At 42.7% G+C, this 71,812-nt stretch overlaps 1 protein-coding gene, 2 long non-coding RNA genes and 1 pseudogene across 11 annotated transcripts; 2 read left to right on the top strand and 2 right to left on the bottom strand.

Annotated features, from left to right (window-relative positions):
• The first annotated feature begins 14,926 nt into the window (after positions 1–14,926).
• Positions 14,927–38,986, top strand: PANX2 (pannexin 2). Of its 9 annotated transcripts, none has more exons than XM_068669659.1 (5): positions 14,927–15,388; positions 15,693–15,990; positions 33,804–35,255; positions 36,220–36,292; positions 37,118–37,255. In XM_068669659.1, exons 2-4 carry the CDS (start codon positions 15,765–15,767, stop codon positions 36,249–36,251), a joined length of 1,710 nt encoding a protein of 569 aa, XP_068525760.1. In that variant the 5' UTR covers positions 14,927–15,388; positions 15,693–15,764; the 3' UTR covers positions 36,252–36,292; positions 37,118–37,255. The 9 variants fall into 9 exon arrangements, with proteins under 9 accessions (XP_068525760.1, XP_068525755.1, XP_068525761.1 ...); XM_068669657.1 differs by lacking the exons at positions 14,927–15,388; positions 36,220–36,292 and adding exons at positions 26,914–27,045; positions 32,499–32,651 and having other exon boundaries at positions 15,854–15,990; positions 33,751–35,255; positions 37,118–38,986; XM_068669654.1 differs by lacking the exon at positions 36,220–36,292 and having other exon boundaries at positions 14,928–15,388; positions 37,118–38,986.
• An 8,498-nt stretch (positions 38,987–47,484) lies between these two features.
• On the top strand, positions 47,485–53,020 carry LOC137849736 (uncharacterized). Its single transcript, XR_011092042.1, has 4 exons — positions 47,485–47,710; positions 48,171–48,339; positions 50,009–50,110; positions 50,681–53,020. It is a non-coding gene; the product is annotated as an uncharacterized lncRNA (long non-coding RNA).
• Positions 53,021–55,779: 2,759 nt separating this feature from the next.
• On the bottom strand, positions 55,780–61,659 carry LOC137849737 (uncharacterized). The gene is made up of 3 exons (XR_011092043.1): positions 59,350–61,659; positions 58,993–59,173; positions 55,780–57,209 (listed from the first exon to the last, which is right to left on the bottom strand). It is a non-coding gene; the product is annotated as an uncharacterized lncRNA (long non-coding RNA).
• A 154-nt stretch (positions 61,660–61,813) lies between these two features.
• Positions 61,814–65,426, bottom strand: LOC137849735 (tetraspanin-7 pseudogene; annotated as a pseudogene).
• Positions 65,427–71,812: the final 6,386 nt, after the last annotated feature.

Genomic DNA, 71,812 nt, shown 5'->3' with positions numbered 1-71,812 from the left:
AAACCTGACTCAGGTGCCCATCTCCTTTCCCTAGGAGCACAGGAGGCAGTTCTTTTCCTAGAAGTTGATGAAAAGAATCACAGAATGGTTTGGGTTGGGGGACCTTAAAAATCATCCAGTTCCAACCCCCTGCCATAGACAGGGATGCCACGTGGTAGATCAGCTTGCCCAGGGCCCCATCCAACCTGGCCTTGAACATCTCCAGGGATGGAGCATCCACAGCTTCTTTGGGCAGCCTGTGCCAGTGCCTCACCAGAGTGAAGAATTTAACATCTAATCTAAATCTCCCTTCAGTTTAAAATCATTCTCCCCCACTATCTGCCTATGTAAAAAGTATAAAGAGATAAAAGTGTTACTAAAACCTCGGCATTTTATGGTTTTTGTTCATGCTGAAGAAGCAAAGCTTGCAGATGTAGAGGTGGACCTGTTTACCTCTCCATGGAGCACGGCAGCACAAAATTAAACGCCTCAGTGCACTTTTTAGTACGGTGACGCTTAGCAGAAGCATGTATTTTTGTAAGAGATCAGAGCGTTCCCAACAGCACACCAGAGGAGAAACAAAACAGTACCAGTGTGTGGCCGCTGCTGCGGTGGGGCTGGGGCAGAGCAGCCCCTTCACAAATCCCTGCAGCGAGGTTGGGGGGAACATGTAAAGTACGCACGTGGGCTGGAAATGCTGTGGGAAGTCTTGTGGTGGTTTCTGTTCCACTGCTAGCAGGCGTACCCTGGGGTAACAGGGAGAACGGGATAGCAGGAACAGAAGGGTAGTGACAATTTCCCTTTTGGCTTCCCTCAAATTAATGTGCAAACAGCACAGATGGGATAAATGAGGCAGAAGAAGAAATACAGCGTACATTTCCTGTAGAGCTACTAAAACAAAAGCAGTCTTTATGGAATAGGACAGTGACCAAAAGGCATTTTAACCTCTATCATAATTTCTATTTGGGGCAGAATTCGAGGTTATGCTGGAGCTCCCTGGTTTAATGCTTGGTGTTTGTCAGATGTGGTGATTTATAACTGAAGACCCAAGGAGAAAGTATGACTGAATTGCTGAGAGGTTGGCAAACAAGAGGCCAAAAAACTTCCTTAAACGTGTTCATTCTGTGTGGAGTCACTGCTGCCACCACTGAAAAATCTAGCAAGAGAAAACCTAAAGAAGTGATTTATTTTTTTTTAATGGCATTGTAGAAATATACGTGGGAAGACACATTACAGATGAGCAGAATTAACTTTTATAGGATTTATTAATAGTAGAAATAAAAATGAATTTGTTACAGATAATTGCTGTGTAATCTTTATCCAGACTATCTGCAGATCTGCCTGGGATCAAAGCCAATAAGATTTGGTCTGGAATCAGAAGTCAATCTCTGTTGTCCTGCTTGTAGAGATACCCTGAAATAAAATGCCTTAATGTTTCTTCACCAAGAAAAGAGTTTTTACCAGTTCAAGATACTTTTCCCTTCTGTTTTTCACTTTCACTCCGTAGTGTTCGTATCACTGTGTATAGTGCAGCTTCACCTTTAGTCATAACGTGCCGAGGAGGAGCTAAGACATAGCGAACAAGCATTGGCCCTGCTTATGCTGTCGCTGAAGACGTGGTGGTAAGCAGGCCAGCTTCAGTGGTCTGAACTGCACGTTAAGGAGGTTTCAAACACATCCTTGTTCCCTGTATAAATGATTCCTCGGGCGTTTTAAGAATAAATTATTCAAAGAACCAGCTGAAGTTCAACTTACTTCGCATGGTAGGTACATTTTAAAATCTCATGAAGATGATGAAGTGCTTTAAAAGTACGTTCTCCTTTCTTCTGTTAGTCCCCAATGCATCAAGCTCATCGCCGTTTCCTACCGAGTAAAGCTGTGCCTGTGATCACGGAGTAGCTCTGTTCCAAAATGCCTATTTCAGGAATTCTTTGGATTCCTACTGCAAAAGGTATTTGTCATTTCCACATTTTCAGAATGTGAGTTTTCACATTGGACTTGGTGCTGGAAAGCCTAGCAAACCGTGCCTTCTTGTAGCTCCTAGGCCTAAAGAAGCAGCTATCGGTACTTGGAAAAAAAAAAAAAAAAAAAAGCCCAAATAAAAATCATCAACAAGGCTTTGGCTGAAGGACAGAAGGCCTCCGCAAAGGATCATCCCATGTAGTCTGAGGATAGGGCCCAGGAACAAAGAAGTAAATTCACTCACGTGAGCAATGCCGTCGAAGTTCAGGCATTTGCCTACACGGGGCTGAGCACTTCATGCCCAGAATCAACATCATTTAATCCTGTGAGTAACCTCACTGACTTGAAGGACTTTATGAAAATGCTTTTGGAAAGCAAAGGGCGATGGTAGAACTTCCTTATTTCAGAAGTTTCAATTTCTCATCTCCTTTTTGTGCCATATGCTAGGGATGTATGTAGAAAGCTTGACAGTGCTTGAGGAAGATGTTGACTTGTTGATCTTGTGTCTGAATGTAAAGGTAGATAACTAATGGTGTATTAAAAGTATGAGCAAGCCCTCAACTTCCATGCAGTCAGTCCTGTGGGTTATTGCTCTCTGTAATTTATTTTAAAGATTGGGAGCTGCAGAACTGGTTAAGGACATGAGAAATAAAACAATCCCAGTTTCCAGTTAGAGTTTATCCCAGACAAACTTTTAAAGAGTTAGAAATCTTGGGATTTCAGGATCTGTGCGCTGCTTGCATCTGTTATTGCTAAGCATTTTTGATGTTCTGAAAAACATGTTTTGAAAATCTGCTTCATGTGGTGCAGATTCAGGCTTGTATAAGGACATCACCCACTCTCTATGGACAGCAGGAGTCCTGCTATAGGTTTTGGCTGGGGAAATATAATTTAAAACCGCAATTAAAGTTTTTGGAACTGGATTGCCTTTACATCAGCATAAATTTTCAGGCATTGAGGCCAAAAACCTTTAAATGATGACGTTTTGTCAGGTACTCATGTAACCTCTCCCTTTCTCTTGATTAGAAGATCACAGATCAAATGTGAGATCTGTGACAGCTGCCTGCATGCCCTGCGGTAGCCGTGTACAGCTGAACGATCCGGTAGGGCCTGAGCAGTCGGGTGCCCCAGACGAAGGAGGCAGGTACCTCAGCAGTTCTTCCACCTCACCGACAACATCTGCTCCAGCACAGCCTCTGCAGTGCATCAGGCTGAGCACATCCATCGTGATCACAGAAACCGCACGGCTGTATTTAACTCCCCCTGCCACCGGTTCCTGCCATGTGTATCAGACTTGGGTAGAGCAAGGTTAGGGGAGGCAGACGGAGGTTTCCACAGGCATCTTGTTCCTTTCTTCAGGTAACATGTCCATTTTATGCAGGTTTAACCAGGATGGCTGGTGGAGACTTTTACTACTATGACGTTCCTTTAATATTTTTTTCCAGTTTCATTTATTTTGCTAAATAAAACTGTGCATTTCTCATACATTTAGATAAGATGTTACGATCTAACATTGCAAGGACTAATTTCCCTTTCATGGCTTCGGGATCATGATGAACAATTGCAGTCTGCAGACACTAGGCTGAATGCCCTGAGGACAGCACCACACTTTCTGCAGACATTACCTGTCTCGCTTGACTTGACTTTTTTCTCACTCGATTTTTGCTTACTTGACATTTTTCTTCTAATGCGAAAATGTCATTATATACTAATTTAATTCTGCTGCAGCAAAAGCTTTATTGAATACCCTAAACCTTTAAGCCTTTGCCATCAAATATCTGTGCTGTTTGTATTACCTAGCAGCTTGTGAATCAGCATGAAAAGTTATTCATATGCTTTAATTTTCTGTATTGAAGTCCCCTAAGTACATACTCAGTATCTTAAAAATGCCTCTAAAAAGGCTATTACATCAAGTAATTTTTCCAGAGTTTATCAACCAAGTTTCTAATTTTGGCCCAATATATTTGGTAGAACTTGCTTCAGATTTCTGGATTCCTGGGGTAACATCTGGATTTCTCTTTAGCTTCTCAGCCAAATCCATCAGTTATAAAAAGCTATAGGGCAGTTAGGTCTCTGCGCAGAGCTGGGCAGCCTCTGGCCCCTACCAGCAGAAAATGCTGCGTGATCAGATCTTAGGAGGGTTGGGAAGAAGCCACATCCCAGGGCAGCACTTACCTTCTTGACTGATACTAGTTACGATACCATAGGCAGCATATTCTCTACAACTTCTCCTCAGGGAAGACTGCCTGGCCTGTAGTTCCCTGTGTCGGGGCACTCACCCATTTTAGTTACAGGTGAAATGATGGGGGGGTTTCCAGACTTAACAGAATTTCAGGGTTCAAGCAGTTTTTTAATTCAAGCCAATTCAGATTATTTTTAGTTCACTCCTTAATAATATGTCTGCAAATTGACTGGTTCCCTTAATTTGCCCTTTTTTTTTTTTTTTTCCACGTGACTAGTTATTTTTAACAAGCTCTATCGGATAACGATCGAATACAAATTATCTCCCCACTGCAGCCATATACAAATCGTATCTTCCTGCTACTTGCTAAAGAATATGCTGATTTAGTGCCGCCCCACTTTCTGCACTGTGACTGGCAGCTTTGCCCTCCTTGCCCACTATCGGAGCTGTTTGGCCACTGGGGTTTCATTTGTTCCAAGTCCACACAAGGAATTGTGCCCGTTGTCTTTATCCCCACAGACAGAAGGATTTTGGTCAGTAACTAACTTACAGCTTTAGGCATACTGTTTAACTTCAGCAGCAGGGGCTTATGCCAAAGTGAGTATTTTCTAATACAAATGCAGCAAAATCAGAAACTATTCAGTCACTGATATCCTCTACTCAGAGGTAAGTAGCTCGGTGCAATCAACCTAATATTGCAGAGCACCACATTATTGCACCCAGGGTACAGCAAAATATACAGCTGCACCTACAGAGAGCTCAGCCACAGTGTTGATGACATATAAACACAGACTATTTACAAACACATGCAGTGGTTTAGCCTTACTGATATTTCCACTTCTTTTTTTAGTATTTCCACTGTTCAAACTTGTGTCCTTTGCCTCTCGTGTTGCCACTTCTCTGTACCCTCATTAGGAAAGTGAAGAGAAGAATGTTTCTTCATAATGTTCTCACATAAGAAAAAGTCAATTACAAATACAAAAGCTCTCTAAACTATCTGAAGTAAATAGAAATCCATTATAATGCATCTGGAAGGATTTGTTTGCAACTTTATCCTTTACTGTAGTACTTCTAATTACTAACTTTCTCTGGAACAAGACAAAATGAGTATTACTTCAAACCTTTATCAGCTTAAGTTGTTTGTGATAATGTCTTTTTAACACTAAGTCAGTTGAAGTACTCAGAGAATGTAAAATCAAGAAATTATATTTATTATTCAGGTTTGGAGTTGTAGTTTCACTGTGACACAAGAGGCTAGGATACTCCAGGTAGCAGTAAAATCTAGGTGATGCACATGCAGGTAGCAAAACCCAGAGTCACACCAACAGCCCCAGCACTCCAGATTCCCAGGCAACTGGTTTCTGCCCTCCCCAGCCCTTGCCTTTGTCCTGCACTGCCCTTGAGCCAGAAAACCCCATGCAGAACTGGGACAGAGCTGCTGGATGGACTGGAAGGACTTCACTGTTTGCTCATGACTTCTAAGATCTGGGCAGTTCAATCGTAGCAAGGTTTCCTGAAGAAACCTTGTTGCTATATTGCTATTAAAAATGGCTTTATAACTAGCTAAGCAAAGCACTGGTTTTATTAGTTCTCTTCCAATCTTGTTGTTCCAGAAACATATGTTTTGGCATCTGTGAGAAAATGTGCCCGTGTCTGGAAATAAAAGCCAGAAAATCTCCACTTGTACTTGCCCATTTGCAAACACCAGACAGCAAAAGCCCCTGAAGATTATACTCTGGTTCTGCAACATCTTTTCTGTGATGTTTTCTTCTAACAATGAAGAATGTCATCAGCTGAAGTCCTCTGGATGCCGAGTCCTTCCAGTATCTGGTTCAGTTTACGCTGAAGTTAGCCTGGTGCCCAAAGCAATTCACGCCCAGCAGCATCTGCCCGAAGGTGTGACGAAGGCTGCCTGACCCCATGAGCACACAAGAAGTCACTGATCGTACAAGGCAAGCACTTGTGAGGAAATATCCACGCATTTGCACGTGTGGATGCCAAGCTTGAGGCAGGGAAGCTCCTTTTGCTCCCACACTTGCTGTCTTGCCTGGCAGGCACCTACCAATGGTTATTTGTGCCCACGCGGTGACTGCCGGTCCGTGTGATGGTTGGGAGGCACAAGTCCATCCTCTCCATGAGAATGCAGAGCTGTTCCCAGGAGGACACTCCCCTGTGGTGCATTGTGAGGCTGGCTTTTTTCTTAGCTGCCCCAAGGGCAGCCGGCTGCCAAGGCATATGGCTTTGCTGGGCCTGCATACTGTTTGGTTCTGTGCTCGCTGGCAGTTGTGGTTTGGGACACCGGATCAGAGAGACAGTTCATAACTCTGTGAAGGCATTGAGTATGGAGGCTGAACACAGAGCGGGTGATAAATCTGGCAAAGGAGATGAATGCTGCGGCTGCTTTCTCATCCATCAACACTTCAGGAGCAGCAGCAGAAGGCGCAGCATGGTAGGTGGGATTATACAGCCTTGCTGACATGGGACGGCCATCAGTGGCTCCACGGTGTCTGAAGGATGTCATGGCTGTAAGGGGAGAACTCCAGTCTTCCAGGGCCATGGTACATGACTGAAGAAATCCATGCCAGTACTGAAACAGGCTTTCGGCAATTTCCCTTTGCAGTTCCAGTTCATTTAGAAGATTTGGGAGGGGTTGGCCAGCGCATGTGGAACACAAAAGCAAAATGGTACCAGCCTGGAAAGCACCTGGATGTTAAGATGGCAAAGGCATGGAGGTATAGCCATGGCTTGCTGGGTCATGGTCCACAGCTGGAAAACCAGAGGCGAGTATTTTTGCATGGGGCAGAGCCCACATACCGATGGATCCCTTCAGCACATGATGCTCCCTCAAAAGTACTGTAGAATTAAGGTTGAAACAGGCAAGGGGAATTGGGGATACCATATGTGCTCAAATCCACGCCACGCCTAGCAACTGAGTTGTTGCTCACTGCAGGCACATGCGCTGCTTTGTGGGCTGTGAACTGTCGTTAGGCATTTTACATTGACAGGTTACAGGTCTGAAGTGCCTCTTTTGCCTTCTGGGGTTGTGTGGGTTGGTTGTGGGTTTGGGTTTTTTGTTTGTTTATTTTTTTTGAACGCTCCTGGGATGTTAATCTTCGTAGACTATTTTGTGCCTAATTAATTGTAAGGACTTAGGTAGCTGAGGGCTTTTATTTTCCTTCACAGAATAAAGTATCAATTAAAATGTAAATTTCTCCAATTGCTGGCTTGGGGACATGGGGAGCTGTATCACTGAACTGTGTAGATTACTCACTGTTTTCAACTGCATCAATAATAACATGCCAGCACAGCTGCTCCTTCTCATTTCCGTACAATTAAATGGACAATATCAAGTGTTAAAGACCTGTATGAATTTTACTAATGTATCCAAGAAGGTTAAAATAGCCACAGTAGTTAGAGCAGCTGATTGATATAGTATGTTAACAGTCCCTATCAAAAAGACTGCAACCTGCATGAAAAAAAAAAAAAAATGCAGGAATTTCATTTACCTCCTTGCCTCTCCTCATTTCCCCTCTTTCACATCTTTACTTGCGCATGTGATGCAGGACTGGCTGGAGAATACCTGGAGAATAAATATTTCTGCCTTCACTACCTTGAGCCATCCACCTCCCTGGAATTATCTTCACTTTGTGGTACAAAGTAAGGAAGGCTGGATTAACTCCCTTCTAGGCATTTGCAAAGGAATTTTACAGCGAAGGACGTGTATCTCTCCAGCACAACACACCGAGGTCTGACCCACGGTGGGGGGAGAGGGGAGCTGTATACTCATAACCCATCACAGATCACAGACCCACCAGAGAACATGCTGGAAGTAGTTTAGGCTGGCTATGAACCAGCATTGCAGTTCCTCACAGACTCTCTCCTTTTCTTATGCTGTGTGAAATTCTCTGCTGTGTTCCTCCTGCATTTCCCCACCTTGAAATGCCCTCTGTCTTTTGCCTCTGTGGCGGTATCTTCCACAGCCATCTCTGTCCTTTCCCAGCATTACGTTTGGGTTCCTGCAGCACAGCTTATCCTGCAGATCTCAGAGCTCCTTGTAAAGCCCATCCAAGTAGAACTCCTTAATAAGCAGGCAAGAAATGGAGTCCCTCCCATATTGCTGTATGCCAAGATGCAGGGTTAAAACTTTTCTTGTTCTTAATATACCAATTGTTTGAAGGCTGATGCACAGAAACAGCAACACAATTGATCATAATTGAATGCTTTAAGCATCTATAAGATCACATTAGCATTTTCCTTTGTTTTTCCTTAATGCCATTCCAATATTCCCTGCCAGAGGACATAACGTGATATTGGAGGGGTTGGAATGCCTCCCTGGGAAGTGGGAAATGTGAGCTTTAGGTCCTCTTCAGCTTGAAGAATTTGAAGCTGTATTTCTCAGTAAAATGCCTAATCATGCTACAAAATGGGCTACAACAGTGCTGTTCTCCATCTGTCCTGCTGAAGCGGAGCCAATGTGCAGCAAAGAGTGCAAGATTAATGGGACCAGGGAGAGGGGATAAGCAACAGAGATACCGCATGTAGCACAGTGAGATGGGGACAACCAGCGTTTATGAGTCCTGGAGATTTTTGCTCCTTGCTCTGAACAGTATTTGTGTATTTTAGCTTGTGAACAAGCAGGACTAGCAGCAGGAATCATGTCTCGTACACCTTCACTCAAGTTTAATCAGGAAAAAATAAATAAAAAGCCATCATCACCTCATCTGCACTTCCTTGTTCATTTGCATTATGAGTCTACTTCAACTTTAAATGCTCCTTGCTACACTGAGCAGGAATTATGACAGCCTTCCATGTGATGGCTAATACCACTGCCTGGCAGGATGAAGCCTTTTCCTTGCAAGCTTCAGAATGGAGTTTGGAAAAGTGTTGCTGATTGCAGTCTGTGTTGAGCAAAGCAGGTAAGTGAGGGCTTGGCTTTCTTATGTCAGATTTTGAAACTTTGAAGTAGAATAAAACAAGAAACAAGTGATCTTCTGGTAACAGAAAAAAAAATAAAAATAAAAAGACACCACCAACTAAATACCCAATACATTTTTGTCTCTAGCCTCCTCTGAAGTAATATGAATTACTAGAATTAAATTCAAATGGATTTTTAAGATGCTTTTTTTTTTCTTCGTGTTAGTTTCTCTACTTCACTGGGCTCTGTCTAAATGTATCATCAATCTCACATTGGTAATTTCATTTCCAGGTCCCACTCACCAACTTTCCTAATATTTATGGATTTCCTGCAACAAGCAACCTGTACATAGCTGTGGTCTCTGCTACAGAAATATTTTATCACCTTGAAAAAGGAAAAAAAAACTCTGGGTTTTTCCAATGTATTCAGCTGCAGTATTAACTACCAGAAAACATCTGCATTTGGACACTGGGCAGGCCTTTGGATTGCACCACCGTAAGCCCCCTTGACTCCACAATGATCAACATCATAATGATATTACAGTAGAAATATGGGGTCAATGCTGCATAAAGTCCAATGTCACAGGACACAGAAGTATTCCTTTGTCACATATTCTTGGTTGTTTTGGATAATTAGTTGGGAAGTCTTTGGGAAATGAAATGTTCTTAGCTTTGTGCATGTAAAATAGCTTTTAAGATAGTGACCAAAGTATATTACATGACTGGCTCTTCTCCTTTAGACTGGAGAATTGTGATGTAATTGGTTGACAGTTATGATGCTTATTGATTAAGAAACATACCAGTAAGTGGCTGATAACACCTTAATTGGCTAATGAAAAATAAATAAATAAAAAACAACTAATATTAGTGGTATTCATTCCCAACTGTACCACTACAAACACTGCAATACTAAGTTACAATTCTATCTCCTATTAGTACTAGCAATAGTAATCCACAATTATGTTACTATAAAGAAATCTTGTAAGTTGTATGAAAACTATTACATTACTGTTCTGCTGTCTTTCCTCCTCCACTCAGCACTAGAACACAAACCCATCCCACAAGGATCATGGTGTCCCAACTCCTGGCTCCACACAGGACCACCCAAAAATCAGACCATGTCCAAATGTTCCTTGAACTCCAGCAGCTCAGTGCTGTGCCCACTGCCCTGGGGAGCCTGTCCCAGTGCCTGACCACCCTCTGGGTGCAGAACCTTTCCCTAACCCCCAGCCTGACCCTCCCCTGTCCCAGCTCCATGCCATTCCCTCGGGTCCTGTCGCTGTCCCCAGAGAACAGAGCTCAGCGCCTGCCCCTCCGCTCCCCTCGTGAGGGAGCTGCAGGCCGCCATGAGGCCTCCCCTCAGCCTGCTCTGCTCTGGGCTGAGCAAAACCCAGGGACCTCAGCTGCTCCTCATACATCTTGCCCTCTAGGCCCCTCACTATCTTCATAGCCCTCCTTTAGACACTCTCTGATAGTTTTATGTCCTTCATACACTGTGGTGCCCAGAACTGCACACAGTACTCAAGGTGAGGCCTCCCAGCACAGAGCAGAGCAGGACAATCCCTTGGATCCTATGGATCCTATGGATCCAATAACTCATACTGTTACCTAGAGAGTTCCAAAACCCCCTTCAGACCCTTTGATTCATGCTGGTTACATTTCACTCCAGTTACATTTCCTCTATACCATACACTTTCTGGACAGAACTACCTTATTTTATCCTTGACTTCTCTGCCTACCTCGTATTAATCCAAGTAGTTTCTCTTTTCACGCAGAGCCAGCTCGCACGCCCAAGCAGCAGAGTAACCCATTTCGTGCTCACATGGTGTCTTCGCCCTTGAATAGTTGCAGTCTCCACCCTAGCTCCCAGGAAAGGCTTTAGATGGTGTTGAATCCCAGGGTTTGAGCAGGGCATCTTGCCCACAGCACACTCCTACACGTGCCACTGCTTCCACCCAAGCAGACCCCTGTGCATGACAAGCAGACAGTGCAGCCGTAGCTAAGAGGATGCCTTTCTACTTCAAAGCCTCACCACAGGCCTTTGTGTTAAAAAAAAAGAGGACGCAGGAAAGGACGGACATAAAGAAGGCAGAAATTGGTCTCTGCTGGTGGGCCGGCAGGCAGAACGAGGCAGATGACAGGCGGAAAGAGCCCAGGCCACATAATGTCCTCCTGCAGAGATCTCTTCCTTCCTCTGCGCAGAAGAGAGAAGCTGAAGTAGCAGCAGCAGGAAGGAGGGCGAGCAGCCAGCCAGCCTAGCACTCTGCTGTCACCCGCCAAGCCTGCAGCGTCAGCACGATCTCCTGTCACCTGCACCATCCTCTTTCGCTGGAATGTGTTACCCATGCTCAACAGAAAGGAAAGGGAAAGGGGCCTGGATTCAGTACGGCTTCTCCAGGCATTTTAATGGGGCTGGTTGGAAGGTCTTCAGACCTGAATGGAAGGGAGCAAAATAGGATTTTGATCACTCACTTCTGCTTGAGAAGCACTATACAGAAAAGTGAGCAGAAACTTTTGAGGTCCAGCTGAGCAGGATTCCCCCCAGGGACCTGAGGGATTGAGAGGATGAGACACAAATGAGCCCAGAAGTTGAGATCCATTAGCAAGGAGATGTGTTAAAAAAAAAAAAAAAAAGCTTCGCCAACGTCAGCAACAGCATTACATCTTACTGCTAAGAGTGAGTTTTTCTTGACAGGAGAACACAGCCTCCTCATACTGCCAAAGCCTCAATTCAGTGCCAGCAGCCACATCCAGGCAGCACCTCCAGTTGCCACTTTTTGCTATCATCTGGCCCCTTGCTTCATTTTACTGCCAGAACTCTCACCTCCGTGCTCAGCCCCACTGTCACAACCCCCTGCCAACTGCCGGTCCCCACTGCCAGCTCTAGGCAGCCTTGTCTCACTGGGTGCATCTGCACAGCATCCAAAGGCGTGCCTGCGGCCCACGTAGGCAGGCGGCAGCACCGACAGAGCCGCGGTAACGCTGGCTGCAAACCCAGCCCAGCGAGAGCATCTCTGCTCCTTTCCTGTGTCATCGGGGAAGCCTTATCCTTTCCATAAAGATACCCTGGGGGACCGCATGAAGGAGTTGTGGTAGCATGACTGATGTTAAAACAGCCAGCTAAAAAGGCAGCGATTCCTGAGTGAGTAGGAACTGACAAGGAGAGCACACAGTCGCCCTTGAGGAAATGGCTGAGCTGGGCCAAGATGTAATGTAAGAGACAATGAGTGGGATTTATATGTAAACTCTGGACACCTACAATGTGGAAGTGATTCATCTCGTTTTGAAGAGGACATCTGCATTTGGTCACATGAACTTCGCTGCTATGTTACTTCTCCTCCTACGTGACTCAGAATGGTGCTCTGCAATACCTAGCTCAGATGCCTTCAAGTTTGAATAGATAAATCTCGCCCTGCACCTAGAGGTGGTGTAGCCTCTTCTTATAGGGCAAATCATTCTGGAGGCCACAGGTTCCCCTGTCAGAATTTGCCATCTATCTTTCACCACTGTTCATTTTCTTTTAAACTTCTGAACTTTCAGAACTTCAGAAATCGAGGCTTTAAAAGGTCACACATTTTACCTTCAAGAAGCAATGTATTCTAAATGATAAAACCCAGTGGTTTATTCAAACTGTGACTGTAAAATAATACTCCTTTTTTTGATCTTTTGTTAGAATTAATTAGAATTCATTCACAAGCCTTTCCACTTTGATCTGTAAATCAAATTCCGACCCTACCAGCAGCTTGTGAAATATTTATTAGCATAGGATTATTATCACAGCCTGATTATTGTCTAGATTATCCAGCAGCATACATACCAGCGTGATATTGCTGAGAAACTTGGCCATGGTGTTTGTCTATAAATTATGACAGTAATTTTTCTGTGTCCCCATCCCTGCCCTACTACAGGTCTTTGTTTACCCACATGTTTTGGTTTGACAGTACCGTTCCATCTTGACTGTCTCTTTGGCTTGCTACAGAGACATAATGTTGCCAAGCAAGATTACAAAATCGATATGATTAAATCAAATAATGGTATTACAATGAATAAAGCTTTGGAAGAGAAATTTAAATTACTCATGGAGGCCATTTATTTTAAAAACCAAGTGACTGATTTATGGTAATTTTCCTATGTGAGTAGGACTCCTAACCTTGCTTATTAAATGTAGAACTAGATATAATTTAGGGGAAAGATATAACAGATGCCTACAAAAGCATATGTGTCATAAAAAAGATGGATGGGGATTGATCCAAATACTTTCCCATAACCAGGGCCCATTGAATTAAAATACTCTCAAACAAACAAAAGAAGTTGTTTGTCACGTAACAGGTTGTAAGCCTGTAGAAGTCCTTAATAGGGGATGTTGTGGACAAGAGACCCAAGGGAATACAAGCAAAAATACTCTGAGAAGGGGCTCTTTGGGTGTTATTACACCACCACGAGTTCAAGGAATTCCTTGGACACTGTTGGAAGATGGACCAGTACTATGGAAAAAGCATCAATACAAGTTGCCTCATGTCCCGTTACAGCCACTCTTGGAGATGAATACAGGACTAGATGGCCCCTAGATGCTTCCACTGAGCTCTTCAGAGGTGGTTACTGCAGGCTGGAACTCTTTCCTCATGTGAAAACATGAGGAAGCACCTAAAGTCAACATCTTGACAGAAAGTAAATGGCAAGGTCTTAGGCTAGGGAAGATATGAGGAGAAACACCACAGAGGCCTCAGAAAACAAAAAGGAAGCAGCTTGTTTTGAATTAAGTAACTGGATGGGCAATAGAGGATTTGAAAAGGAGATGACAAAGTGAGGATTAGGAAAATGGCCTTTCAGCAACACTCTCAACAAGCAGGATGAGACTGTCAGCAGCACGGAAGAGCATGATGAAATGATTGCAATTTTGAAAGCCTGAGCAGAAGTTTTGCAAATCAGCCGTACTGGTCGGGGCTGTCAGCCCACCTCGCTCCGTGTGGTCCCTCTGGCTGCAGCAGCAACAAGTGCTTAAGGAGTTTGAGTTCTTTGTTGCTAGTTCGGAAAGCCTGTATTTTAGAGGCTGACAAAATGCATGTGTAGCCCAAACATGGTGAGAGAATCTGGCACATCCACCCCACATCCCGGGTAGGACGCTCGCTTCCAGAGCTCCCCACTTCATGTCGGCCCTCGGAGCCTCTGCTGCCACGGAGCCTACGGAGGGTGAGGAGCTGGGAAAATGAAGCAAGTGATGGTGACAGCTCTGGGCCCTTCTCATCCCCAGTGCCCTTCAGGAGCGTGCGGCAGTGACAGCTTTGTCTCTGCTGCCTGGGCTCCTTCACCAGGGCTGTCGCCATCAGGACATCCCTCTCGCCTGGCTCAGCACATCCCTGCCCGCATGGAAGGACCCCTGCAAAGCAGCATAAATTTAAGTTTGCATCCCATATTTAAACTTGAGTAATTGAACTTGAATAGCAAGCAGTGATCGTCGTATTGTTGGCAGCGAGTGGGGAAAGGGAAATTTCAAGGCAAAGACAAAAATCTCTGCCTTACTCCTGCTGTGTTGCAGATGACAACTGCAAATCTTTGGGAGAAAATAATAATAATAATAAAATAGTGTCAGCGATATTTGTTTAAGGGTATCTCTGGTTTTCATCCCAGCACTGCTAAATATAAACTCCCCGCATAACTTGGGGGCTGCGACCTGGCGCTTTTGTCTGGGTGCCGCGATGCAGCACAAACGTCCCTTGGTGCAGCGTGCCCCCCGCGGGGCTTTAAAACCCTTCCAGCGGGGACACCTCGCCCTGGGGACACCTCGCCCTGAGGTGCCCCGGGGGCTGCGGCTGCTCCCCCACCGCCACCTCAGGAGGCGGCGGAGCCCCGGCCCCGGCCCCCGCCCGCCGCCGACCTCCGCGGGCCCCCGGCGCATGCGCGCTGCCGCCAGCGGTGCCTCCCGCGGGGCCGGGGCCGCAACGTGTTGCGCGCTGCAGCCCCCGGGGCTGTGCCTGCTGTGGCTGCTGCCCCCCCCCCCCCCCTTCCTCCTCCTCCTCCTCCTCCTCCTCCTCCTGCTGCTGCTGCTCCCAGCCTGGCAGGCTCCAGCTGCTCGCATCAGATCCTTAAAGGACCCCTGCGCTCCCGCAATTCATTCCGGTGCTGCTCTCTCCTCCTCCTGCTGCTGCTGCCAGCCCCCGCGGAGCCGCCCGGCGCGCTGCAGCCCGGCGTTTCCATGCATTGCCAGCCAGCCGCGGCCAGAGCCGGCACCGTCCCCGAAGCGGCGGCGCGGGGACCTCTCCGCCGGCAGGAAGGGCCGGTGTAAGTTTATTTGCGCCTTCCGCTGCTGCTGGCGAGGCAGCGCCTGCGAACCCAGGGAGCCGCAGCTGCCAGGTAAATGCCCGCTCCCTCGGCGCGGGGGCAGCCCCAGCCCCAGCCCCAGCCCCAGCCCCAGCCCGTGCTGTCGCATGGCCGGGCACGGCGGGGACACGGCTGCTGGGCTCCCCCCCGCTTCCCGCTGCGGAGCTGCGGGGGGAGGCAGCCCTCCTGCAGCACCCTGGGGTGCTGCTGCTGCTCCCCGGGGCTGCGGGGACACGGGGAGGTCGGGCTGGGGCGGGCAGCGCTGGACCCCCACAGCACCCCACAGCACCCCAAGGCAGCCGGCCCCGCCGCCACCCTGTCGGTGTTGTCCCCGCAGGCCACCGCCCGTCCCCGTGTCCCCGTCCCCGGGGGAGGCCCGTCGGCGTGAGGCCGCCCGCAGCCACCGCTTATGCAACACATCATCGATAACCACCCCGACATGGCCACCGCGCTGCTGGCGGGCGAGAAGCTGAAGGAGCTGATCCTGCCCGGGCAGCAGGATGACAAGGCGGGCGCGCTGGCGGCTCTGCTGCTGCAGCTGAAGCTGGAGCTGCCCTTCGACCGCGTGGTCACCATCGGCACCGTCCTCATCCCCATCCTCCTCGTCACGCTCGTCTTCACCAAGAACTTTGCTGGTAAGGGCTGCGGGCTCCAACAGCGGCCCCAAAAATGGCCCCGGTGGCTCCCCGCTTTGTGGCCAGCTCCTGGAGGCAGGGGCAGCGGGAGCAGAGGGGCCGCGGGGTGCCCCAAGGACAGCGGTGCTGAGGGAGGGGAGCGGGTGGCTCCGTGTCGGTGGCCCATGTACCGGAGCGCCTCTTTCTGCTTCGTTATGAGGAGCCAGAGAGGTGTAAAGATGAGGCATGGCCCGAGCGTTGGTCCTGATGTTGAGTCAGGTGTGTGCAGCACGGGTGTTTGACTGGCCCGCGAGGTAGAGGGGTGCCTCGTTATACTGGCTGCTGGTAATTACATACAGGTACATGCCTCTTGGGCTTTCCCATGTCATGATATCTCTGGTATTTAAGGGCTTGCATAAAATTTTTCACAGGTTCAAAAGCCCGGTTTGTTCGCCCATCACAGCCAACACATCGTCCTGCCTGTCAGGGAGGTTAGTCCAGGTTTGTCTGGAAGGACAGCTCAAGTCTTGGTGAGCCTCAAAAATCATTCACCCAGTAAATTGCTGTGACATCGTTTGGGCCATTAGCAGGCAGGTAACCACTGCTTTACTTTCTGAAGTGTCGCCTTCAGGAGTGGAGCTGACAGCATGGGACCTCTTTCGGGTCCCCCGAGGCTCCATCCTGAAGATCCCTTTGGAATTATTAGCGCCTTCGTGTACAGACTGGAAGCCTGTAGCTTGTATGGTCAGTGGGAATTAGCTGTGTTTGATCCGTAAACGTATCCAAAGCAGGCTCTTACTTCGCATGTGGCTTTGGGGTTGACTTCCAACACTGACAGTGAAAGCAAGCATAAAGCATGCATAAGATTAAATTACCTAGAAGAGTAACTGCTTGTGAAGAGCATCTTGATTGAAGATTTTTCTAAATCATAGTTAAAACATTTTGAATTTGCCTTTTTTTTTTATGACTTATATATATATCTTTTATATAGTTCTTCAGCCACAGTTGATGATAGCATCATTTTTTTGCATGGTCATCTAGAGGTATCTTAAAGAGACCATATTTTCAGGGCACACTGAGCTTGGTGAACATCTGAGAACTGTCTCCTCATGGTGACCTAAAGGCAGGATACAGTCACTTTTGTGGGTCGTACTGTAGAATGCAAAAGTGTTGGGGCCCTTCCTCTACTTGGTTTGTAGAGAAGTAAACATCGATGAAAAGGCAAGCCTACAGAAGGCAACGAGTGTGCTTATTTCACACTGTTTGAGATTTACAAATGTGAATATTAGTAGGCCTAAAGATAACCTTGGGTGCCAGAAAGGTCATGCTCTTCCACTTATGTTTCTTTATTGTAGTGTGAGTTTTCTACCAGAGATCTGTGATGAATCACTGCTTGCGCAGACAGCAGGAACTTACTCTGTATGAGCAAGTCCTGTGAGGCTGCAGATTGCGGAGGAAGACCCAAGTCTAGGAGACTCAGAGATTTATACAGGGGATGTTACTCTGAGAGACTACACAGTGGTCCATGGAAGTTTATGGAAGAGAAGGAGTTTAGCAATTTTACTCACTACTCACATCTGACCCTATTTCTGCAATTGGGTTTGTTTTATGCCATGAAAGACTACTCTCTAGGACAACAGTTGTGGTCTTAAATGTTGCAGTTGTTTTGTTTTGTTTTTTAGAAGTACCAAAAACAATGTCATTTGTGTCTAGTCACAGACCTTGTGTACTCATTTGACCCTATAAGAGCATATGCAATGCTACAGGCTTGTGGTGGAGTGGCTGGAAAGCTGTGCAGAGGAAAAGGATCTGGGTGTGTTGGTTGATGCTCGCCTGAACATGAGCCAGCAGTGTGCCTAGGTGACCAAGAAGGCCGATGGCATCCTGGCTTGTGTCAGGAGTAGTGCAGCCAGCAGGAGCAGGGAGGTGATCGCCCCCCTGTACTCTGCTCTGGTGAGGCCGCACCTCGAGTGCTGTGTTCAGCTTTGGGCCTCTCACTTCAAGAAGGACATTGAGGCCCTGGAGTGTGTCCAGAGAAGGGCTACGGAGCTGGTGCAGGGCCTGGAGCACAAGTCCTGTGAGGAGTGGCTGAAGGAACAGGGGGTGTTTAGTTTGGGGAAGAGGAGGCTCAGGGGAGACCTTAGTGTTCTCTACAGCTACCTGAAAGGAAGGTGTGGGGAGCTGGGGGTTGGCCTCTTCTTGCAGGTGATGAGATGAGGGAATGGCCTCAAGTTGTGCCAGAGAAGGGTCAGGTTGGAAATTAAGAGAAATTTCTTCTCAGAAAGAGCAGTCAAGCATTGGAATGGGTTGCCCAGGGAGGTGGTGGCATCATCGTCCCTGGGGATATTTAAGGAAAGCTTGGACATGGCATTTAGAGACATGGTTTAGTGGGTGATATTGGTGATAGGGGAACAGTTGGACTAAATAATCTTGGAGGTCTTTTCCAACCTTGATGATTTTCTGATTCTATATGCACTATAAGAGCAGTAACCTGTTACGTCCTACCCGGACAAAGTTTACAAGGCAATACAGAAAGCATCTTTATGGCACTGAAAAAACATGGGACAGCACTCTTCTCACATACAATATACATACTATGAGAGAAAGGGGAAAAAAATAAAGATACAAGAAAATGTCATACAAACTGTAAAGGGCTGATGAGATTAGACTTCTTTTTCAGGTGCGGTAAAAGAGCGCAAGATTGGTAGATTCAATTCTGCTTCCAGTGATCTCAAGAGCAAAACTCCTCCTAATTTTAAATGTGACCTGATTTAGATGTTTACAGCCCTGTTACCAAAACAACATTTGCTCAAACTTCTTTACTAAGAAGGTTGTCCAGAGACACAGACCATGGTAACAGCAATAGTCCTGCTGAGTATGTGCTTATTACTGGCTCTGCTGTTTGTGTTAGGTTTCACCCGTGCGCTGCCACTGATCTTTTAAAAAAAAGTATATTTTTCTTGCTTTGGATATTGCTTCCTGTATGCAATTTAAATAATACTTATGAAAAGTGCAACCTTTGCTGACAAAAGTGCTGGCAAGAGGTTCCTGCTGCCGCTTTGGGTGTTAGTACCATAGTAGCTTCCCAGCCTTTTCCTTGTCCCCTTCTGTGCGTTGGTTACAGCCTCGGAGTAGGAAATAAAAGCTGATGCTTATAATTACTCCTAATGCTGTTAATGATATCCAGTGCAAGCTGTTTAAAGCTACCATCATGCTGCTAAGCCAAGAACAAGCCCCCCTTCTGGTTTCTGTCCCCTCTTGAAGAGTCTTGTAAAGGCTCTCGGAAGAGAGGTGTGCATGCTCAGGGCGTACATAGATGTGCAGTGAACGTGGTTTCTCACAAACCCTTGAGTGCCAAGAGGAGATAAAACCCTACACACTGCTGATCTGCCTGTGAGTTTGTGGAGGATCCAGCTTACCTTAAAGCCTGGTCAGGAGTGACACAGTGTGATGCCGGGCTCCTGGGCCCAGCAACAGCACGCCGTGTGAAAGTTGAGCCCAGCCTCAGCATGTGAAGCAAGGAGGGCGCGCGTTATGCCAGATGGATTTAAAAGTCAATCATTTATTTGTAATTTTAGAAATTGTTATGTCCATGGGATAATACATTGCATAGTGTAGTTTTCCTGTGGGTGAAAATAAAGTTAGTTAATGAATTGTGTTGGTTTAATGGCAGGGGCAAAGTGGTTGCTTAGGTTAATGTATTTGCTGTTCATGTACGTGATTTGTTCATCCTCGTGTTTGAGTGCTCTGATCTTCACATTGCTTTTGAGAAATTAAATCACAGACGCTTGCACTGGCACCTCTGCAAAGAAATGACTACAGCCTTTCTTTGCACTTCCCTGACTTTCATAAGAGAAAAGAAAGTCCCTCAACTAACACCTTCTGTTATCGTTTCTGAGTCTCCCAATTCTCCTTTGATGTTTTTCCAACAAACTAGTGTGATTCCAGGAAGGATGCACCTAGAAAAGTAATTAAAGTAAATCTGTGTGCAGTATTAATACTGGGCAAAATAATTGGCTCGATGGCTGTACCCAGAGAGGCCAGTGGCAAGCGGTACCTCAGGGGGTCTCTCTTGGGACTGGTGCTTTTCAGTGTCTTCATCAATGACGTAGATGATGGGGTTGAGTGCACCCTGAGCAAGTTTGTAGATGCCACCAAGCTGAGTGGTGTGGTTGATACACCAGAAGGAAGGGGTGTCATCCAGAGGGACCTGGACAGGCTGGAGAACTGGGCCCACGTGAACCATATGAGGTTCAGCAAGGCCAAGTGCAAGGTGCTGCACCTGGGTTGGGGCAATCCCACACATGAGCACAGACTGGGAGGAGAACTCATTGAGAGCAGCCCTGAGGAGAGAAACTTGGGGGTTCTGGTGGACAAAAAGCTCAACATGAGCCAGCAGCGTGTGCGTGCAGCCCAGAAGGCCAACTGTGTCCTGGGCTGCATCGACAGAGGAGTGGCCAGCAGGGGAGGGAGGGGATTGTCCCCCCTCTGCTCTGCCCTTGGGAGGTCCCACTTGGAGTGCTGCATCCAGGTCTGGGGCCCCCAGCACAAGAAGGATGTGGGGCTGTTAGAGCAGATCGGAGGAGGACTACAAGGATGATCAGAGGGCTGGGGCAGCTGTCCTGTGAAGGAAGTCCGAGAGAGCTGGAGATGTTCGGCCTGGAGAAGAGAAGGCTATGGGGAGACCTCATTGCAGCCTTTCAGCGCTTAAAAGGGTCTTATAAAAAGGACAGAGAAGGACTCTTTACGCGGGTAGATAATGATAGGACAAGGGGGAACGATCTTAAACTAAGGGAGGATAGATTTAGACTAGACATTAGGAGGGAGGGTAGTGAGGCGCTGGACCTGGTTGCCCAGAGAGGCTGTGGATGCCCCAACCCTGGAGGTGTTCAAGGCCAAGTTGGATGAGGCCTTAGGTTGGAACTGGATGATCTTTAAGGTGCCCTCCAACCCAAGCCATTCTATGATTCTGCGATAAAGTCATCCAGGAACAGTGGTCAGCAGCCTCACACAAAGACAGACAGACAAGCACCCACAAGAGACAAACGAATAGTCTGCCTTTCTAAAACTCACCCATGCACGGACTTTATATACCATCAGGATGTCTTGTATTTATGGGCCAGTGTGCACTGAACCTTGAGGATCTCAGGGAAAGTTTTGGAGGCATTTGCCCTCTGTGTGCAAAGGAAACCTCCCTGCTAGCGATGCTCTTGTTGAGAGCTACAGTGCATACAGGTGGTAGTCCCAGGGGAATTTATTTGGTTTCATTCTGTTTTCTTTCACAAATTACTGCCTTAAAGATCACGATTTATTATTTTATTTAAATCCAAATACTGTTTGAATTTCTTTCAGAACAGTGGCATGCCCCCATTACACCCTGTGTGATTTTCAGTATCCGTTGTAGTGCTCCTGCATTGTATGCAAAGGTCCATATTTTTTTTTCCTTAGGGGTTTTATTTCTCATATCTGAAGATCCAGAAGCCTGATTTTTCATTCTGTAGCACCTTGAAGAATTAGTTACTCCCGTGCAAACTAGAAGTAAAATACAATCTCTGAGTGGACAGCTCTACTTTAGTTAGTACTGCAGTGTCCCAGTGCAGGGATAGATAACCACACCGGGTGCCAGCTAGCAGAGGAGCAGACTGTAAGCCTGTAAGTAGAGGTTGTCACTTCTGTTCTTCCCGTTTAGCTGCCTTGGAGCCTGCAGGGTTGTTCCCTTCCACATGATAAAGGGTTTGGGGTTCTTTATTTAGTTACCTGCCTACCTTCTTTGAAATAAATCATTAAAAGTGTTTTCTTGCTGAAGCAGACTAGCCTTAGGCTAATACTTAGTGGAAAAAAATGATAAAAGCCCAAACTTTAATTAAAGATTAGTAGGTAAGACTCTAAGATACGTAGTTCTAGTCCAGCTGTAGTCTGCCTCAATGTTCAGCAGCTTTTTTTAGTTACGATGTTTCAGTATCTCCTATCAAGGCCCGGTGAGTCTGGGGACGCACAGATCTAAATACAAGGGACTGGTCCTTTAATATACTGCATTTCCATTTTTACTTCCTTGTCAAAATGCAGAAAATGCGTGGTATTAGACTGCAACATTCATTATCTGTTTGATGGGCATCTGTTTGGTGTTCTGTGGATTTTTCATCCTGCTCGCTTTGCTATTCTCCCTGGTTTTACCATGGAGCTAGGTACTTGCAAACCACATGGAACTACTATTCACAACCCACAGCCACAGATAGGGCTCTGATGGGTATTAAACACCTCTCCATCAGCAAGTGTAGTGTCTGTCCTCTGACACTGGCAGTGAACGGCAGCCTTCTGTAGTGAAACATCTCACGGCCTTTGCTTAGATTCCAAGACACCATGGACAAGGATCTTCACAATATTAACATATCTTCACAATATTGAAATATTTTGGTTTCCAAACTTTCAAAAGCTTTAGGATTCATGTTGTCAGCCACAGCAATTGCTAAGTCATATCCCTTGTGTACACTGCCTTGTGCTTTCTATTCACAGTGAATCATTCTGTATTGCAGTCATGTCTGCTTTTCCTTCAGAAGTTGTTTAATGCCAATACTTTATTAAAATAAAGCAAAACAGTCATCCAGTTGATTTTTATACTCTCATCAAAAGCCAAGCTTTGGTGTTGATTTTCTTGCTAGGTTTATGAAACAGTGCCTACCAAATACCAAAAAGTTGCTCACAAATACTGTATTTCTATGTCTCTTAGCAGTTATGTAGCTCAGCCCTCTACCACCCTTCTGCTAGAAAATTCTCATGAGGAAGTCATGGAAGGAGACAGTAAGTTAAATGACTGAACAGTTAGGTCAAGTTTTATGTTTTATTTTCTGTTTTGTAATCATTTTGCATAAGCGATGCTTACTTCACTGTGCAGTACAGTGTATGCGTGAGTTCAGTGTCTCTTTATGCGTTTCACCCAAAAGTATGTTTGAAGTAGTGTATGGTGAGGATTTCTCTGCTACAAGATGGAATTTTATTTTGTATTGCCGGTCAACTTTTTGAATTTGTATTTCTGTCTTAGGTTGTGGGCAGCATATTTACACACACTCTCGCTTCCTGACCTGACTGTTAGTTGGCTTTTGAGCTTATTTTCCATTTTTACTCTGTAGCCGTACTTAAAGCCACATACAGTAAAAAAAGCGAAGATGAAGTTTTCCCAAATGGTTACTGTTAGTACTACAAGTACTGGGCCAGATTGTTATATGCATGCATGTGAGGACATGGATGCAGAAATTAGTTCTGAGGCAGTATTAGCTGCTGAGACACTCCTTAAATTCTCTTCTCATACCTCTTGTGTTTTAAGTGCTTTCAAATTGTGTATTTTTTAAAGAACTGAAGTAGTGCAAGCAGCCATGGGCTGGCCGTGGTTCAGCCACTGGCTGTTTGCACTGCAGTTGGAATTCTTACCAAAGGGTGAGGGCAAAACACAAACACAACGTTCATGGAGTATGCAAGCTGGCTTTCTTGGATTTTTGGTCACTTAGAGATTTGCAGTTATGCAGTTGAATGTTAAATGGAAAGGTAATCTAGAGGAAACACATGAGCCTCACATACGTAATCATTCCAGTGCAATTCCTAGAGGCCACAGACGTTTTTGTGTCACAAATTCCATCTCTCAGTCTTCATTGACACATAGGTGTCATCTTTTTTTTATATTGACTTGGATGACCCTGTCTACACTATTAACCCTTTCATTTTCTTGTGTCTCATATGTGAAGAGGTCCAACATCTGGATAAGATTTAGCTTAATACATATTTTCAGGATAACTTCAACAATCTGTACAGATAGATGGGTCAAAAGCATTCTTGTTTAAGAGCTACTTAACTCATTCACCTTCGTCAAGAGGGAACCTTTTGAATAAATAAGAGTAAGGCTGAGACTGTTTTTCAAAGCTACCATGAAGTATTTTGAAGCATTTTCTCTCTAAACTAGACAGAAATTACACATCCATGATCTAGAGGTCTCAGCTTGTATTGCTCCTTAGATTGGTAAAACTCTTCAAGAAGAATCTGTATCATCCGTGAGTTCCCTGGGATTTTTGAACACTAAAGATGACTGCAGCAGGCACCTTCAGTAGGTATACACATTTAATTAAAAAGCTGAAATATTTCACAGTAGACTGGCTTCATTCTTGCAGAGGTTTCTTTTGTTTCCCATGATTCAGGATTTATTCTAAGAAAAAGGTTGAAAATAATGCCTTATGTTTCCATCATAAGGGATTTTGTATATTATTCTCCTGTATTTGAACTTGGAAACACAGTAGTACTTCTTAACGATAGTAAGGTTTGGGGATTTATTTGCTTTTCTCTTCTGGCAGCAGTTGCTGAATGCAGGGTGCATTTTTTGCAGCTTGGAGCTCAGTGACTGTTTTGGAGCATTTCAGCTGTACAGGGAAGTAATTATTTCTGAGGCTGAGGTGCCTTGTCTTCTGTGGGATCCACAAACTGCACAGGAGGGATGGAAACATCCACGCTGGAAGTTGCAGGGTCCCTGGGAGCCTTTTGAGGCTGATTCTTTTGCTCTGTCATGATAGATCAGCACAGGTCTGATACTTCACAACCCCCAGTTTTGCTATACATGGAGGGACTAGTTTTCTAAAAAGCAGTAGACCAGTCATCTCTGCCTCCAAATACTAAGATACTAAAAGAATATAATTACTTAATGAACTAACTACTTGTATTTTTCTTTTTCTTTTTTTTTTTAATATGAAATTTTCCAGGTGCTGTGTTTATGCCAAGAGGTACTTAAAACAAGCCATCTTTTTTCATTTCTGACCATTAAAAAGCAGTAATGCCGTAGAACAAACCTGCTGTTTCCTGTTGTTTCCTGTGCTTGTATTTTGCGCTTGACCCTTGAATTAAGAAGCCACCCTTGTCTGTGTGCCATCAGTTTCACTAGGTATTCATTTCACCTTGGCATTTATGTGCTCTTGCAGTTTGCTTTAGCTGTTACTCTAGTTCGCATCATCGTAGTGTCTGGGTGCCTGTGTAGCTGCTTCGGGGTTCTACTTCTAGAGGGGAATTTTTGAATTGTCCAAAAATATTTTTTGATCTTTGGGTAACATGAACACACTTAATTTCATGCATTACTTCTACCCCTATAGAGAATTTCTGGCATCACCAAATTCTACTTACCTCCTTATACTAGGGATAATTGTAGAAGTAAATATTATTCAGATCTCTTTTGTAGAGCTATCTGGCGGAATTAATTATATTTTGGTGAATGCATTCTGTTAAAGTCAAATCTAACTTCCTCATATCTTAACATAGTACAAAACAAATGATAATACAGAAATACACCTCTAGGTGCAAATGCAAGCATTGTAATTTCCTTCCAGATGTCTTTTGTTTTCACATAAGGCTCCATTGACCACAGGAAGAAATGCTCGCAGTGTTGCTCATCAGTTCAGTCATTACAGAGAAGCTCTCTTCTAACAGCATTGCCACCGTACTGTGTGGCCATCACATGGTGGATGGCTCATTATTGAGGAAACATTTCTCCATAGCAGCAACCTCAGGGATTTCATTTAGGTGTTTCTGCACCTTCCGTGTAACAGTTGCCATTTCTGGAGTAATCTTTTCCAACACATGTCAACATATGAACCAAGTAGGACTAGGTGTTTTGCTCTCCTGAATTTTGCAGGGCAGGCATTACAAGTCTTTAAGCCTCAGGTTGCTGGTAAGTGAACTTCAGCATACCAGCTAATTTGAGAAGAGCTAATGTATGTTACATACAGGAATGTAGTCCTGTAAATTTATATATCCACTGGGAATGTTCAGTACTGATATAGTTATTCTGCAAATCCAAAATACATGCAGTTTGAACAGCAGTCTTGCAAGAAAAATGGCCCCAAATTGTAAATATGGGGACACGCCTGTGGGAAACCAATTACCTGTTAGTCTTTGAAGTTGTTTATCTCACCCATTACAACTAATTTTTGTAGAATGTGAGTCAGTAAAACTTACTAGCAGATGGTTTCCTGTCTCATTTCCTTAGGGACTTTTCTTTTAAGATTTTTTTCTTAAACAGGACAAGTGATTTCAGAGAGTGGTCAAAAAAGGCTATACCTTACCTTGTTGATCATGGAGAAATTTGTACCTTAGGAAGACTTCATGGGCATGGAACCTTTTTTCAGAGTTGGAAAGAATATTCCCTAACAAAGGTAAAGGTATTGTCTTTTTGTTTTGATAAAAATGATAATTCTTAATAATCAGCTTGCTAAGTTAAGGTTTAGTTCTATGAATGTTTTATGTTCTTATTCATATGAGTAAACTGAGTTAAATAGGACCGTATGACTACAATTGATACCCAAAAGTAATTTCAGGAATCCATCCTCATGCTGTACTAACTTCTAACCTTTAAATAAAGTAGTTGAAATAAACCTGTTAAATTAAAGGAATTTTCTAGTTAATTTGGATACTAGCCAGCATTTTTTAAAGTCACATCCAAAATAGAGTTACATATGGAAACCTCTGGCTGGGATGGAAAAACTGTTTACTGTTTAGAGACATCATTCTTACTTAGACTACATTTTCAGCCTTAGTAATATAAATGTTTTTTGTTCTGTTTTTCCAGAGAGAAGAGGATCCAGGACATTTCTTCTTTTCCTTTAAAAAAAAATACTGAAAACTACTAAATAAATAATTTCTGTTTCTCAAAATAAACAGTTTGCTACCTGCTTCCTTGTGCATTCCTTTTAGTACTTGAGATGAATGAGGCGTGTACATCTGGTTGCTTACACTTACTTGATACAACATAGGGAAGATCAGTATGATAGAACTACACTTGTCAAGTCAAATACTAACATCTATGGCTGAATTCAGGGAGCTCCTCATTTATCTTGGCTACTGTAAACTTGTGTTCTAGCATCTGATGGGGCAGGAAGATTCAGAGATCCTACCTAAACACTGATTTTCTCCTTACAGTCAAGTGGAGAGGACCTTATGAGGAGCGCTTCAGAGAACTTGACTGAAATACCAGCTTTTCTTTGTAGGCAGGTTGAGCACTCGCATGATTTAGCAGTCATCTTCAAGAGGGTGAAAAGCCATAGGCCCAGGGTGAGTCTGCAATATATTTAACTCAGTATTTGTGCTTACCTGATACTTAGTTACGTACCTGATACTCAGGTCTCTAGAGTTGGTTTCTGCTTCCCACTGGCATTCCCTGTGAGCCTATGTGACAGAGCACGAGGGTTTAGTTGCTTGTCCAGGAGTTGGGAGACCCAGCCTGTTTGGCAGAACCTAAGCAGCTTCTCTGCTGCCTATACCGAGTGTATGACCGTGGTGGTCAGGCAGCACGTTTACTTTGGATCCTCAAAGAATTACTCAGACAAGAGACATACCAACCTTTGTCTTGGTATAGCAAGCACAAGAATTTTAATCTTTCATTTTTTTCAGTTATATTTTCTGAAAACTGGATGCCATTTTTTTTCCTTTTTTTTTTTTCTGTATGCTGTTAGGAAATTGTTCTTTTCCTCCTGCATTATTGAATCACACTTTAGAATGCTGGAAACATGCAGTCTCCTTGGAGGGTTAATGAGGTGTGATTTGGTTTTCCAGAGTAAATTCTAAAAGATGGAGGTCACAGGAAATATATACCATTTATTATTATGGTTTATAGTTTGCTTCTGGTTAATACACTTTATTTCACAGGGAATATGGTAGGTGTAAAGAGTCAGTTGCCCCTTTATATAGGGGCATATACTGTGTATTAAAAATATCTTACTGTGTTTTTAACGTCTACCAAAAACATTGTAAATGTATTGTTCATATTTATTTAAGTAACTTTTGATTACTGCTTGTAATAAAATTTTAGAAGCTCGAGATTGATCCCCCTACAGCATCAGTTCTTCAAAGAGAGATTCACATGCCTAATTTTATGCACTATGAGTAATCCTATTGGCTTCAAAGGAACTGCATGAAGTCATTTTTAGAAGCAGGGTCTATTTTTTTTTTTACTGTGTTGAATACTGAGAGGCTGGTATTGTTATCTTTATTTGAAAACACAAATGAATGTTTGTGTGAGATCCAATTCACTCACTTTTTCTAGGAAAACTTGTAAAAAATAAACTTTGAAAGATACAGGAGAATAACACATAACTGTCAGCTTGACCGTGTCTTACTTAACAGTGTTGTTTCTATGTACCACATACTAGCTCACATTTTTGCAAAATTATTTTTTCAATATGTATAGGCACATGCATACACCCACAAAGCCTCCTTGGTGGACTGTGCTGTTGACATCTTTTCCTCTGAGATGCAAAACTGGGGCCTGAATTGCTTGTATTGCAGTGTAAGCCTCTGCATTCCTGCTCAGAAACAGCCGTTCTCAAAGGAGAAAAAAGTGTCTCCTGTATGAATCAACCATTTTTTCTAGGCAAGACCTAGAGAAAAAAAAAAAATCACCTTGAGAACAACCAAGCATTGGAGCAGGTTGCAGGGGTGGTTGTTCAGCCTCCACCTTTAGAGGTTTTCAAGCCGGACAAAGCCCTAATCAAGTTGCTCAAGAGCTGAGTGTTGACCCTGTTTTGAGTACAAGGTGGGACTCAGTAGTGTTTCCGTGATTCTGTATTTGGGGTATAATTTCCAGAGCAGCAATTAGCAGATTTTTCTGTTGGTATCTCTGTTTTCAGATCTGAGATTACTTTCTGCAATGGGAAGCTGCACAGAGGTTCCAACCCCAAACTTCAGCCCCTCAGCCCCTTGTTTGAGAAATTTCCGAACTTAAAGTATTGTTTTTCCAGGGTTAAGTTTAGTTTAGTTAATTTATCTAACATGTTTAACACTTGCAGCCTGACAAAGAGTATTTAATTCAGGGGCTCTTGAAGAGGGCTGTTGAGTGTATGCTGAGCTGTGTAGAGGTTGGGGAACCACTGGGAGGGGGTGGTTGACCTTGGACTGAGACCAGTAGAAGTGGTAGCCTGCACCTGCAGAAAGCCCCAGGCATTTCTCAGAGCATTTACTAACAGGCAGCACCTAGCTTTCATACTTTGCCTTCACTCCTGCCTTCCACTTTGTCTCTCTAGGTTCTTTCTAAACATTTTACTGAGCATGGTCCCCCCTGCCTTCATCCCTCTCCCTACCTTGCTTATCTTCTCCCAACCATGTTCACTCTTTCATTCCCCTGAAGTACGTCCTTTTTACCACCATATGCCTGGAAGTAATTTCTCTAAGTAGTACTTAAACTGATAGGATGAGATGGTGCAGAATGGAGCATGTGAAAAAACTTGGCTGTCAAGGGTTTTTATTTCTTCAAGTGGCATTACAGAATTGTTGTATTCCACAACTAACTAATTCTGCTTTGACTATTTTATCTTGTCTGTATATCCAAAAAGATTGATTTGAGATGTCTCATATTTTATTAATGAGATTAGTTTTGTGGACTTCTAGAAGTTACTTACATGAACAGTGAGCAGCATAAAATGCATTTCTGTACAACTGTTGAAAACATCTGAGGTGCTGCTCACCTGTGATCATCTAACGGTATTGAAAAAGGGAAGCTAAGCTTCCTAGTATGCATCTTTATACTCAACTCAGTATAAGATTAATATACTTTATAATGTATTTATAACATGTGCTTTTTTCCCAATGCATTATTTCTGAACAGCATTAGAATAGGGTTACTTAGTTTCTTAAAAAATTATTCACGAGGAACATTTCATGGGAATGACACTGACTGTTAACAATTATTGCAGAAACAGAATTTGTTCTTAGGTATTCCTAGTGATTTTTTTTTTTGAAACAACTGTGTTGAACGTCATATGTTGGAATGCAGTTAACACATTTGCATAGGTGGACCTAACAGCAGAGCTTCAGGCTTTGAGCTTCCTGAGAATTTACTGAGCATGAGCACTGAAAATCTTGCAGTAGGCCATCACATTTAATGAAGAAATGTTGAGTTCAGCATTCCAGCTCCCAATATTGATTACAGGCTAGTTGGGTGGTATCTTATTTTTTTGCCTTTGTTGCAGTTGCACACATGTACAAGTCACGGGTACATGTATACCCTGTACCACCTTTTCATTATTGTTTGGAACAGGCAAAAGATTGTTTTGGAGTTGATGACCTTGCTCTCCATGACGTATTAATTTATTTTTTAATGGTAGGAATTTCTGTCTGCTGGGCTCACAAGCATGTAACTATCAGGGAATGTGGAGGGACATATTATACTTATGGCCTAAGCCCCAACAACACTCAAAAGAGGACCAACACATTCAGCCATTGTAGTATCCCCTAAGCTTTGCAAAAGTTTTTCCTTATAGTATCTTATTATTCTGTCATTTTGTCATTTCCTACACAATTGAATAATTATGGCATATCCAATTAAGCTGCCAAGTTTTGGGAAAAACATCCTATATTTATAAGTATAAACTTCAAATATGTATTTTTTTTTTATTTTATTTTTATATCATATGATCCAGTATCAGAGCTTTGGTTTTAAAAAAAAATCTGATGTGCCTTCTGAATGCGCATTATGGGGTTCTCACGGCTAAGTGAGCTGTGTGTGTGAGAACAACTTGGTACTCCTCCATCCTCAACAGACCTGCATTTTGAGATCCAGCTATATGTTGATGCCATCTTTCATAACAAACCAGATTAGTTATTGATGTGATGCTTTCCTTTCTCATTTATTTCTGATTGACACATTGCAGCAGAGGAGAAATGGTCCATGCCCTAGTATGATAGGATCAAACACCTTCATGGTGTTAAATGCAAGGTAAAATGCTGCTATTGCCTAAGGAGCATTCACAAAAGCTAACTTAAAGCTAGCATTGATCTTACTTGGCAGCCCCTTGTCAATGAAGAGACAGGTTCCTTCAGGCAGCAAGTAAATTAGTCTTTTGCTTTGAATCTTTGTGTGGAAGGGTCTTCCCCTCCTCTCCATTTTCTCGATGGTTGTCTAGATGAATGAGCTTTCCAGGACTGATGCTTTGCTTTGTGAGTCACGTCCTTTGCTGAGAAGGATAAGGTAAACTCCCCTGTGGAGTAACTAACAAGATCAGTGACATTCTCTGGCAGTGAGTATGACTCAAACATGTTAGAAAACACTCTTTGAATAAAACTGAAGTGTAACCCTGCCTCCTCTTCAGGCAGTTATCAGAAGTCCCACTGGCTTCGCTGAGGACCCTCCATCTGAAGGGTTTGGGGATTCACCTGACACATCATGAAAATCATGTGAATTTAATAAATATGCAAAGAAAATACGGGAGTAGCATCAATAAATAACAACACTGAATAAGAATGGAATACCATGCTCAGCTATCCTGAAAAATTAGAGATCTCTCTCAGCTTACCAGGCAGTGGGAGCACCTAAATATCTTTAACAGGAAAAGTTAGTAAATTCCTATAAAATCGCATTTGCTTTCTTTACTGGGCTAGGCAGCCACATTTTTGAAGTAGCCCCCAATGAAGCTGTTGAGTCTAAACCAGAGTTGTGAAACTTCCGTTTTTCAGTGAAGCAGTGGCAGTGGACAAAGTGCAATTAGTCTCCAAGTGATCTGTCCAACATAAATGTAATGTTAAGACATTTTGATGTTTTTATTTGTTTGTAAATTAAATTAATATTTGGTGTATATATAAAATTTTGGCAGAAGTCACCTTAGGCTTTCAGGCCTTGGTGAGGAGAACTCTTTTTATTTGGTAGTAGCAAATGATACGTGAATCCAAAAAAAGTCCCTATGAATGGTTTGAATGAATATTTGTTTCTATTGTCTCAACTATTCATGGTGCTGAGACCCAGGAGAAACGAATCTATGTATTTCACAGGAAACTAAGTTTTATGTTGACAGGTTCTACTAAGCTTAGGACACACCATTCAAAATATTTCTGCTTACAAGAAATGCTTGAAGCTATTTGCCATTTTTTTGATGGGAATATATTCACATAGGAATCTTCTGAATCTCCTGGGAAATCATAGAGTAACTCCCTGATAATAGGAATTGAATATTTTTGTATGCATCCTTTCATGGGCAGGGTTAGGAGGGCATGTAATTGCTGAAGATGAAAGACAATATTTTTATTGTAACTGATGAGTAAATGCACAATGTTATTCTAAATGAGAATCTGTGTCTGAGAAAGGTTGAAGGTAGATCATTTAATCTACCTTCAGCTGCGTTTTACGGTAGATCATAAAATAGTCTTCAGAAGTGATTTTAAAGAATATACAGGACTTAATCACTTTACGTCATGTCTTGGTAGTATCATTTATTCTAGCAAGTCTGTCCAAATGGTTATATTTTTAGAAAAGAATCTTCACTGAATCACTTTAAAAATATTTTGTGCAGTCCTAAGCATGTAGATCAGAGAATATGTTTACATATCCACATTTTACCAAAGCACTAGTAAATGCTTTTGATTTGCTTGAATATGAGGAGTATTAGTTGGTCAACTAAGGAGTCTTCTGTTATGCCAAAAGGATTAGTTTTTTTTGCCTGCCTATTAATTTTGAATATTTTACTATTTTCAAATGACATAATATTTTATTATTTCTCTTCATGATTTGTATTATTAAGAGAACAGTACCTCCACTCTCTTCAAGTGAGCTGTTCTCCATCTGAATTGTAGACTGCGTTCAGAACTGGAGCCAGCTTGGTGTTCTTGAGTGATTCTCAATTCAAGAGAACATGCCTTCCTCCTATGGATCTCATTTTAGGATTTTTTTTAAGGTATACCAGAACACTGTAAATTATATTCCCTTTGTTCTACCTGCCAAAACATTAAAATATGGTCTTCCTCTTTGAAGAGGGTATTTTGATAATGGTCATTTGTTTTGGAGCTGTTAATGCTGTTCTAGCTTTCACAAGTTTTTCTGCGTTATTGTCATGTCTATTGTTAGAAAAATGTAATTGCATAAGAACATAGTACACCTACTGAGTCAAAGCAAAAGTCCTCTAGCCCAATATCCTGTCTCTGATGGTAGCAAAACTCAAATGCTTAGGAAATAGTATTAAAATAGACAAGCATATGGTATTATTTTATTGGAAAAACCCTCCCACTGCCCAGCAGCCTGTGACTTGAAGATGATGCTAAGGAAAAAAAATGGATCATTATCTGTGTATTAATTAATTCTTGCTATACTTTTTCTTCCATTACTTTGTCTACATGTTTTCTTGATCCACTATATTTGTTGCTACCATAATGCCGTAGGACAGTGAGTTCCAGCATTTAATTGCACACTATGTAAAAAATGATGTTACATTTTCAAATGTAAAATTAATTTTTCATAGTGGGAAATACAATTAACACACCAGATTCTGTCTTGGTCAGTCACACTTTAATTCAAGACCATTAACTGGGATACAGTTGCCTAAATGTTTACATGTCTTTAATTTTTTTCTATTATATCAATGAGTAGATATATCCACTAACTATATTATTTATCTAACTTTTTTTTTCTATTTAGAAGAATATTCAGCTGGGATTAACCTTAAATTTCACCTAAATGAGCCTTTCAGCATTTGCACATATGCCAAAATAACATCCTAAGCTTTTGTGTTGAGGATATCAGGTCTTTTACCTTTCTAGAGTTAAGACCACATTTTAGCTTAGGATTTTGTTCTCAGCGAGATAACTAAAACCAAAATATGTATTTATTGCAGACATTTCTAGCTGAGGTTCATTATAAAGCTTCCAGGTAAACAGATTTGCCTGGAGGCTTGTGAAGATGTGAGCAGGCTGAGCTGTCTGATAGACATTGTGGGCTTAACAGTCATGTGAAGATACAGTAAAGTAAAATTGATATCATTTGAAATGTTTATTTTCCAGAGCTCCTTTTGTAGGTTAAATGCACAGCAGTGACTTTTCTCTCTGTTATACAGAGGAGCCAATATACTGTTACACACCACACAACTTCACCCGCGATCAAGCCTTGTATGCCAGAGGATATTGTTGGACAGAATTAAAAGATGCCTTGCCAGGAGTTGATGCCAGCCACTGGCCCTCCTTGTTTGAGCATAAGTTCCTACCTTATGCACTGCTGGCTTTTGCTGGGATTATGTACATTCCAGCTCTGGGCTGGGAATTTCTGGCCTCCACCCGACTGACTTCAGAGCTTAATTTTTTGCTCCAGGAGATCGATAATTGCTACCACCGTGCAGCTGAAGGACGGGCACCAAAAATTGAGAAACAGATCCAGTCCAAAGGCCCGGGGATCACAGAGAGAGAGAAAAGAGAAATCATTGAGAATGCAGAGAAGGAAAAAAGCCCCGAACAGAACTTGTTTGAGAAATACCTGGAAAGAAGAGGACGCAGTAACTTCTTGGCTAAGCTTTATCTCGCAAGACATCTGTTCATCATCTTTTTAAGCATTATACCAATTACATACTTATCCACCTACTATGCTACACAGAAGCAAAATGAATTTACATGTGCGCTAGGAGAGCCTCCAGACAAAACAAGCAGCTCCAAATTGCACATCAGAGTGAACTGTAAGCTGCCATCTGTCCAGCTCCAGCGGATCATTGCGGGTGTAGATATCGTTCTCCTCTGCTTTATGAACTTGATCATCCTTATCAACTTAATTCACCTCTTCATATTTCGTAAGTCCAACTTCATATTTGATAAACTCAACAAAGTTGGAATAAAGACCAAGAAACAGTGGCAGAAGTCCCAGTTTTGTGACATCAATATTTTGGCCATGTTTTGTAATGAAAATCGGGACCACATAAAATCTTTGAACCGCCTGGATTTTATTACAAATGAAAGTGATCTGATGTATGACAATGTGGTCCGCCAGCTGCTTGCGGCCTTGGCCCAGTCTAACCACGATGCCACTCCAACCATGCGTGATTCGGGGATCCAAACGATAGACCCAAGCGTCGACCCAGCAGACATTGATGGTAATGAGCAGCTCATCATTAAGAGACCAAGGAAGAAGATGAAATGGATCCCAACTACCAATCCACTTCCTCAGCCATTCAAGGAACAATTAGCCATTATGAAGGTTGAAAACCACAAACCCGAAAAGCCTAAGCCTGTGCGGAGAAAAACGGCGACAGATAGCCTTATTGCTCCTTTGCTAGAATCCACTGCAAAAACCTCACAGCAATCATCCGCTCATAAAACTGACTCAAACGCCATCCCAAGCACAGGCAGTGAAAAAAAGCACACACGACACTTTTCCTTGGATGTACATCCGTATATACTCAGTAGTAAAAAACCCAAGCCAGAGATTCCAGCCATCCCCTCGATGCCTACATCAAAAAGCCAAGAAGGTGGATTCCTAAACCAGGAAGAGAATGTCATAGTACACGTTACCTCCTCTCTCAAAGGTACAGTATGTTGTAGTGCCAGTGCCACCTCCACAGACCATGGTTTTCGTAGTGACCTTCAGGAACTCAAAGTGTTCCTGAACAATTTGACCTACCTTACTAGATTTTGGGATAAGTAACAATGTTAGGACTTGTGGGCCTCAGAAACCATGATTCTCTCTATCAGAATACAGCTATGCAGAGGATAAGCATTATTACAGGTAGAGCTGTGCAAAGCAGCCTGTAGGCTATTGCTACAGGTAATTTTTCAAACACGAGCAGATTTTCACAATTATGAATGTGGTCATGCCTGGCTAAGGAAATGAGGAGGTTTGGCCTCTGTGACACCCTTCCTGCCCCACCAGCACCTGGTATATTTCAAACCAGTCTTATTTTCAAGTCATACAGAAACAGCCAGTATACTAACCAGTAACAGCAACTTCTTAAGAGTGGGTGAGAACCTGTGATAAAGGCAGTTAAAGCTGCCTGTAGAAAAAAAAAATCTCTGTAACTACTAATTTGTAGGGGTTGACATTTGCCACCTATGAAGGCATAATTCGAATTATATTGTTCTTCACCCAAGAGACATTTTAAATTGCTCTTTGTCTCATGTGGACCAGAGGATGGATGGTCTGAAGTTTGGGTGCTGGTCTGGGATTCAGGAATTCTGCCATTCACGTCCCGTATGGCCTCACAAGGGATGCTCTTTCTGTGTCTCAGTTCCCTGTATGTGTCCTGCAAATGCTACCCCTTTCCTGCCTCAAAGGAGTTTTCAAAATATATCAATAACTGTTGGACGCTAGAGTGATGGGGACAGCCATGTAAGCACTAAGAAAAGTGATAGACCAGTAGATAACTGACAGAGAGATAGGTTATCTTCTTGTTTATTTTTGTAAGCTACTGACATAAGAAAGAAGCACTATGCAGTTGAAGTTACAGAAAGATTTGTACATACTTAAAGCAATGGCTCTCATCTCATTACAAGCTAAGACCTCCCTCTGGGCCTCGACAGACTGACAGCTACCGTCACCCACTGCCCAGCAAAGAAGTGATTTGAGGTATAAACGTTTCTGTCACTTCCAAATCCGTATGCTCCTTAGAGCCCTCCAACTCCCCAATGTGCATGTGAGCTATTCTACAGCTTTCCTTATCCGGTCACCTGCTCTGATTTCAACTCCTCAAAACTACTGGGGTTTTCTGGTCTCAATTACCTTCATCTAAATTAGTGCTTGAATATTGTAAGAGTGAAAAATAATTACTGTAGTTTTGGGGCTCTGTTACTCTCCATTCTAATTAAAAGTATTCAGCTTTGCTTTTGAGTTAGACCAACATTGCAGTCCATCAGGTAAGGCAGACTCCTTATTTTCTGGAAAGAGACACCAAATTGCTGAGTTCTTTCTGAAGACAAGTGGCTTACAATCTGTAACCACTATTTTTTCCCATTGAAAATATCAGTGCTTTTTGTATTCCATCTTGTGGTTTTCAACATTCATAGCATTTGTCAAAACATTAAATCATAACATTTCTTAAACACCTGCCAGACCATAGAGGAGAGTAAAAGATATTTTTCAGTTGTTTTTTGTTCATTTTACAAAAATACCATTCACGTTTGGAAGCATGAGCATGCCTAAAAAAGTGAGATTTACAAAACCCATTTGTTGTTTGTCCTGTTTCCCTGAGCTTACAGTCCTGTTGTTACGAAGCTGTCCTGCTGGATTCCTCAAAGGGTCCCAAGAAAATTCACTTTGGGGTCCACTCCTGCTCCCATTTAAATCAATGGCAGAACTGCCAATGACCCTAATTGGTTCAGGACACTGCTCTGTGGTGGACGGGGAGGATGAAAGGCTACCTGTCTTTTAACTGGCTGTTCTGGTTTCTCTTAGACACCCCTCATCCTGCAAAAGAGATGCTGTACTCATCAGAGACATGCAGAACTGGGCCCGCTGCTGGGGCTTTTGTCACATGCAACCACAACCACATAGCCACCACTGCTGCGACCACAACGATGACTTTGAACCCAGTCAAAGCAGAACCGGGCCCAGCACTGAACTGCAACCCCACACACCCACTGCTGCACATCAACACGCTCTACGAAGATCACGAGGAGGAAGTCCCAAACATCATTGACAACGGGATTCACTCACCGGCCGACACGGGGGAGATCCTCTCCATCCCCACCCCCAAGCAGATAAGGCTGGCAACGTTTGACGAGCCAATGGCAATCGTGAGCTCGGTGGAGTACTGAAGGCCCCGACAGCACGCCTGCTCCCTCGGGGCCGGGTCTGAGGCTGCTGCAGTGAGAAACGTGGTCCCCGCCGCAACGCGCTGCACTGCATGAGCATGGAGAGTCCTCATACAGACTGTGATAACAGCTCTTGGTAATAATACCAAAGGGTTTTTCAGGATCACATCATGAGCACTGTCAGTCATTTACCAAGTATAATAAGTAAAATCTGGTGGAAATAGACCTTTAACGCCAAGACAACCATTAGCTCTAGCTCTGAACGATAGCTTCCAGATTCAATTGGTTTTAGCACAATTTATGAACACTGAGTCTGATGGCATGCCACAGTAATTTTAGCGAGTGTTTAAATCCTTTGCATTCAGAATCACTGACTGAAGTTAAAATGACATGGAGGTGAGGTATACTTTTTTAATGGCAGCAGTTCAATAAGAGTTTTTTTCTAAGCAGAGAGGTGTTGTTTTTTTTTTCACAATTCAGGATTATGAAAAAGTTATATGCAAGCAAATTTTTGTTTGTTTGTTTGTTTCTTTAGCTCACTAATGTTGGGCTCGATGGAGACTTAGCTGAAAGGGCCTTACTACCACCAGCATTTAAGTGCAAAAAGAATTGATATGTTCAATCTCTTGCATTTATAAATGAAAATACCTGAGGTATGCCCCGCCCTTCAACAAGCTTATATGTTTGATGGAAGATGATGAAATGAAGAGTTTATTTTTTTAAATATATTTTACCATGGGAAAAATTACTTTAATAACTTTTCAAACCAGGTGTTGCTTTTAACAAAATGTGTAGAAGAGAGTCATTGTAGCTGCTTATTTTTTCATAGTGTATTTATGAACCAGGTTAGAAACTTTCATGGGTGCTTCACTGATGAAAACTCTTACAGAGGTTGTTACAAAACATCTTGCAAAATAAGAAACCAGCAAAACTGTTTTCAAATAACACACAGTTAAAGAAAGTCCATGAATTTAGGTCTGCAGACTTGGCTAGTCCCTGATTCAGCAAACACTTAAGGCCATGGATGTCACTGAAACGACTCATATGTCTAAAGCTAAGCACATACTGAAGTGGCTCTGCTGGATCTGGACTCAAGTGCAAGCAGACAATAATCCTGCCGTATGTGCTATCATTCTGATTCAATATTTGCCTTCCTTGGCTCAAAGCACATCTTCATCCCCATCTTCCTATAACTTTGATATGTGTGATTTAATAGAAAATTCTAGTATAACTAAAACATCTATTAAAAGTGTATCATGCAATAACCATTCTCAGCAAAATTATAGTGAAACAAAAAGTGACTGTGTTAAAATAATATTACTAGCTGCATTCAGAATTATGGACTATATGTGTTTGCATCAAAATTATGTACAATGGTAGAAGAACCACGCAGCACAAATACAGGATTGAAATCTTGAATTTATTTTTAATTTATTACCTCAGACATGGATATATGATACCAGTATTTAATGAAAATAGCACTGAAAATAAATACATATTATTCTGAATAGCTTAATGTGTACTATTTCCTAGTTTAGTTACATACAAGTGGGATTTTATTATAAGCAGTAAGCGGGACATATAGAACCACTGTTCCCCCACAGATCACTTCAGTTATGCCCAACCTTTTGGGCCTGAACAGCCAAATATCAAGAAGCAAACCACAGGACGTGTGGCACAGTCAGGGGAGGGAGCACTGGGGGCAGCTGAAGAAGGATGTGGCTGTAACTTGCTGAGGTCTCCGTACTGCAGAGCCGTCCATGTCAGATTGCCTTGGGTTGAGCGAGGACTTGAGCTGTTCATGAGTGGCTTTTGGCTCGAGGGCCGTAGGTTTACCACCCGTCTTCTAACCCATTTGAGTGCAAACCCCAGGGCATTGCTGTGGTCTGTTGGTTGATAACCTGTGTGAAGTTTCTAAAGAACAAATCTGCACCTGCATAGGCAGAGGAAGCCAATGGGTAGCCACCATCCCTTCAGATTCACCAGTGTCACATCGAGACTTTGGAGGTGAGCCAAATGCCCCACTACATTATATTCACTCATGTAGGCAATCCACTAGTTAGATTTTTTTTTTCAGGCAAATTAAAACCATTACAGTTCAGTACTTAAATGCCAATAAAAATGAAAAAAATCGAGAACTGTCTCAAGAAAATCAGGAACCCATTAATAAAAGCAGAGTGAAAGAATAGGACCCTGAGGCCAGATTTAAAGAGATGCAACTCCCTTATGCCAAAATATTTTCAGCTGCCAGAAGTCATCATCGTGAATGTCTTCCTGCTTGTGGCACCTCAGCTGACAATGTTATAGGCACAAGACAAACTCTTTGGGGTTGCCTCTTTGCTCTCCACCTGGTATCACACATTGAGCAAAAGGTCAACCACGCTGGCCTGTAGATGGTTAGATGCCAATATCTGAACACACTGGTGTCAGGCAAAGTTGGCTATGCCCGAAAGAACAAGGATACAAGTTGTGTATGTAGTGTACTGAAAATAGCTACATCCAGTAACTATAGGGATTTTCATCACGCAGAACATACAGGGCTGGGTTGGGTCAGATAGACATGCCAGCCTCCTGACAACGCTCCCTAGGAATGGCTGTTCACCTAGGTTGGAAAGCCCCCTGCTCACCCAAGACCAGGACTCACATCTGTGCGGACACACTGTCACTTTATTGCTGAAACACTCTGCTACTGATTTAGGGCCTGCTGGTGCCCTTGTAGCAATCAGCATCAGACTTGACTGGACTGACTCAAGCTACCTGGTAAAGGCCTGGTGGTTGGAGGCCTGGGCACAGGGCATGCAGAGAGTGAGAGCAGCTCAGTCCTGGCTGGTGTAGGGTGGATAACACCGAAGGCATGCAGCAAACACTGCCTTGTTGAAGGAGAGGAAAATGTTAGTGTCCTGCTCACTGAAAGGAACTTACCTCAGCTGAACTGCCAAAGATGAGAAAAACAAGGCACGGGCCCATTCGTAAATGTCTCCTTCAGCGTGACTCGCGCTGTCATCGCCATCTGCCTGGTCTCTGCGCTAATGGCTTCATTTTGACGAGCTGGATGACTCACGTTGTTCCCGGGCCCTGCCGCCCCGCTTGGATCGGTGGCTGGTTTCCATCTGCTTCACGAGGAAAGTACCGCGCGCTGAGAGCACAGAGCATCCTCTCCTCGGAGTACTTACTCGGAGTATATTTGGCAACCAAACAGTAGGGATAAGTGTGTCAGAAGCGTCTTTTGAACTATTTTTAGGCTGTACAAATGTAGCAGCCATTTCTCTCGCAGCCAGTTAGAGAAATGCCCTTGTTTTTTTTTTTTTTTTTTTTTTTCTTTAATGCAACAATGCTTTTTGGTACTGATGTTCCTAACATTAAGCTGTACCAAGTAAACATGCATATATTTATATACATATCAACTACATACCTATAAACACCACACATACATGTAAACATGTATCTATTGAATACAGAAAACATTCACCCTCTCTACTTTGCCCAGTAAATACACAAGCAAGTCTCCTCCTTTCCCATTGTCGTGCATTAGGCCCAGCCCAGCAACATGTAATGCATCTTTCTGACTCCACTGGGATTTCCCAATGCTGGGAATGCTGTTGAAGATGCTCTGTCCCCTTCTGGATTAAGTGTGCTGGGTAGCTTATATTTTGATATTGACAATGAATCAGATCCTCATCTTGAGAGCCCTTTTCCACACAGTGCCTATGATGACCCCTGGCACCAAGAATTTAAACCAGAGTTTCTTTCCCTGTGCTGGGGATGTGGTCAATAGAGTAGACAGCTGTTCTGTGCATCCTTTGCACAACTCCAGTACTGACTCCCAAAGCCAGTGTTGAACCCTGAGACAAGCCAAGCAAACTCCTGAAGTTCTTCTCTCTTGTCCCTGGTGACCAGCCACCAGGTTACCTCATGGCTGAAAGAAAGTACAGGCTCCTAAAGCCAGTGACTTAAAAACTGTAGACAGCCTTAAACATACTTAGCCTAGTACTGAATAGGGGAAAATGTCTCCTTTCATATCTCAGTGATAAAAAAGTATTAATAGGAATAGTGAAAGCCCGGCTTTAACCTTTCAGTCAGAAGGTTCAAGAAGCTCTAGAAAACGTGCATCATCATTGTCCCCAGCTTATGGATAAAGGCACTGAGGCACAGGCAAGTGAAACAACATGTCCCAAAGCTACTTAAGCTGTGTCTAAAGTGTATAAACTAGAGCTGAGATATGCCATAGGTAGGGCACTGCCTTGTCTCCCAGCACAGGTAAGTGGGGATGTCTTTGGTTGGTTCAGTAAAGCTCTCTGAATTCTTCTCCCAGAAGAAAACACTTTTTTTTTTTTTCTACTAGAAACATTGTAGAATACCAGTCGCAGAATATTTTGCTTTAAAAAGAAGAAGAAGAAAAAAAAAAACACAATGGGTTTTCTCAGTAAAATCATTCTGCTAAAATACAAGCCACAGAGCACAGCAGGAGTTTTAAGGAGGACAATTATTTTTCAGACACCTTCCAATATTTTCTGGCTTTTAATGAAGAACATTCCACTCTGCCTGTAAACAGACTGAAACTAATGGAAAAGCATTCTATGTATATTATTTACAAGCAACAATTTTCTCAGCTTTTGCTCTGAACATTTTTAAAGTACCTCTTAGCCATTTTGCAACACTATGCAAACAGAAAAAATTATGAATGACTGCTACAACACCAATGAGAATCTCAGGGTCCTGCAGGTCACAAGCAAGGAGATGCTAGCCAGCCAATCCTGCTGTCCTCAGTGGTTATTGATGCTCCTGAATTAATGTTTTACTGACTTGCTATTTATTCACAGAGTGAATTTGCCTGGAGCCAAAGCCAGCTTAATCTGAAAAAAGAAGTTGTTGGGCCTCCCGCTGGGTTTGAAAGCAAAGAAGTTTACTGATTCCTTTGGCTAACTAGAAATCATTTTGCTTTATAATCTCAGGGCTCGTGGCATTCACTGATCTATCTTTCAAAAACACATCCAGAGAGTGCACAGAATGCACAATAAGTCCCTGGAAGAGGAATTCATGATTCACAAGCAAAATCTGATGTCTCGCATGAGATGAGACAGAACCTCACCTCCAGCCCCCTCATATCCTGCACTGCAGATGCCTGCCTGTAAAGAAAAGCTACATGCTTAAAAGACTATCCTGCTTTTTGCTCTTCAAGCTTTTATACCATGTCAATGAAGCCATGACAGTTACCACAGTTGATGCTCTGGGATAAGAAGCCTGTGCCCAGGGCCTGGGGCACACAGCGAGGAGACAGCTGGGTACATTTTGTTGCTGAGGGAAACAGCTTCTGAGAGCAGTTCAAGAACTTCTTTTGTGCAGTGATGGATGTGTTCATCCACAAAAGCCTGTGAAAAGGATGTGCCAGAATGAGAACTAGGAAAACTCTGTACTATTTGTCCTGTGTGTACAGTCCTGCAGACTTCACACTGACAGGTCTATCCTTTGTTGGAAAGAATGAACGATGTAAAGGAATGGCTAGAAGTATAGAAAAAAAAAAAAAAAAAAAAAAAAAAAAAAAAAAAAAAAAGAACCAGAAAGTGAAGGAAATCGTACAAAACAACAGAGTGAGACATGATGAAACAGGTAACCCAGCAGAGCAGAGGGATGCTTCAGAAGACAACATGAGCTGGAAAAGAGTCAAAGAAACTTCTGGCAGAAGCTTAAAATTGCATAAGTATGACTCTGAGGCCATGGTAGAGAATATCATAACTCCTGTGAAGAAGGCCTAGAGCAACTTTACACTGAAAGCAGCTGTAGGAGCCTCTGGAGCATGAAGTGGGAGAAAGGAAAGCCCGTGTTGTCCAGCAGCAGGCATGAGGTAGACCAGTGCCCATGGGGACAAGGGGGCAGCAGGGGATGGCTCAAGGCCAGCCCCCACCCATGGCCACCATGCCCCAGGGCTGGGCAGGCTAACAGGGGTGTGAGGGGATGAGCAGCAGGGAGCATCCCAGGAACAAGAAGCACCACTCAGTGAGGGGAAGTGCGAAGAGGGACAGCCCCAGGCACCAGGACATGCTGGGGGGCACACAGCAGCTCTGCAGAAGAGGTCCTGGTGGATGCCAAGTTGAACATTAATCAGCAATGTGACCCTGCTGCTAAGAAGGCCAGCAGTGTCTTGAGCTGCATTAGACAAAGTGTTGCCAGCAGGAGGAGCGAGGTGATCCTTCCCCTCAGCACTGGCAAGGCCACCACTGGAGGGCTGTGTCCAGACCTGGGCTCCTCAGTCCAAGAGAAACATGGATGCACAGGAGAGAGACCACCAAAACTGGCAGTAACGGGCACTGCATGCGGCCCACCTCAGGTCTCTGCCCTCATGCAGGCCCCTGACCGCAGGGTCTCCCAGAACCACTCTCAGACCACGTGAAATTGAGGGGCTCTCTACTGTGGAAAGGGAGCACACACCTGGGAAAAGCCAGCAAAAAATTATATATTCATTATACTCCAGTATCTTTGCAAAAGACTGTTTAACTCCTGTTCCCACAGATTTGTCAGAACATCCTACAGCAGCAAAGTATGTCTCTGCAAGGCTGTCTTTACTTATAAGAGTTGTGGGTTTGGCCTGCCACTACCTAATTTGCTCTAAATCATTGGTTTCTACTCAAGTGCTGGGAAGGCCTGGTCTCCTGCCATAAGTCCTTTTGTTTAAGCTAACTCTCATGTTAAAGTAACCACACCACAGGAACCAAGTGCAGATCCAAGGGCAAAGTCTTGGAAAGAGATGTTTGGCCATGAAGGAAGAGCTATTTATTTTCCTTATTTTCCCTTTTACTATGTAAATGCAGGTTTATGTTACACAACCTCTGAGAAATGCTAGAGTAAATGTGGGCTGGCAAATAAAATGCCCTCTGGAGGCACACTCCTCTTTTTTGCAGCAGACCAAGTATCTCCTCTGGAGGTTCTGGCCCTAGGCTTTACATAGTTATAATTAAAACTTAATGTTTTTATTGTGCTGACTTCCTCTGCAAATGCATATTAAAATAGAAATGTCATTTTCACTGCAAATGCAGATTTTATTTTTGATTTTTTTTTTTACCCTAAGCATTGAATTCAAATTGAAAACAAAATCCATAAAAGATGATCTAATTTCTGCAAATTTTAAGTTGTATAATTAAGTTGTGTGAGTTGTATAACAAATTGTGATGTGCAATTCACTGCTTCTTTTTAAAAGTTTCTTGTCCAAGCTAACAAATAATGCAGTAAATTGCATTAAATTGCAATAAATTGCAAGACCCTTGATGACAGGTTACATGCGCAAAATCAAGGCAGGAGACTTCTGATGAGGTAACTTGATAATTTCTTACACGTTAGTACCTACTGTTTGGATAGCAGTTACGCTTGGCAGCTGTCATAGACCAGTAATACAGCGGCAGCTCCATCCAAGGAGCCAGCTAACCTACAGCCATCGCTCTGCTTCTGAGCAGTCAGCGGGAGCTTCCCGGGCTTGGAAGACTCCTAGGCAAGCACTGACCAGCATTAAAGTTAGTTAATTGAAACACACCCTCTGGTACTGGAAGGTTGCCTGCTTTGTTTCTGCAGGCCCTAACATTACCCACTGAGAATCACAGAATCGTTTGGGTTGGAAAAGACCTCCAAGATCGCTTGGTCCAACCATCCCCCTACCACCAATATCACCCACTAAACCATGTCCCTAAGCACCATGTTCAACCTTTCCTTAAACACCCCCAGGGACAGTGACTCCACCACCTCCCTGGGCAACCCGTCCCAATGCTTTACTGCTCTTTCTGAGAAGAAATGTCACCCAGTTTCCAACCTGAACCTCCCCTGGCACAACTTGAGGCCATTTCCTCATGTCCTATCACTAGTTAACTGCGAGAAGAGGCCAACCCCCAGCTCCCCACAGCTCCCTACCTTTTAGGTAGCTGTAGAGAGCAATAAGGTCTCCCCTGAACAGAAAGCCCATGAATCTGCTGACTTAGCTGTAGAGTACCAGGGGGCACGGGGGAGCTTGCTTGACCTGCTGGCTTTCACAAGAAAGGCTTTCACCTGCAGGTGATGAGCAGAAGACTCAGAAGCGTGAGTCAGGGCCCAGAGCAACCAAAGGCAACAGTCATGCACCGGGAAGTCAGACACTAAGGCCACACAACCACAGCTTATCGTTTATTGGGATAAGCCACTTCTGCCCCCTTCCCCTTCAACCGAAGTCCACCATCTCCTCCCAGGACTGTGATGTCCCTGCCTGCTGAGTCATCTTCTGAAGTTCTGCCCTCTTTCTCCTACATATCCCTCTCTGCACTTGAAAAATGTTCTTCTAAAGCCAGTTCCTACAGGTATCATGCCTGCGTTTCACTAGCTACTTCTTCATTAGCCAGTACTTCAGTGCAAGTGCTGTTGAAGTTAAATTAGATTAAGTTAGATGAAGTTAAATTAGATTGTGGATTTACAGTGTATTTATTACCTATGTGTGGTACCTGTGCATGTGTGTACTCTTACCCCACATTAAATGTTGAAAAATGCCCCCATCATCACTGAAGAACAAGCTTTGCTTTACCACAGGATGGACATGTGTACAAGTTTTATTACCACTGACTACCTTCCCTGCTAGTTTCATGAAGCTGTGCCCTGTTTTTCTAGATAAAACACAAATTTTCAAAGATCTTTTTAAAAGGAAAAAACTTGTGGTCTGTGAAGTTGACTCCATTAGGAAACTCCTTAGAGACACGAACATTGACATCCCCATTGCAATGTTGAAATTTTAAATGTTAATTTGTTAGTTTTGCTTTGGAAGCCAAAGACCTTGTGATAAGTGATACCAAATGTGTCCAAATAAGCTATGATTGTGCTGAGCAATCTGCCAGGTTCAGAATAATGCACAACTACACAAATAGCTAGCTTTAATGATGTTTCCTCTACCAATTTAGAGCAGAAATAAAACCCCCAAACATTTGGCTCTCGAGGAACATTGATAAGACTTGTTTAGCATGGATGGCTGATACATAAAGATTTTATGGCATAAATGTTGCCGGTGTATCTGAATGCAAATGGAGGGTTTTATGGCATCATTTCCATTTTCTCCCCCCGAATGTTAATTAAGCAGCAAATGTATGAATAAGATAACATTGATTCTGTTGGCAGGTTGGCAATCAGCTGATCGACTTCTTCTGTGTGCTGGGTAATGCTGGTGCCATTATCTCTTACTCCCGGAGCAATTACTCCTAATATTTAGCAAAACCATTATTCCAAAGATATATTACCTCCAAATGTTTCTGTTAAAATATCTTCCTCTTGATAGCTCCCATAATTGCCTTCTGAAATGTGAACCTGTATCTGCTCTTACGTTGATATATTAAATCCTTTTCTTTTAATTAGAGTGTTCAAAGACAAAAGCTTTACAAATGAAATGGAGTCAACTCTCCTCTAAATTAGCCTGAATTATTTATATTACACTCACTTGGGCTGGACCAGGGGCTGTTCCTGCTGCCTTGCCAAGCAAGAGTCTTGTGGGACAGTCAGGATGGGCTTTCTTCAAGCTCAGCGAGACAGGGACAGCAGATCTCTTGGTCCTAGACCTCAGAAAGGCCGTGACTAAAAGCCCACTGACTTGCTGAGAGGTCTTCTCCTCAGGAGACTTGGTTAGGTGAAGCCTCTTTGTCAGGGACATAACTGAACCACTTGTTCTAGGTCACAGAGGTGCAGAGCAGTCTGATATAAACTGCTGTATTCAGACACAACAGGTACAGGACATTTTTCATAACCAACAAATAAATTTTCAGGGTGTGTCAGAAATCTGAGAGCTCGTTAATCCAATAAATGTCAGGAGAAAAAGAAAATAAATGAAAGCACAGTTGTGAAATGTTTTCCCAAGTAGTGCTCTTTCTCTGTCTTCCAAAAAAAAAAAAAAAATTGTGATGAAAACACCTGATGCACACACAGAAAAAGGAATATAAAAACTGAGCAAGGACAGCAGGTACGTGCACAAAATTACTAAGTGAAAATTCAGTGATAGCCTAACAAAACTGGCTCACATTTTCCCAGCATAAAATCAGCCTGTGCAAAATCCCACTTAATTGTTCAGCTGGACTTCACAGGTGAAGTGAAGAAACTTTATCTGCTATGCCTAAACTGAATGTCAAAACCATACACCAGGCTGCAATGTACTCAGCACTCCTCTTTGAAAGAAGTTTTTATTGACTATCCTGCCTCACTCCTTCTTTGTTTCTCCCCCCGCTTTCAACACAGTACTAAAGTGCAGGTAACTAATGCTGGTTTTGGGAAAGGGGTTTAATGGATGTTCTCTTTAGTGGGATATCAGGGTTGTGGTCTGTCTGGCTTCACTATGGACATGCATACCTGTTGCCTGAGGACTGCTTTGGGACTCCCAAAGGGGGATGCAAGCACCTGTCTCACCTCCAGCAACGTTCTGGCTACCACCTGAGGCTGCTTCAAAAGAAAGAGCTCCACCCCTGAACCTTTTAGGGTGGACTGTATGTGTATAGGCAATTACACCAATATGGCTGCAGCAGTCCCACCTCCTTTCCATAGCTGATATATAGCATGGACTTCAGCTCAGGCCTTTCATTTCCTAGAAAAATATATACAATTAAAATGTAGTTGGAAAATTTAGATCAGTGGCTAAAAACTTTGAATTGGAGGGATTTTTTCCCTTGTTTTATGGTCCAGTATTTTGATGTAGGATGTTTTTTTTCTCTCAGCAGCAGCTCTGCTTTACTGTCGAACCTGGCAATGAGAAAGATTTTGTAGCCAGTAAGTCTGATGCCTTCCCTAAGCCAGAGAGCAAGTTCAGGCTCTTCAATCTGAATTCTTCTGAGCTAAGAAGGTGCTGATCAGTGTTCACTCGTTACCTGATGGGAGTCTGAAAAGGTGTGCTCAGCCACCAATGATGTATGCATGCATTGAGTATACACCATATACCTTTCCTACATGTAATAATACATAATGAGTGTTTCTAAGTAGCTCACACCAGCTCCTCCCACTCCCCTTCTCTCCCCAGGAGAGTTTAGTACTGTCAATGGGAGTTACATTCAGTACATGTAGGGAAATGTCTCCATTAACTTCAAAATTACATTTGATGATATCAATGGGTTGAAGTGGAAATGCAAGGTTCAGAAATGAGCAACCTCCTATTCCCTCTGATAAATTAATCCAAAAGCTGACATTTCATATGTGACTTAACTAGCTTGAACACGAACCAGTTCTGAATGTCCTCATTAAATGTCCGATTTTGTTGGTTAATATTCCTACAGAATCCATTACTAATGTCATCAGAAGAGAAAATATTGTAATTCATTAACTCAATCATGCCTGATTTAATGTGTCGTTAAAAGCATTTGCAACAATCTCAGGTATTATCCAGGTAACTTGTATTAATAACAGGCTTCCTACATGAACTATAAGAGCAATTAATTAGGCATTACCTTAATTGCATATTGCATTAATTATGCATTTACCCAGTGACAGCTTTTAAAATTCAAGCCTTGCCTGAAGACAGACTTAAGAATCAACAAATACATTCTTGACATCTGGGAGCTAAAATCACCTTTTATGCAATCTCTTATTGAGAGAGAATCATAACACTAGACTTGCAAGTCGCTTGCAGACATGGTCACTTCTCTGTTTGTTTTTTTTTTATACCCATTTTTCATTATTACCCATTTGTTACTGTGTAATATACTTACACACCTTTGCACATTGTACACTCTTAACTAGTAAGAGATTTATAATCAGTTGTCAGGAAAAAAAATAAGATTTCAAAATTAAATCCCAAACTATCTCAACTGGAGATGACAGAAACAGAGAAAATATATTTCCACAAAGCTCATGTAATGGGATCTGAATTAATCTCAGTGATGGACAGGCAGTAGAAATTCCCCTCTTACTAAGTCTTCCACAAAGGATACTCTCCTAACAGTGAGCAGCAATGCTTTTTCTTTTGCTATCACAAGCCAGGTGTGGCTAAAAACATTCATCCCTGACTTGTAAGGAAGCTCACAAGCTTTGATAAATAATATATTAATATTGCACAGACAGAACTTGGAATAATTTTCCATATATCTATCATATGTGCTTTGTCTTTAATTTATTTTATGGATTTAGAGTGCTCCCAGTGGTACCGCAATGAAATCAGTGCAGTTATTGTAATTGAATCTACCTTGCCAGGGGAAAAGTCAGCTCTCAAAAAGAAAAAGGGATTATTTTACTTTTCCCTTTATTGGACAGACCCCTCTCAGATGTGTACATGTCAAGCTTCAATTTCCAGCTCCTTTGCTGACCAACACTTTTACTGAATTCTGCCTGGAAAAAAAGGCAAGAATAATGCTCAGCTGAAGGCATTTTCAAGCTGTGTTTAGAAATCACTCCACTCACTTGTGAAGTGCAATCACCTCGAGTGAAGTGAAATGGCTTTTCTAATAGGAAGCAGCCATAGAGAAGTTCAAAGTGAAGTTTCAGGGGGAATGGAGACAAGTCAGGCTGTAATTACACCTGGTGAAAATTACCCAGGACTGAAGGCTAACAGAGCATCTCTTTTAAGTCCCAGGGGAATGTTTAAGTGACTGAAAGCAGTGGAGTGTTCCTGTCACAGGAGAGGAGCGAATGATGTGGAACAGACAGAAGAGAGCAGATCTGCTGAAGGGTGAGAAGCAATATTAAGGATCTGGGGAGTCACAGCACAGATGCTGAGGCTGGCTCTGTGGGCATGGCTTGCTCTGCTCTCAGGGCTGTGCTGCTTTCTGCTGTGAGCTGGTACCTCTGTGTGGCACCACAGGACCCCGCCTGCATCCAACAGCACAATTCAAGAGTTTCTGCATCTCTGTGCAGTCTGTCACATTTTTGTTCTGTAAAGTACTGAAATACATACACTTACCCAGGGGCCCCAGCAGTTCCTAGGGAAGTTAAATGGATTTTTCTAGGTAGGCTTTGTTTAAGATCAATCAGAAGTTAAATTCCATTTTGGAAAAGCTTGACTCTGTATAAAATGAATTTATATAAATGTACAATGAGGTCCATTTCACAATTATTATGAATGGCTCCAGGTGACGAAACAGTGCAGGTGACAGATCAGCCCATATAGAGCATGTATCTGCAGTCTGCAGCAAATGCATCACTGCTGGAGCCATTTTTTTATTATTATTATTTTTAACTCAGCACTCTGTGTCTCTAGCTGCAAGAAAGATATAACATTTTTTTATTTCTATGTTTTCAGGTAGGCAAGGTCAGTCTCTGAAATGATGGATATTCGATCATGCCATGCCTGAACACAAGTGTAAGTGACCCATGACAAATGTCCCAAAGGACATTTGCTGGCGCTCACCTAGGAGAGCTGAAATTTCCCAAAGAATATCAAAAAATATCAGTTTGGGAAGTCCAAACAAAACCAAAAAGATGTTCATCTCTACATGAGAGAAATAATACTTGAAGTAAAAATGCACAAACGGAAGAGCCTATCTCAGGTCCAATGAAACACGAAAGTGATGGGGTTTTGTTTGTGTTTGTTTTTCAAATCAGATAACAAAATACAAATCAGTGAAAGAGAAGTCATTCTATAGATGTGTTGTATATTAAAACTTTAAGGAACCGTATAACATCACTAAGGGCAGCTTATATGGAGCACTGCAGGGCCTGTGAAATTCTGCCTGTCACCAGGCTTCAGCAAGATTTAAGCCATCAGAGTCTCTGTGAGGAGGGACCAGCCTGCTGGAGCAAACAAACCTCTTTCCACAGCTGTGGTCAGCAGGGTTTCCTCTTTGCCATTTCCCCCCAGTATGGGGTCCAAGGCTCTTTAGCGTGAGGTTTCTGAGACTGGCTTGGTTTAGTGATGCTCTAAGCTGGGGCCTACAAAAGAGAGCTGGGCCCTGCTTTTGTTCTACAGGGGCTTCGGAGAGGTTTCCCACAGCTCCAAAAGGACACTGTGTGGCATTCATCTGCCTAATCTACCCCTTGGAAACCAGCGTGCTGGCTTGATAGCATGGTCTCCTGGGCTTCACTGTGTCTACTGCATTGTTAAAAACTTGCTCGAGTTCCTTACAGCCTTATAGGCATTCCCATCCTTTAAATAACATTAAAAAATACATTTTCAGAAAATCAATATAACATCAAGCTGTAACAGTCCAACCTAGTCCATCAGATAAATAACACAAGTTGCATAATTATTGGTTGCCTAAAAATTGCTCAGCCTGGTCTTTGCTAAAACGGGAAATAAAAATTACTTGTCAAACACAAAATCTAAACAAGCCGACCAATGTCTGCATCAAGTAAAATATTCATGTCAGCTTTATAATATCTAATAGAATTATATCAAATTGGTGTTTTTCTGTTGTGTGAAAAGGACCCTCTATGAAATTGTGCCTGTGCACTATTTTAATCTGAATGACACAGCAGCACTACCCGGCTTTGAAGTGATTTCTCCAACCTCCCACACCTGGTTGGTATTTGGAGCCTTTGGTTATGTTCATGGTGTCACCACGGAGTACAAGATGGTGATTTGCAAAAGAAGAAAAAAAAATAGCATGAAACTGTATAGGACTGTTCTTGTTGCCAGAAATGGCATTAATATTCCTGACAAATACCCGCTCTGTCAAAGTGCAAACATTTTCTCATAGTCAGCTTTACAAAACACATAAGATAGTCCACCCAGAAATGAGATGCCTGGGAGTTAAGTGAACAACTGACTTCTTGTCTGTTCTTTGTATAAGGGGCTTTATGTTCCCTACTTATTCCAACAAAGTATGGATTTTGAAGCTGGTAATTGCATGTTTCAAAGGGAGAAGTTTGTTTAGAATACAGAACAATAGAAGAGGAAATTATTATATAAGGGCATTATGAAAAGATTCCTGGGATTAATGATCTAAACTTGCACAATATTGATGTTTTCTCTAGATTTCTCTATATGATGTTTTCTCAATAACCATGTTTTCACAGAGATGTTCCACTAATCTATTCAATTATTCTATTTGTTCCAAGCATTAAATAGCAAATTAAAGTATTTTTCTTCTCCTACTTCTTATTTCCTACTTTGAAAAGTGCTAATTTGATTTCATGATTTAGCTTTACTCATGCTGAGAATGTATCAGGGCTCTGTCAGACGGTAAAGAAATTAAGTAGATAACGCCTTTGATTTTGAGCTGCTTTCATTTGTTTATTTTTTTTGCATCTCAGATTTTCAAGCACTGTGTCAGACAGTGTCATCAAGAATAAGTCTATCATAAATGCTCTGATTTCAGGAACCTCTTCATCACTCATAGTGAGATGATCTGTGGCACAGAACAGCCAAGTCATTCCCTCTCGTGTTCACAACATGGTCTTTGTAGCCCATAATAGTATTAGTCTACATGAAACATGGGCATGTATCTGGTCTTCTGCTATTTCTGACAGAAAATGTCTCCTACTGCTCTGCCTGTGTCCTCTAACTGTCCTTTATGCCTCTGCCACAGAGTAGGGAGTGGTGTAAAAGATGTCCGTATTTCCTTCTCCTGATAGGGCTTTGAGCCAACAACATGCTGGTAACCTAATTCTTAATTACTTTCATTGTACTTGTCAATTAACAAAGCCCTCAAGATATTAATCTTGCTTTATTTGTGTTAGAGAGACAGTGCTGCTGCTTGCCTAACTAGCCAAACAACCAGATTAGGTGTGTGCAGGCTGCCATTTTCGCCCACACATTCCTTTGTCAGATGGAAACTGGCTTGATCGATTCTGGGTATCAGTGACTTTTTTAAATTTTTATTTATTTCTACTGTAAAATCAGTGATCTTTACTGAGCGTTTGATGGGCACCTAAAGCGCCTAGCACTGATTATGTGAGAAAAAGTTATGGTATTACTGATTCATATTTTGCATGTGCACACAGATGTATGCATAAAAGGTAGGAATCCCTTCAAAGCACTGCTTTTGCCAATGTTCAGCGATAATGTTACTCCCTAAATTTGCTTGCAGCCTACTGCTGAGCAAAGGACTTAACCAAAGGGAAACCTTCCCACTTGTGTCTGCAAAACTCCAATTTCCGAAGAAGCATCTTCTCAGCAAGCACTACAGTTCAGCAAAGTGCCTAAGGGTACTTCCTGACATGACACCTTTGATCTCCTACTAAGATGTGCCCACACAAATGAAAGTGCCCGACTATAACCTCAAGGCACACTGTTTAGTCAGTACAGTACCATGATGCAAGTCCCCAGCCATTCTACTGAAGCTTACTGTAAATTACATGTAGATGAAATGTGCCCCAACACCTATTTTCAATATCAAGTTTCTCTTACCAGGTTAGGATTTGTAACACATTTATAAACAGCATTTATCCTAGCCCATTCAGAGTGTGTAACACATTCCCATGATATAGAAAATAAAAATGCGGGGCTGTGTTTAGCTGTATTCTAGTCCAAAAGCTGCTGCATGCTGAGGCAAGGCACCAAGAACACTTGACTTGTGTAGTAACATCTGGTACCATTCAGTGGCTATTGTTCGACATTTGGTTATGTTTTTCCAGAAGTTTGATTCAGTCCTTCTGTGAGGCAGCGGTTTGACTCGTGTACACAATGAGTGCAGACCCATCCAAGCCAGTGACCACAGTGAGTAAACCCCAGAAGCGGCATGCAGAGATGCTTCAGTTAGCTCTGCGGGAGCCGTCACTGCAACCAGAAGCAGGGTTAGCTATGCCAGGGTGTGCTCTGCCCCAGCTAGACAGCACTGCCAGGAGGCTTCGCGACCCAGGCTGGCAGATTTACATGGTGCTTCACTGAGCCATGGGGACTCACCAGCTGGACGTCTGTCCTGGGCTCCTCTGGGTTTCTGCTCCTGGCTATGCCATAGTTCTTCAGTCCTCTCTGAGCGGAAAACCTCCACAAGAGCGGGTGAGGGAAGGACAACTGCACAATGGGAACCCGTACCCCTCATCCGGAGTGCCTCTGCTCAGCACAGCTCCAATCCGTCATCCTGGCCTGAGAATAGGAACCGGAGATGATGAATGATGTATAAAATCTCTGGACATGAATATTAACTGAGTTGTCCCGAAATGGCTGGATAAGGTAGTGAAACAGTCACTGCTTCTCTTCCCCAACATAATGGGACTGAAATTAAGCATCCATCCTCCCTGTAAGCAGTGATTGATTGCCAGGATCTGTCCTGAGGTGTGATGCTGTGGCTTCCCAGTTCCCTATCCTACACGCTGTGTTTGCTCGTGTAATGGTTGTTCTTTCCCCTCGGTTTTGGCTCAGACCTGAAGTGTGACTGTCATGTCTCAGTTCCTGAGTGACCACTGTGTGGTCAAACATGGAGCATCAAACAGGATCTGCAAATGTAAACAGCTCTGATACCCAGAGAACTGCATACTGGGAACCCTAAAATCAAGCCACAAGGCAGGTGAAGACAGTAATTTGACCACCCATCAAGCCTTCCCCTCTCCAGGCTGAACACCCAGCTCCCTCAGCCCCTCCTCATATATCACACTCCCCAGCTCCCAGTCTTGGTGGCCCTCCACCAGATGAGTTCCAGCTGGTCAACATTTTCTTGTCCAAAACTGGACACAGCACTCCAGATACAACCTCATGAGTGCCAGAGACACAGAATTAATCATTTATCTGGACCCGCTGGCTACACTGTAATATAGACCAGGACACAGTTGAATGCCTTTGCTTCAAGGGCACACTGCTGTCTCTGATTCATCCTCCGCAGCTGCCAGGTCCCCTTCTGCAAAGCTGAAGATGAAATAAACTAAAATAAAATAAAAATTCTAAAGCAATGGACTTCCAAAGAAATCCCTCAGAAAATAATGTGATATTTTCTTCTCTCTAGTGTCTGTTCTGATGAATTGATACCCTCACTTAACATTCCCATTTCAGAACACTCCTTATTCCTGAACATAAACTCACTCATGTCAGCAAAGAGCTCTACACCAGCAATGATCTCTCTGGTGCCAGCACGACACAGCCACACTGCATCGACCCACTGTGTGTCTGTTTATACAGACTATAAAAACACAGCACCAAAAGCTGTAAAATCACCGGGAGGTTGCTGTTCCTTCAAGGCCTGCATAAATGAACACGGATGTGGGGGGCTGTGGTGCCATAGTCAGTGAGGTCTGTTTCCTTCTTGCTGTCCAGGAGATGGGGATGCATTTGTCACATAAGGTGTCTGTCCAATGCTTTTGCTCCACAGGAAGACAAATTCAAACACTTAATTTTGCCCGTTGCCACTTGTATGCAGCTCATCAGCATGGCCCTGATTAAATTCAGGGAGAATCACTGAAGAACACTGCTGTGACCGGCACTGGCAGTGACAGAAAAAGGATTTTCCTGCTGCTACATTGTACTGTAGCTGACTGCTTTTAGAGATGCCAGCTGTATTGTCAGAGCAGATTTATTGAATGAGAAGGTGTCAGAAAGCTTGTAGGAGAAGTGCCCACGCTATTAACTGTAGGAAAACTGCCCTGAGAAGAAAAATCCCAAGCTTAGGCCAGTCACTCAGTTTGACATCTGCTCTCATTAGTGGCTTGCTTGGAGTCAGCATCCCAGGTAATGCCATGTGTCACAACCAGAAAACCTTACAGGTCACCCGTCTACATCCTGAACTCATCTCCTTTAAAAGCTGTTAACAGATCTGACAGACCTCTGCTGCCATATATTTAGGTCCTTCTGGCTTGCCTTCTTTCCCTCTTCAGTTTCTACCCTGCACAGAAACCTCTGACTGCCCCCATCAGTGGGTTTAAAAGCATCTTCTTGTCTCTGAGTGGGATGATGATATGTCATGGAAGAAACACTGCGTCATGAAATGACAATAAATGCCAGAGAGGCAGTGGGACATCAAAATACTGTTTATTTACTAAAAATATATGTAGTTCTTGAGATCCCTCAAAACTGCCTTTTTACTCCTTCCTCTAGTCAATGATTTGCTAAGCCTAAACTAACTTTAGGAAGAAAAAAGGCATAATATCATGTCTAGGTCTTCCACAGAAAGTACAAACTTGAAATGCCTTTGAACAGTTTTTTTGGAAAGCTTTTTGCAATCTTCTTGATATCATCAAAACTAATGTCTTCTGGATCATAATAATACAATATTAATACAAAATTAATACAACAACATTAAGGTCTAAAAGAAATGAAAGCTTTGGTTTTGGTTAATGTGTGTTTAAAGAACAAAGCATTTCTTGTAAGAGTACAGGCTTTGCAGAATGTCCTTAGCACCTTTTCCACAAGGCAAACGTTCTTGGGAACGGAGTACCTTTTAGATCTACAAAGGGACAATTCACAAACCAGGGACGAAAGACAGAAGATCTGGTGGATTTAGTTATGCTTTCTGTAAAAACTGACGAAACAAAGGTTTCCTATATCTAGAACTGTAATTTATATTATTTGTCCAATGAGGAATGTCCAATGAAAAAGTAAAATCCAAACGTGTCTTATCTCAGGTGGGAGGTGTACTATAGCTAAGGACGAGACTTGCAAGACATTTCATAAACTGTGGAGAGAAATTAGTGCTATTAACAGATTGCATATAAATATTTGCCAATATAAATGTCACCATATGAGGAAGGACTTCTTTATGGTTCAGGTGACAGAGCACTGAGCAGGCTGCCCAGAGAGGTTGTTGAATCTCCTTCTCTGGAGATATTCAAAACCTACCTGGATGCCATCCTGTGTAACATGCTCTGGGTGACCCTGCTTGAGCAGGGGGTTGGACTAGATGATCGAGAAGTTAAGTTTTATTTTAAGTTCCCAGTGGCTTCCAGCTTTGTGCCAACCAGCTCTGGAAAAGAGTCCCAAGACTCAGTCTTAAAATAATTTGGATCAAGATAGATTTGAGATAACTGATATGAGATTTAGGCAGTCAAATGCATTCTAAATCTCATTTGAAGCAGAATAACATGTCCTGAAATCATGTAAATACCAGAAAGATAGAAATAATCAATATGATAAAAGCTAGGGGGAAGAACAAAGGAAATGCAGTTCCCAAAAATATAATAACTGTGGAGCTGACCAGCAGCATGCTTCTTGCACTGCATTAAAAGCTGGAGAGGAAGCAGCATCAAGGGAATTTACATTCATAAAGCTTAGATAGTAACATTGAGCAAATTCAAAAAATAAAACAAAACAAAACAAATGGCTTCAAGGAAAGCAGTGCTTTTTAAATAATAGAAGGCTCTGTGGGCAAGCAGATTAATCTGTGTTTCAGATGGTAAATTAGAACCAAACAAGACATTTTACAGTATTAGCTTGATGGAAATTAGTACTGCCTTTTTCTTTTTTCTTTCTTAAATGTATAATATGATATATTATATGATATGTGAAATATATTGGAAGTACTAGAGAAATCCTGCTGCATCAACTTGGAGGGACAGAATGGTGTTTCAACATTGCTGCTAAGCCTCCTGCAAAAAGAAAAGAACATGATGGAAAGTGTCCTGAGCTAAAAATTGAGTAATACATAAATGCGAATGTTATAAGGACACAAAGACATGATACCAAATGGAAATAAAGGATGGCATCCCTGACACAGTGGAGCATGACATTTATAATGCATGTTAGAAAGCTGGCTTCAAAGCAGCACTCACATTTCCACTTCTATTTGTTAGAGAGAGCTGTATTAAGCAGTTAATTTAATAGGGGCTATATGTCCCAATGACCTCTATCATGGGATTTAAAATTAGTCTCTACGCTGCTTTCAAACCATGAAGATCAGTTTCTGGGAGTCTGGAACACATCTGGAAGAAAGACCTGAATTCTACCTCCACTTTCTCCAGAAAATATCTGCTGACATGTTTATTTTCTGATGAGTTTGCTCAATGGTACCTTCTAAACTTCATTAATTCAACTTAATAATCACCAGAGCTTATCCAAAACCGCTTTTCTTTCCTTGTAAAAAAATAAAAAATCAAATAAAAATAATTAGCTTCTAGTAATAGCAATAACAAAATCTACCACCAAGCCAACAAATAAGTTTTTGTTGTATAGTTTTGTTTGTTTGCACAAGTAAAAAATAAATGTTATCTAATAGAAAAATAGTTTTCTGAAAATTATGACTTTCTGCCAAATTTTTCATATGATTAAAAAACAGGAAGGTGACTACTAGAGCTAGAAAGCTGCTGTTAGTAAAGCCAGGCAGATAAAGAGGTTTCTTTTCAAAAAACAGTTGAACCAGGAGCTGGGACCTGGAAGGACTGCCAGACTCCTGAGGTGGGAAGGAGTTGGCTCAAGAGACCCTGAAATCTGCCAAAACCCAACAGCTTAGATGAGCTGCTTAGATAACAGCTTAGATAACAACACTTTGTGAATAAGAAGGGGAGCTACAGAAACAGGTTTAGGAAGGGCAAAATGGACAAGAAAGTGTGAACACGCTACACTAGTGGCATATTTTGCAATATCTTGGATTAATGAGCTTCTAAAATGGGACATTACATGAAGACAATGGTCAATCAGCTCCAGAAACAAGTCACTGAGATGACAGGGCCATGGAGAAATTTTGCCCAGAATCACTTACAAATGTCCTTGGAAAGGGGTGGAGCAGCTGTTTTCAGAATCCTGCTTATTACCTAGGCATCCTGATGTCTTCTTCAACAGTGTCAGCAAGCAGATCTGTTTCCAGTCACAAGATAGGCATATTTAGCTGTTGGATTAATATTTCCTTTTGTAGTTACCCTGGGCAAACTCAAAGCAAAACTCAAGGTGCTGATGCAGTTGGCCTCCACCTCCATCTGGCAAGAATGCCAGGATCTGGGGGTTACAGGGAGACGAGAACACTAGGTCAAGGAATGTGACATATGACACCAGCACAGTTATGGAGAAAAACATCTTGTCAAAAAAGTCTTTTCAAGAAGTCTTGTCAAAAAAAAAAAACAAACATCTTGTCAACAGCAAACGTCAGAAACAATGTAAAAGGCATCCATTACCTGAAGAGGTTTCCTCTATGTTGTGGCAGGAATGCTGAAGACGTAGAAAGTAGAGCACTGTGCTGTGAAGGTCATTTTCCCAATACTACCATTTTAGTTACTCTGCCTCTAGATTACTAAAAGGCAGCAGCAACCCAGCGTAGTCAGGACACAAAACAGGTCTCTGCACAATCAGGAAACAAAACAGCACAGAAACATCCCTGGAAGGCACACTCAAAATGGTACGAAATTAGTAAATCTACTCTTACTAATCCTATAACCAAAATATTACCAATTCCGACTCTTCAGTCAGTCCCAGAATTGACCAGGGATGCTCCCGGCACTCCAACTTAGTGAGCTGGAAGAATTGGAGCTATCTGAAATGATTAACACTAGGTAGGAAAGATTGCTTTTCTCAGGTTTTATTACAAGAGTATATCACCACTTTGAAATGCTGACACCTTAAGATGGATGCATCTCAGGATTCAAGCTTCAAACACTACTTAACTCAAAAGCTTGCTGCTGTGAATCCAGCCCAAGGATGACTCCAGACAGTGACAGACCAGGAGAAAAGGAGAAGCAAGGCTTCACAGAAACAGCTTCAAGCAGATTAGAGAAATCTTTATAGAATTAGAGCATTTGAAATAAAGTTTAATTTGATAATTTTAAGCCTGTAGCCCAGATAAGATTCTCTACTAAATTATATTACATGGATTAAAATCATTTACAAAAGATTTCCTCTCTGCAATAGGCAGTCTTGAGTGTTCATTGCAAATGAGATGTAATATCAAGGACAGAACATCATGTTACTTAGGTAGCCCCTATTTTTTTCTGTTGCTATTTCATCCACAAGCAAATTTGTATATTTGACCAATAAATGCAAAGCTTCTGAAAATGTTTGTGTGCATGTGTTTATCTCTTCCTTGATAATGTGGGAACATCATATCCTTTGATATTTGAACTTCACTGTTTCGTAAAGCAGAACAGGACAGGGGAAGACAAAAGAAAACCGGGTTAAATTGTGATACTTCATTGGTTTCTCAGCAAACTACTGTGGCTTCCTTCAACATTACTTTTTTCATCTGTTTGAGACATAGTTTGAGATGTGACAGGGAAGTGGCCCAGGGAAGCCATTCCTCTCAGGATTCCCGATCCATTACAAAGCCCATTTTTAGTTCTGGCTATCTGTAGTGGGAAGTTCAGCTACACACAAGTACAGTAAGTAACTGATGTAGGAAAAAATATCAAAACACTCTTGTAATTTGAAAGAGTCGTATCCTTGGCAATCTAGATCATAGTTATAAAATAGACCCTGTTTCGTAACAAGGGTCTAATCTTACGACCCTGCTAATCCTAAACCTCAGCCTGCCCAAACAACAGCACTGTTGTTTCTACGGTTGCAACATAGCCTGCTCCTATACTTACTTTGGTATGTGTTTTAATCGATTAAATAACACCTAATGTTTGTGTAAATGGTGGGATCAGCTTATATTGAAGTATACCGTTTTGATGAGTGACTTTGTGCTGACAGGATGACAGAAAACAAAGACGTGTTCCAGCAAGGGCTGGATGGTGCCGTCTGCTTTAACATTTTCCAGTTACAGCTATTCTGACCATCCAGAACAAAAATAACATTGAATCTAAATCATTTTAAAATTAAATTAAAGTTTGGTAACTGAGCACAAAGAAATCAAGACAACTGTAACAGCTACTGGGAATATGCTCATCTGGGAGTGATTAGAAACGAATGACATTTCTGCCATTCATTTACAAAAGTTAATGTTATTGATTATTCACGGAACTAGCAATAAACAGTCAACTAAATCTCACAGCTGGTCTGTGAAATCTTCAGTGATACAAGTATGCCTAACCTTTTTGTGATCATTTGCCAAGGTTTATTCTATTTCAGTGAGGGTAGACCAAGAGTGTAGAGTGATGGTTTATGTTCTGAATTATTCATCACATTGAGTTGATGTCCTGAGACTCAGGCCTGGCCACCACACAAATATGCACTGGTGTGCTTACATCTTGCTCATGTCACTCCTGTTCTGATTAAGGATTATTTTAACAGTTTAAGAATAAAGCAAGTGCACTGAAGTGAATATCCACACAAGGTTTTTGATTATGTTTTAACAGCATCCTTCATTCTGACTGACAGCTGTCATATAATGCAGTCAGGATCAATACCAGAAATAATTTTAGTAATCAGTGGAGCAAAAAATACCCAATGCCATATTCTTGTAAGCTTTCAAATCTGATTGATTCAGGTGAAAGTTGTTGTGATAAATATGGTGCAACTCCATGTCCCTTTCTCACACTCTCCACAATGTCTGTGTTATTGCTTCTTTAATTGATCTTTCCAAATAATAATAATAATAATTTAAAAAAAAAAAAAGCACAGTATACTTCTGTCTTTACATTTCAGTGCACACTGCATTTCATTTACACTTTGTTGAATTGTGCATAGCCGTTCTGAAATACAGGTACTGAGCTGGATACAAAACAGGGACTTGCATTGCTGGTAACACTTGATACTTTATTTCTGAAGTACCACTTCCCACACAGATTATACATTTTGCTCACTGATAAAACCATACGAAATGACAATGATTTCCAGAATACAACAGGAATTCCATTAATGCACAATTCAAAAACAAAACCCACAACAAAAAATGTGTTAGGACAGGGACTTTCACAAAGAAAAATAAAAATGATTTTCTGTAAAATAAGAAACAATAAAAAAAAAATCCATGCTAAAAAATGAAGCATCATTTTCTCTATAAAGAGAGATTTCCAACACATTTCCATAGTTCATCTATGCAGATGAGTAGTTAAATGACCACAAAACCTTTTTACATTGCACTCTTCACCTGGAATGTGATTATTGTACTACCTAATGTAGCCACCTAACATCTTAGCAAATGGACAGTTAAATAAAGCCACAGCTAATACTCAAGCACAACATAACTGTTAATCCAGAATCCTAATCTCTATCCATGGAGGCGCAAATTTTTTGCCCAAAAAGTATACTGCAGGCTTTGTATCTTAAGCAACGCCCTGTAAACTCTGTGAGATGAGAGCATTTTACCCCCCACCACCTCAAACTGCAGAAATTATCAGGATGAAACCCATTTCCTCTTTCTATACTTTTGATATTGTGAGCTTTGGTCAAAAGAACTGACCCCAAGGAAATTATTTCCACAAGCAAAGATCATTTATATAAATACAGCAGCAAAGTCAGTTTTGTGTGCCTGGACTCCAGTAAGTGCTGGATACTCCCTGCTGCTCTTTATAGATTTTTGCTTGTAGATAGCATTCTGGATTGAAGCAGTTAATCTGGATTAAGAGGACAAATTGCAGCACTGTTCCCAGGTCGGAAATAGTTACAGTTTTACAGGTGGGACAAATTCACCATAGAATTGACTGATCCCTTTCTCAGACAAACGAAGACTGTCAGGGAACAAAGGCTTCACCATCACAAAAGACAGTAGTTTTGTCCAGCTATTTTTAAATGGTATGAACCATTTACAGACAGCAAAGATACCTGAAATCAGAATCTTTTGGAGTGAAATACAAGTTTTGCTCTGGCTTCAACCGCAGAAGCACTGTCACAAAATCCTAGAAGTCCATTTTCAGTGGTGGAGTGAAAGGGGAAAGCACAGAAATACCGAGACAAGGTGCTTTTAGGGACAGAAATTGTGAGAATTTAAAGAGGGTGATGAGAGCTCTTATCCCCTGGGGAATGTCACCCTGCCAAGCTATCAGTCCTCTCCTTCTTCATGGCACATTTCCTGTCCCACTCATATTTGTTGGCATTTGTCCATTCTCCACGGTTTGCTAGCTACATCCCTGAAAGATGTTAACTCCTGCAGTTCTTTTGTGATTCCCGGTTCCTTTCTGAAATCCTCCCTCCCCAGTTTGCTAGGGAAGAAGGGTGCTCAGCATGCCTTTGTGCTGCCATCAGGGAGACAGCTAAAAGGCCATTTCTGAGATGTTAAGAAAGAGGGAAGAAGCAGGGGCAAAGCTCTGAAAGTTCAGGACCCTCTGAAGTGTAGGGCTTGCTCTTTCTAAGGCTCCAAATACAAACCTAAAGACGTTGGGAAAAACAAAATCCTTTAAATTCACACTGCTGCCTGTCCTGCACATACCCAGGGCCACCCCCCAAGTCTTGGAGTCCTCTGCTTCCTCTAGATTATATAGGTTATACCTGCTTCAAAGAGTAGGAATGGAGCCTGAGACAGATCTTTTGAAAAAGGAAAAAATCAAGGAGGCTGAGGGCTGTTTTTTAGAAATTGTTCTACAAAACGGAGTCTGTTCTGCTCACCCTGAAGTTAACAGCAGTTCAGGAGAAATTTCTGATGGGAAATACACCCTTCCCTCCTCTTGCCACCCCTAGTCTGATCAGATCCTACCATTTTTGCCATCCTCTGCTCCGGCAGGGTTTGAGGTCTTCTTAGACCTGCAAAGACATAACCTGCAAAGCCCTGGCTAAAGTATGTCCTGCAGGAGGGAGCAGTACTTAGAGCTACAGCTCCACCTCCAGATGGAGACCGGCATCAGAAACACCACAGCAGGAAAAACACCCGGACAGCTCAAGTCCTTACACAACGAATGTACAGAACTGGACATCTTTGCAGGGAATTCACCAGACAGTGAAACACAGTTGGTGTGCATGCTGCTGGACAGTCCTTGATGGCACCTGCTGGCACAGCTTTGGTGTCCCCAAACCCGATGTGCTGCTTGTGCATTCCTGTTTTCCAGCAACATTCAGCAGTTCCCAGTCTCAGAAGAACACTCACTCCATGAAATGCAGAGAGGTCTCTCATGCTCCTACAGGTCTTCTCCTCCTTCTTGCCCCCCCTTTCAGTACCTCAGTATGTTTGCAGCACCCAGAAAACTGGTCAGCCTTGACCTTGCTGTCCCTGTTACCCCAGAGGGTGCCGTTTGTCCATGCTGCCTCTCTTCCCTCTGTAGGAGAGGTCCACAGACCCTGATGGCAGTGGTGACCTGCTGCCACACAGGGGACACAGCCAGGAAAGGAGGCTGTGGAGATTCCTGCAGTGTTGATGTACCTGACACAGACTCCAGGAAGGAAATGGAGCAACGAGGAAGACACTCAGGTAGAAGTGGGGACAATGAGGAGAAGGTTTTCCAGATGAGGTGCGCCAAGGTCTCCTGGAGGAAGGAAGGGAGCTGGAGGGAACAAGGAGCAGCCCCCGGGGGAAGCCTCAGCATGGGGTGGCGATGCCCAGTGGGTGGGCAGGGATGCGGGCAGCCATCAGGCAGGCCAGCACAATGCCAATCACCTGCAGCGCCGCCAGCCCCAGGGCAGCAGTGGCAACAGAAAACATGTTGCTGCTGACAAAGGCTGAGACCTTGCTGAAGCAGCCATCACGGTGCAACTCGTAGATGTTGGGTGGGCTCAGCCGGCAGCCCCACCGGCCCCGGCAGCAGCTGAGGGGCACCGAGCCGTTTTGCTGGAGCGCCCAGGGTGTAGTGAGCCAGTCACGGTAGCTCTCCACACCACAGCAAGCCAAGGCACGCTGCAAGGCATCCAGGGCATCTGCCTTCACCTCATCCTCGCCATAGGTGTTCAGGGCTTGGCACAGCCCTTCCTGGAAACCGCGTGCCACGTCCTGGTGGTAGAGGAGCCCTGAGAGCCCTGCGATCAGCCCAGCCACCAGCACGGCACTCAGGAAGGCACCATAGGTGCGCAGGAGCCCCCGGTGCTCCGTGGCAGCGCTGAAGCAGCCCAGAAAGCCCCAGACGATGACAGCGGTGCCCGTGGCCAAGAGGATGGCGGGGGCGTCAGGGTAGTTGCTGGCCGACAGTGCCAGGTAGCCGCCCAGCCACACCTTGGCCCAGAGGCCGATGATGAGCATGGTGAGCCCAGCTGCCCAGAAGACGAAGCTGAAGGCCATGAGGGACAGCTTGAGCGCCGTCATGGTGCCTGTGGCGGGTGCTGAGGGGCTGCGACTGTCAGCACTGCCACTCCCTGAGGGCACTGCTCCCTGGCTGGGGTGCTGGCAGGGAGAAGAGGAGAAGGAGAAGAGAGGAGAGAGGAGAAGGTGGCCAGGCACCCGCTGTAAGTGGTGCCTCTGTTCCAACCCAGCCTTTTTCACTGCCCTGGCTGTGGGCGCGGCCAGCCCCTGAGGGCGTGAGGGTGGCCAGCCGGCCCTGGCCCTTCCCCGCACCTATGAGGCGGGTCGGGATGGGTCTCAGCCCTCTGGAGCTGTGAGGTGTTTGTGTTTTAAACGAGGACTGTGCTACCTGAGGGGAGAAGGGAGTGGGCAAGGGCTCAGGCCACCCTGCCCGGGCTGGGCTGCCTCCCTGCCGTCAGAGGGAAGGGGCTCCTCGGGCAAAATCAGTATTTACTGGGATCAACTGCAGCCCAAGATGGGTCTGGGCGAGGGTCTGAGCATTAGGAGGAGCACCTAAACAAGTTACAGCTAATCCACAGGAAGAATAAAAATCTTTTAAAGGAGAGTTTTATGATTATTTCTTTGACAACCTGTTGTATTTAGGATGCTTTCAAGAAACAAGACTAAATCCATACCTGAATGCTAACTGTACAGTCAGCAGTTCATTCTGTCCTGATTTGCCCAGTTGGAAACTATTTTCCAGGTGGCCTGACTCTGTTAAATATTCACCTGATTCAGCCAGTGATAACACTGAGCAGTAGGGAAGGCATCAAATGGCAGTACAAGAATGTCTGTGAATGCTGCATAACAAACAGCCCATGAAAGTCTGGTATGAGTCCAGACTGTACACCACCCCTTCAGCACAGTCTCTGCAAAAGATAATCTGTTCCTACATGCCAGGTAAGCAAGAGCTGAAAAGGAAACTGTACATGAAGCAGGATCTCAGGCAGAGATAGAATTAGCATCCCCAGAGCTAATTCATGCTAAATGACCATTTTCTCTTTAGCATTTCTCGACAACACCACAAGGGGTGTGTAGTACTCTTCTGTTTAAGATTTCAAAGGTTTCATACCATCTCCATCTGAAAACAGAAATGACTCAAAGGCATTGCAAGACACAAAGTTGATCTTCGTATGTCTTCAGCAGCTTGATAAATTCTGTTATCTGCTGACATACTACCAGACTTCCATTAAATGTTTGTATTGCTTTTGTTAAAATGTTTTTTTTTTAAAAAAAAAAAAAACAAACAATTTTAATAAAATATATATTACTACAGCTTTGTAAGTTGGTGAAAGATCTTTAAACCTATGCAGCTTACTAGATCTCTGTGCAAACTGTCAGTCTTTTTATATTTTATCTATAATGCCTCATCGTGAGACAATCCTTTCAACTGCCACTGATAAAACTTGGAGTAAAATAAAACTTGGAGATTTTAGCTTGCATATTCTACAGTCACATCAAAATGTTAGGTCAGACTGCCCTGTTGCTCACATCTTTATCAAACTCCTTTAGTACTGAAATCTCAGGTTTAATTGTGTTCCAATGGTAATCTTTGTGTGGAAGTTTGAGAAAAACTTTGTGTTGGCTTCCTTCTGTTACAAAATCATGGGAAGAAAGGAGGTACCTTTTATATCAGTTTAACACATTCATTTAATATACATTCAGAAAATCATAGTTGTCGAGGCATTGATACAATATAATAATCACTTAGATGCATGAATATTTGAAGTAGCAAAGGACTGTATGTTACAATTCCTGCATTTTACAGATTTGCTTTTTTTACAAGAATGAATTCTTCATCAGTTTCTTGACAGATCAACTCTGTGAATCCTTTGATTCTCAGATCTTCTCAGGAGACTCACAGATCTTCATGTCAAGATGATTCAGGAATGACGACTCCATACTCTAGAAGTATCCCTCAGAACATTGCATTATATTACCCAGTTTAACACTAAATCATGTGGCTAATATCCTCAGTGAAGAATAAAAGCTCATGGCAAAGACAGACTAGAGGTTTGCCAGTCTGGCACTTGATAATCAATGGCTAAAAGGTGATGAGTGTTCACTTAGGTTCACCTAAGTCAACGTACAGTTTTGGAAGGCTCTGAAGGTGACATTTCATGAAGCAATATTTCCTCTGGAGCAGTAAATCTCTGTTGACCAGGCAGTTGTCAGTCATGCAGAGAAAAGTCCTTGCTGTCCTTGGAATGGGTTGATCATTGCTGAGCTGCCATCTTCCAACCACCTGTTTTTTCTCTCAGGGTTTTACACCATTTCATATCAGTGTTTTTCCTTTTGAATCCTTGAACTGCTAGCTAGCCACATCTCAACATTACCTGCTGCGATGTTGCCTTTCTTATCTGGCACAGCTCTGTGTACTTTCTCACAGTTCTTTCTCACAACTTAGCAATTTTTTTCAGACATTTCTCAGAGCTGGTGTTATCAGAACAAGGTCTTGGACTGCAGGCAGCTGAAACCCATAGAAGGGCTACCCCTACTACATTGGACAGTCCTAATGAGGGGCTACAGCCCCTTTCAACAGGGCAAACCTGCAAAATTCTCTCTTTGGATATTCCGCAGATTTGAAGATTTGGGATCCACTTTAGGGAACATAGATAAAGTTTTCTGTTATTAATTTTCCTTACAGTTAAGGCAGCTAGGCAACACGGGATTGCACAGATATCTGAGGGTGTATTATGCCAGGGAGGAGCAGGTGGGAGCATACAGGGCACACAGGCAGATCTGTCACCACCCAGGCTCCTCTGGCATGTGTCAGAGATAAAGGGTGATGCGAAGAAAATGAAAATCTAAAAGTATCTCCTTAAAGAAATTTTGTCATCTATTAGTACTATTATGAAATATTTAATAAATTATGACCATTAGTTTCACTGTCAGTTAAATGCTGAACTTCCTCCAGAAATCATGTTAAGTATTCCAGATTAGAAGATGTCAGATGATATCAACACTTGTGCTTTTTTTTAAATCAGAGTTAAATGGGTCGATGGGGCCAAATTCTGCCCATTTTCATAAGCTGGGCCACTGGGACTGTTTGGGTAGGTAAAGGAGGCAGGACTGGGCTCCCTGAGTGTACGTGAAACTGTATATGATGAAACACCTCCAGTGTATAAAAATAACCATACTAGAATGGCTTGATTTCAGATATTGGCAGAATCATAAAATATGTTGGCATCTTCGAAAGAAAACTGTTACAGAATCTCGTGAAATCATACTAGTGAACAAATGTTCACGATCCTGCATGTGATATACAGACTGACAGTTTGATGAAAGGGAAGTGATATTCCATTACATGTCATCTTGCAATGCAGTGTCTTGGAAATTCTGTAAGAGAGGACTCAGAGGTGCCTAACCCACCGGTGAGAGCAGCAACACCAGTTATCAAAGAGTGGTTACAAGCATGGGCAGCGAATGTGGTGAGATTGACCTTGGAAACTGCAAACTAGCATATCTTAGAGAAAACTGGTATGTAGTGGCAGGAAGAAACCTGCCAAACACTGAGTCTGAAGGATATGTGGGTGATAGCTGAGATCTAATTAGGCAGTGCTTCGCAATACTACTTGGCACAGAAAAGCAGTCTGCTTAAAGCAGAGATTTTCCTTTTTATTGCAAGATTAGGTGCTAAGGACTTTTATCATAACAGTATAAGAAGAGGGAGTAACTTCAAAAACAGAAAGGGGGGGAAAAAGCACTATCAGCTTACAGTTAATCTCAAAATACTTCTTTTGATGTTTGAGAATTCTCATTTGAAAATCAGAATTGTTGTGGAAAATGTGTTCCCTTTTTATAGGACTCTCTCAAGTTCATAAATCATGAAAAGGTCTGAAGACATCCTGCTTGAACTGAACTGCAGATTTACATATTTCAAGACAACTGTATTTTCTCTGCAAAAATAATACTCTTGTTTATCCCAGCACTTCTCTAATCATGTTCTCTGTAGTTTTCTTCTTGATCCCCCACCTTAGGAGAGAATCACAATTATTCTAAAGATGAAAGTATAAATTTCCTTTGAGTGCTGAAGATTGCTCGTAGGAAAATTAGATTTGAAATTAGATTCAGAATTACATGGGTGACTGCTACTTTGAGCTTAATTCACAAAAGGGATGAAAGTATCAATTCCTGATCTTAGATTCTGAAAACTCCTCTCCCAGTTGCAGTCTGGGTTTGGATGGTGTTTCATTTTCCCAGCTGTGTGATTTTCTGTATGAGTTCTTTGTGGTTGCAGTAACAACCTGTATCCAGCTCTCCCTTCTGTCAGTGGGCCCACAAAACCAGCTCTTTTTCCTCCTGCCATGCTCAGCAGGTCTGCTTCTCTAGGTCTTCTCAAGGGCACGCTGGTTTAGCAACTAATGCAAAGGGGGGAAGAAGTGTGTCCTTTCCCCACCCTTTGTTGTCTTGCAGGAATTTAATGTTGTGAGCACCTACCTGGAAAAGGGAGCCTTGAGCTCAAGTTCTTTTGCTACTGGAAGGAAGTGAAATAACGCTTTCTGAGGGAAATAACCACACAGTGTGATGTTCTGGTTGCTGTTTGCTTAGTCTGTCTAGCTGAAGCTGTTCTTTGGACCTGAGAAGCTGTAATCCAGGTTGTTCCAGTTCTGATTTCCCAAATGCTAGTTTCTTATGTTGAGCAATTTGTAGGGGAGGAGACTTGCTTTGTTAAAGGGGAGATCAGGTGCCAGAAGGGCCTTGCGGCAGCTCTGATGATGATACCCCTGAGATATTCAACCTCTTTCCAGTACTTGTAGATTCTCAGAAGAAAGGCAGTGTTCACAGCTCGGCTTTCCTTAGATAACTGAATGAGATTTTCACGTTACCACTCAAAGAGAGGTACTTTAGCTGCCAAAGTAGCTGCATTTTGGGGAAAACTAAACTCCTGTGATGCCATCGTAGTGTCCTGCTGATGTTATACCAGCATTCTGCTGATGCTGTATTATGGGTATTTTCTTGTCCTGTGGCATGCTTAAAAGCTCTTTAAATACAGGACAAAAAGACTTTTTTGTTGTTAAATCTGATTTTGTGATGTTTTGTCATGTTGGGTAATATCTTACACCATAAATTCCATTGAATTCAAGAGGAAAAGTAGCTTATTCAGTGTGAGGACAGTTATCAGAGTCAAGCTGAAATGTTTTGTAAGTAAAACCAAATGGTATCTTTATTCTAAATCGAACCAAGTTGGACAGAAGTCATAGTTTTGCACTTTCCCAGTGAGTGTTGTACAGCATGGATCTGATGCAAGCCCAGGCTGGATGGGGAAAGAAGATGAACCAGGATGAAGAGAGAATTTTCCCTCGATCTTCCCATTAACACTGGGAAGGGAATGTGTTAACTTTCCATAACACAACTCTTCTCCAACTGTGAGTCCCTAGAAGGTTATGAAACACCACATACACTTGGCACCTTCACAAACCCTTGATCCAAGAGGAAATATTGGATCAACTGCTTCTGTTTTGTCAGTGGGACTATGTGATACGCAGCCTGAGCAGACCGGAATCAGCACAGTGTAATTCCAACTAGCTGGCATAACTGAGCACGAAATGTCTTAGCCCGCAGCAAGTGTGATCCTGAGGCAGAAGCCAGCCTGCTGTTTCTTGTAGTGTACTGTACAAAAAAAAAAAAAAAACAGTCATAGCAGGAGTGGTATGTTTTTTTGCAGTGAGCTTATTTTAGAAACTAAGGTATACAATCTCTATTACAGATCAGCTACTTTGCTATTAATAGCAAGGATCAGAGGTCCCTTGAACTAATGATTAACATCTAATGTGTTTTTTAACCTTAAAATAGAACACAAGATTTAATTTTAGCTGTAGCTTCACAGGAGTTCCAAAGAATAACATGACCCACGCCTTGAGCAAATCCCTCAAGGAAAATTCAATGCATTTTCCACTTAGCCCACAGAAAACCATGTTTATGTGCTGAAAATCGGATATGCTTCAACACTAGTGTATCCAAATAGCATGCAGGATAGATGGGTGGAAAAGACTGACAAAGTACCATGTCAGAGGAATGAAAAAAGAAGCAGGTCTTTAGTCTTCTCATTTTAGGGAGCAATAGGAAGCCAAAGCAATTTTAAACATTGCCAAATTTTATGCCTGATCTTAAAAACCTAATTACTGATTCTCAATTTCCCCTTGTTGCGTTAGGTGCTGAGGTCATGAAGTGTTTCATGTACTGGGATTTATGTAATGTGTATGTTGAAAGCAGTTAGGTGTACTTGGCAGGTCATCATTCATATAATATTTACCTGCACTTATATATGTACTTTCCTATATATGGATTTTTTTTATGGATTATATAGGTAATACTTACCTATATATGGATTTTCATGTAAGGGAGATTTCCAAGATCTTTAGCAGCAAAAATCTATTCCACTTTTCACTTGGTTGGTCTAATTTTGTACCACCTTTGCTGGCTTTGAAAATTAACGACCTCGCTTCATTAAAACCTCTTTTCCCATCTTATCTTAAACAATCATCATTATACTAATTATGGACTAGCAAACACAAACCAAAATAAATTAGGGTAAATTAGGAAGTCATGTAGCATACACA

This window comes from Anas acuta, chromosome 1 (genome assembly GCF_963932015.1).
Source record: "Anas acuta chromosome 1, bAnaAcu1.1, whole genome shotgun sequence".
Lineage (NCBI taxonomy): Eukaryota > Metazoa > Chordata > Aves > Anseriformes > Anatidae > Anas > Anas acuta.
The sequence above is the reverse complement of the archived record's forward strand: the minus strand, read 5'-3'. Positions and strand labels throughout refer to the sequence as shown.

What these genes read in the sequence shown, in the direction of transcription:
- PANX2 (XM_068669654.1), top strand. Translation starts at nt 15,765, where the DNA reads ATGCAACACATCATCGATAACCACCCCGACATGGCCACCGCGCTGCTG. An exon ending in CTTCACCAAGAACTTTGCTG is followed by an intron (nt 15,991 to 33,803) that starts GTAAGGGCTGCG and finishes TCTGTTATACAG; the next exon opens with AGGAGCCAATATACTGTTAC. An exon ending in CGTTACCTCCTCTCTCAAAG is followed by an intron (nt 35,256 to 37,117) that starts GTACAGTATGTT and finishes GGTTTCTCTTAG; the next exon opens with ACACCCCTCATCCTGCAAAA.